Source organism: Pan troglodytes, chromosome 11 (genome assembly GCF_028858775.2).
Source record: "Pan troglodytes isolate AG18354 chromosome 11, NHGRI_mPanTro3-v2.0_pri, whole genome shotgun sequence".
Taxonomy (NCBI): Eukaryota; Metazoa; Chordata; class Mammalia; order Primates; family Hominidae; genus Pan; species Pan troglodytes.
In genome coordinates this window covers 49,821,772-49,893,860 of record NC_072409.2, presented here as the reverse complement: position 1 = coordinate 49,893,860, position 72,089 = coordinate 49,821,772, and the positions used below count along the sequence as shown (strand labels likewise).

The 72,089-nt window shown below is 40.4% G+C and overlaps 1 non-coding gene across 1 annotated transcript; it reads right to left on the bottom strand.

Moving 5' to 3' along the window:
* Window positions 1-35,476: 35,476 nt before the first annotated feature.
* On the bottom strand, window positions 35,477-64,422 carry LOC737661 (uncharacterized). The gene is made up of 4 exons (XR_001721152.4): window positions 64,212-64,422; window positions 59,197-59,939; window positions 40,618-40,707; window positions 35,477-35,648 (listed from the first exon to the last, which is right to left on the bottom strand). It is a non-coding gene; the product is annotated as an uncharacterized LOC737661 (transcript).
* Window positions 64,423-72,089: the final 7,667 nt, after the last annotated feature.

The window sequence follows — 72,089 nt, the reverse complement described above, 5'->3', positions numbered from 1 at the left end:
TATTTATTTATTAAAATCAATAAATACATATTTATCAATGTAAAACATACTTATTATTCAAAGAATCAAACAGAACCGAAAATCTCACAATGAGAAGAATAAGTCCCCTTGCCCCTCCCCAAGGTCCCCCAGCCCAGCTTCTCAGTCACTCACTTTTAAACTTCTTAGCAGTTTCTTCTGCTAGTCACCTCCATAGCTTTTAGTCAGTATGCTCATATAATTACTTCTTGATTTGATCAATTTTAGAAAGTAATTGTGAAATGATTTTCTGTAATGACAAATTTTCTTGCCTCATGTTTTTGTCTTCTCTCACATCTTATCATACAGTTGAATCAATAATCAATATTTTTATTACTAGGATAGCTATTTACATATTGTTCACTGAGGCCCCAAGAGGTGAATATGCAGTGTGTCCATTTCCTGTTTTGTGGAGCTTTTTGTTTCTGCTGGAGTTTTTAATTGCCTCATTTTTCACTTGTATATTTTCTAGCCACATCTTTTTGTTATTGTCGCCAAATGTTCAGTTTTTATAATTTGTTCTACTAGATTTCTCCCTTTCCCCAAGAGTCTTCCCTTCTGCATACTTCTATAAACCCATCACATCTGGGCTGCTTGCCCTCTAGGCCTGTGGCGCATTTCTCACCCTAGAGCTGCTGCTTACTCTCCTGGGTGGGGCCTACTGTTTCTTTGCTTCCTTGTTTTCCTAATGTTACTGGACATTATTTTCAGTAGCTATTTAAGGAAGGGTCAAGAAAGGTCAATTTTATGAATCTTTATATGTATGAAAATTTCTTTAGTCTGTCTTTACATGTGATGAATACTTTGCTGAATGTATAATTTCAGGCTGAAAATAATTTTCCCTTGGAGTTTTTTAGGTATTAGTGTCTTCAGGAAGATAGCAGGCAACATAACATCTTCACTGATAATGAGGTGGTTAGTGAAGGCCTTAACTTTAAAGTTAAAGATTTAAAGATTCCCCTAGTTCCACCTCCTTTATACAACTCATTCACCTGTTTGCTTAACACTGAGCCAGTGCTCGGTGCTTCACAGTGGTCATTCTTTACAGGCTGAAGGGTCTTTGCCTAGGTGGTTTGTGTCTATCAGTACATTCAAATATCTTTCCCTTTATAAAAAACAGTGTTTGTCATTTTCTCAGCAGGGTTTTTTTTGGTTAATTTTTTTGTTACGAGATAGTCCCCCCGACAACCCCCAACTTGTGGTTGTCTTTCCTTTCAAATTGGAATGACTCGTCTATTTCTCAATAGATCTGAAGGACTGCTGCAGGTCGTGTTTTCTTCTTCAGTTTTGCTGGCAGCAAGCCAGGGTTGGGTGCCAACAGCACAGGGTGACACTGAGGCCAGGGCTGAAGGGTGTGTTTGGGTGAGGGCTACATGTTTCCTCTATAGAGCTGCAGTGGAGACAAGAGCCAAGAGAAGGAAATTAAGGAGCAGCAGAGGAAGGGTGGGCATGAGGATGTGCTCCTGGTTGCATTCTAACTCTCTCAAACACCCTCTTGGGTCCTTTCTGCCCAGTGATGGAGCCCAGGCACCAGGCTGGCATCAGGTCTCAGCCCACTGCTGAAGGGAGGGAGGGAAGGAGAATAAAACTTGGCCTGTGTGATAGCATGAAAATCAATTATAATTTTGAATTTAGAAAACTGAGCTCTGACCCTTGAAAGACAGACCACCTTCAGAAAGATGCTTCGCAAATAAATTTAAGATCCAGGCAGGGAACAGCGTTTCCTGTCACCAAAAAACCCCTGCAAGTTCATTTCCCTCCAAAACACGATTTCTGCAATCTTCTGCTTTTCCAGGCACATAAGCCACTGCCTTAAGCTCCTGAGGTACATGGTAGAAGAGGACAAGGACAGTTGGCTCTGGTTCCTATGTCCCTGAGTGTGTGGGTGGGCCTCTGGTCCCCATATCCCCGTGCGTGGGTCAGGACCTGGTCTGGAGCATCCCTGGGTGTGCAGGGAGGGCTGGTCTCAGGGTTCCCCAGGTGTAGGTGGTGGGATCTGTTCCTTTTTTGTGGTCATCCAGCAGGGTGTGCATGTGTTCAGGGTGGCACACAAGGTCCTCTCAGAACCTCTTCTTCATGCTCATGGTGCCTGTGGAATGTCCCAGGCCAAACACAGCCTTGAGGGACTCTGAAGGGTCCTCCATGGTTGCAGCCCTTGCTCTTGCTAGATGTGTTGTGTCTGTGAAGATGTTTCCATATAGATTCCAGGCTGCTGAGCAGGTCTCTCCTATGCAGGCAGGAAATGGGGTTGGGGGGAGGGGCAAGAGAAGATAGAGACAGTTGGAGGTAGGGTACATATGGAGATGATTAGTTTGGTGATCTTCAGTGGTCAATGCACTAAAGATCATGGGAAAGGAACTGTTATGGCCTGAATGTTTGTGTCCCTTGAGATTCCTGTGCTGAAACTGACTCTCCAGTGTGATGTCAGTAAGAGGTGGGGCCTGTGGGAGGGGATGAGGTCATGATGGTGGAGCTCTCGTGAATGGGACTAGTGCCTTCCTGAAAGAGACCCCAGAAAGCTGCCTCACCTCTTCTACCACATAGCGAGAAGGCGCTGTCTCTGAGGAAGGAGCCTTCACCTGGCCAGACAACACATCTTCTGGTGCCTTGATCTTGGACTTCCCAGCCTGTAGAACTGTGAGGAATAATTTTTTGTTGTTTATAAGCCACCTAGTTTATGGTATTCCATTATAGCCACCCAAATGGATGAAGACAGGAACTAATACCACTCACGGGCTGAGCTTCCCCAAAGGCAAGGCCCTGCCAGGGAGGTTGGTTGGTGGAACGGCAGGAGTGGTGTCAGTCCTGCCTGTTCTCTCCCAACAGCTACGCAGACACACAGAAACTTGTGGATTTCGTGCAGAGGGGCCATGCTCTGTTTTTTAAAATTCTACTATTGATGTACTTCAACAGGGTCCAGGTTGTCTCATTACCTCGTCTTTAAAGTCTTCAATAATGAATAAAGTGAATAGGAGCTGGCAGAACAAACCTTACCTCTCTCCTGACTGTGGAGGTCTTGTGGGTGGGAGATGACACATTTCTATACCATCCCTTTTCTGCCCACAGAAAATAGTGGGAAAAGATACCCAAGAACATCACACAAAGGAAAGAGAGATTTGATCTGCATCTGTCTGCCCTGCTGGGCTGTGGGGCAGGGTGCCCTGGGCCTCAGTTTATGCTCTATGCATGAGCAGAGAAGGCAACCAGCTGTGGGCAAGGGGAAAATGGGCCCTAATTCTGGATTTAGCCACAATAGCTTGTGCTGCCCAGAATTCTCCTTTGCTCATGGCAGATTGTGGTGTGTGTGTCCACGCTGGAACAGTGTGAGCGGAGGGGTGGGGGGTATCATTTTCACTTGGTTCCATGGAGAAACCTCAAGGGAAACTGAACTTGGGCTCCAAATCTTAGTTTGTTCTACCACTCCGTAGCCTTTTCTGTTGACCCCATGTCCTGCTAGGATACTTTTGTGTCCCAGGATTTGCTCTGGTGTGACAAGAGGGCCAGAGTTAAACAGAGGGGCAGAGAAGCTTAAAAACCGGAACGTTCCCAGGGATGGTGCCAAGGTTGGTAAGCAAGGTTGAAAATGGGGCTGTGCACACACAGGGTACAGGGGAGAGGCTCCAGTTTCCTCTTCTCTGCAGGAACTAGAAACCAGCTTTAAATGTGCCCCTTGCCACATGCACACCTGTGATGCCTCCAGAAGTCCCCACTGGCCTGGCCTTGTGTAGGGGTGTGTAGACACGCCTCTCACATACCCTGTCCCCCTGGGGTGAGCCTGGCTGAGGGCAGGGCTGAGCGTGGTGTGGGGCAACCCCAGCATCACCCCTGTTCTAGATGCTTTCAGGGAGGGTGGCCCTGCAGGGATCAGAGGGCTGGCACACACAGGCTCCAGAATCAATGCAAGGCAGTGGGGAAGACCTCTCAAATTTCTTGCGAGCCACCCACTGTGCCCATCTGAGGACAAGGCCCAGCAGGGAGCCACTGGCCCCACTGCCTTGCCTGTGCCCCACTGTACATTGACACCTGGAATAGGGCATGGCTGTCACCTCACTTATTTTTACTATTTCCTCTTGATAGAGGCAGGAGGCAGAGAAACTCTAGACAGACAGGAGTTGGTCCCTGGTGAAACCCCACTTTCAAGCCAAAAAGCCTGACACCCACGGCTTAAAGTGAGAACTTCCGTCCCTCTTTGCCTACTCTCTCCCTATTAGTTTTTTCTGAGTAATGTGTTTTTTCCATTTGAATGTTGCCTTTTCCAAAACTACTTATGGCCTGCCCCACCCCCCATCCTCTGCTTATAAGGACCCCAGATTTAGCTGGTAGAGAGAAGCAGCTGTACTTCAGAGAGAGGCAACTTGATTTCGGAGGAGGGAGGCAGAGAGGCTGCTTGACTTCAGGGGAGAGTGACCTGTCCTTTCCATCCCCTTTCCAGTTCCACTCTCTGCTGAGAGCCACTCTCATCACTCAATAAAATTTCCACATTCATCATCCTTCAATTTGTTCATGTGACCGCATTCTTCTTGCAACTGGACAAAAATTCAAGACCTACCAAATGCGGGTACCAAAAAGGCTGTCACACTGGCCCTTTGCCCTCACTGGTGGAGGGCAGCTGCCCCACGCAGCGAGACAAAAGGCCCACTGAGCTGATAACACACTGCTATCTGTGGACAGCAGAACTAAGAGAGTATTGCAACATGCCCTCTGGGGCCTTGGGATCGCAGGCGCCCCCACCTGGATGCTGACGCAGGGCCTGCACTGAGTTTTCTCTGCTGGCGCCAAAGTGGCCAGCTGGTTCCTGCATTGGCTTGCCTACTCGCTCCCTCTGGCAAGAAATGGAGTGTGGTGGGCTGGAGTAAACCGAGTTTGCTCTTGTCTGCACAGAAGCCAGAATTGGCTGGCTGGTTCCTGCACTGGTTCGCTCATGTGCTCCCTCCTGCGAGGGGTTGAGCATGGTCAGCTGAGTAAAAGGGGCACCCTTCTCGTGAGTCCCGCAAAAGGGTCAAGAAAATATCCTGCCTCACTCTCATCCATGTCCCCTGGAGAGCATGCACCTCCAATGCCGATGCTCTCTTGGGAGCAGGAAGAGGGAAAGTGAATCAGGAATATTCGGTGATTTTAGCCTTTGATCAGACATACTTTATGGCAAATTTCCACCAAAGAGGCAATTTCAACAAATACAATATTCCGTGGCAGACATTGCTTCTTTCTCTAATTCGCATAACACTAAGAAAACATTTCCCTCTATTAATGGAGATAGGAAAGAGACAGATAATAGATCCACTGGCAAGGCATGGCTGCCCTCCACACTATTGATTTTTCTAGCCATGAAATTGTCTCAGGCCAAATGCAGTTAGCTGAGAGGCAGTAATGGAGGGGGAAAGGGTCTATCGTGTGCATATGTAATGCATGCTGCTAAGTTGATGAATCTTTTGGAAGGACTCTGTTTGCTGTGGAAAATAGGCCAGGGTATGCAGGCCATCAACTGCGTGGAAGATTTCATTAGAAACAGAAATTCTCCACTCAATGTGGGCATCGTTTTCTGCCTGCTGACTCTGTGGCTTCCTGGCAAGGCCAGTGAATGAGGACCCTGCAGCAGCTGCGCACATTTCGACAACAGTATTTTGTTGAGTCTCAACACAGAATTCTTTCACTCTTTAACACAAATTCTGAAATTGAGATGGGCCTTACTATTAGCAGCAAAATAGACTTGCTTGGTTCCAGGCAGAGGATGGAGCTCAGAAGCCATGTCGTTGCTGTGAGGACACGAACGTGCCACACATATGACTGTGGACCAGCTCCCTTCGTGTGGGCAGCGTTGCAACTGGCGGCATTGTAGTTCAACTTTGTGCTCTTTACTTTGACCTAATGTGTCATCACAAAACCCCACTATAAAATTATGTAGCTATACTTTGTTGTAAGTTGAAAATTATATGTTGTACATACAATTTATCTGTTTTTATATAAAATAAAAGTTAAGCTTCATGGAGGAAATTGCCTGCTGTGTTCCAGCCAGGAGAGCTCAAGAACCTCCCTGCGCTTTGCAATGAGTGAGGGGCACCTTATGGTCCACTGAAAAGCAGAGTTTCCAAGTCAGGAACAACTCTCTGTTAAGAAGAGGGCTCACGTTTGAAGGAAACTCATCTGACAGTCACACAGGATAACTGTGACTTAACCAAGTGGCAAACGAGCATGAGGTCCTGGCATTTTTGAGGTATGTTTTGAAATAATTTCTATCCATGTAGGACAGGGTTCTTTTATTTTTTTGATTTTATTTTATGTTTTTAGGTTCAGGGAGCATGTATGTGGGTTTGTTACATGGATAAATTGCATGTTGCTGAGGTTTGGGGTGTGAATACTACCATGATATCACCACCCAGGCAGTGAGCATAGTACCTGATAGGTAGTTTTTTGTGTGTTTTTTTTCAACTTTTATTTTAGGTTTAGGGCTGGATTACAAAAAAATCACTGGTGGGTTCTATGCTTAGTACCTGGGTGACAAAATAACCTGTATACCAAACCCCTGTGCACGAGTTTACCTGTATAATGAACCTGCAGCAATGGGCACACAGAGGGGAACAACATGTAGGACAGAGTTCAAACCTTAAGGGATCAGGAGCAGGAGCAAGAGTTGGCAAAAATAAAAATAAAAGTCTACCATCTGCGGCTAGGTGAAAGGTCAGTGGGCCGGGGCATTCCCAAACTATTCAAACTCATTCTCAGGACTCGGCTGCCAGCAGAGGAAGGATATTATTTTCAGTTGTGTGCGTGTTTCAGTGTTGTGTTTTCCCTCTCAACCCCCGAAAAGCTGATCTCAGGAGGAGCTGGGGAGCTCTGGGCTCTCCTAGACCAGTCTGAGGATGCCACATAATACAGAGTTTTGGGCTTTTGGAAAGACACCAAGATGCGCTCCGCGAAGCCTTCTCAGCCCTGATCAGTGGCACATGGAGGACGCTGACCCAGGCAGCACAAGCCTGCCGGCAGCCTCTTTCCATGCAGCTCTGTAATTTCTAAAGAAGGGAATCCGCACGGTGAGACTTGGGTGTATAAGGCATTCTGGGGTTGAAAAATCGAAAATCATGATTAAAAATGACCTATCGGCATCTGTGCAGAGCCTGTAGACTGGCACTGGGGGCTATGTGTCACCTCGGCCCATTGGATCTTATTGATTTGTCTGGTCATTCAGCCTCTGGTCGTTCAAGCCCAGGGCAGGCAGCTCAGCAGGAGCAACAATGGTGAGTGTGGGGTGCACACCTCTGCAGGTCAGGCTTCTAGGGCAAAAGGGAATTCCAAAAGCCTTTGCCTAAGACACTCTCAGAGTAACTGATTCACAGACAAAGATGAGATTGCTAACATTTTTATTCTTGTGATTTCGTGAAGCAGGAACAAGTGCAGGTAATTTTGCAGGCTCAGGACTCTGAACGAATCTCCACTGGGGATACAGATACACATTCCATCTGCATCTTTCAGGCAGACAAGGGGAATGAGCAAGGAAATTCTCTGCCTTTTGAAAAAAAATGCACCTACAAAAAGGTGCAAAAGCAAACAAAGAAACAAACAAACAAGCAAAAAACAAAGACAAACCTGGTTCTGTGTCAAGGCTTTGCAAATGCCAAATGGAAAGTTGGTTTTTCTTTGCAGCTCCCTGCAGCCTCCTCCACCTGCCCAGAAGCTCTAGAGACACTGCCTGGGACAGATTCTTGGCAGGTGGGATTTGTGGGGCACCATGGTTCTCTTTTGCCCCTGGATATGGTAGGCTGTGCTGGGGAAAAGAACGTGTAGGTCCTCAGGGTCTTTGCTTTCTTGAGGAAAAAAATGACTCAGCTTTCTTGGTGGTTAGAGCCCACATAATTTCATTTCAAGGGCTTGTTTTATATGTGGGAAAATTGCACATACACCCAATATACGATTGTTGAGGGTTTTTATAGATCCCCTTCACCACCAGGGGGCCCATAACTCCAGGTTAAGAATACCCCGAGAGAAAATTTTGCAAAGTGCAGGAAATGAAACCAAACCATATTTCCACAGCCACCACAGTTAACATTTTGCTTTTCTTTTCAGTCTTTCTCAAAAGTTTATGCTTTCAAAAAGCCCTTTTCCATAAAAATTCTTCACAAACTCTTTTTTGATGGCTACATAATACTCCATCTCCAAACCATAGTTTACTGTTGGAGTTTTAGGCTGTTCCCATTTTTTGACCATTAGAAATAGCACTTTTGTCATCACTGTGTGTATATAATTTTGTCTCTTTTTCATTTAATTTCCCTTGTATATACTTTTAGAAGTGGAACGACTAGGTCAGAGATTTAAATAATTTTTAATTTCTTGATACACATTGTTAAATTCTCATTTTCAGATATGTTGTCCCAATTCTCAATTTCAACAATAGTAGAGTGAGTGGAGTGGGCTTCCTATGCCATCCTTGCTGTCATAGACTGCTAGCATTTTCAATGTTTACAATTTCTTGGGTAAAACATGCCATTCCAGTGTGGCTCAAATCTGAACTTCTTTAATGACTGTGAGCGCAAACATTCATACAGGCACTTGTTTGCATATTTGTGTTTCTTCTTTTTTGAAGGTTCTGTCTCTTGTTTATTTTTTTCTTTTCTTTTCTTTTTCTTTGAGACAGGGTCTTGCTCTGCTGACCAGGCTGGAGTGCAGTGGCACCATCTCGGCTTACTGCAACCTCTGCTTTCCTGAGCTAAAGTGATTCTCCCATTTCAGCCTCCTGAGTAGCTGGGACTACAGGTGTGCACCACCATGCCTAGCTAATTTTTGTATTTTTAGTAGAGACAGGGTTTTGCCATGTTGACCAGGCAGGTTTTGAACTTCTGGGCTCAAGCAATCCTCCTGTCTCAGCCTCCCAAAGTCTTGGGATTACAAGCATGAGCCACCACACCTGGCCTATTTTACAATTAGGGTTTTCTCGCCAAATTTGTGAGTTCTTGAAATATTATAAATATAAACTTTCTCCTATTTGATGTCAACATTTCCCCTTTTGCTTACTGCATTATTTAATTTTGTTTATAGTAATTTCAGTTCTATTAGTTTTTTTGCTATTTTTTATGCAAAATCTCCTACCCCTATGCAAAAGAAAGGTAACTTCACCTACAGTTTTTCTAATACTTCTATGATTTCAGATTTATATTTCACCTTTTAATCCATTCAACATTTATCTTGATATGTAACATGAAGTTAGACTAGAAAGCTGATTTATTTTCCCTCAATGAGATCAATAATTTTCCTAGCAGCAAGTATTGACTAATCCATTACAGTTTGGTTTGTGATTTGTAAAATATGTTAAGTTCTTATCAATAGAAATATGTGGTAGGCAGAATTATAAGACATCCCTGAAGATCATGCACATCCTGGGACTATGAATTTTCACTTAATGTCTTTTGTGACAAATTTTACTCTTGTGATTAGGTTAGGTTATGCAGTATGTTTGACCTCAGATAGGGAGACTCTCCTGTCGGCTAACCTAGTCACATAAACCCTTCTCTGGCTCTGCTGGCCTAGAAGACAGCAGAGTGCCTGTAGTCAGTCAGTGAGGAGACATGTACCCTAGGCCCATGGCTACAAGGAACTGGATTCTGACACAAGAATAATGAGCTGGGAAGCAAATATTTACCTAGAGCCTTCAGAGGAAGACTCAGCCTGTCAACATCTTGATTTTATGTTTGTGTGACTCTGAGCAGAGAACCCAGCCATACCATTGCAAAATTCTGAGCCACAGACCTGTGAGCTGGTGAAGTGTTGTTTTAAATCATAAGTGTGTGATAATTTGTTACACAGCGTTGAGAACTATTACACCTACATATCCTGGTATATATACACCTGGTATAATGTGTTCAAATTAAATTTGAAGAATACAAAGTCATTGCCAGTGGAAAAACTGGGTGAAAGAGGTGGTTCCTTCCATGAGACGGAGCAGTGTGTCATGCGGCACAAAGGACACTAACAAAACAGCATTTTTTCCAGAATTACAAAAAGCATAGAAAGAGTTCCTGACACCCTTCAGCCAGATTCTCCAATTTTTCACATTTTACCATATTTGCCTCATCATTCCTTCTCTCTATAGATAGAGATGCAATTGTAAACACACACACACACACACACACACAGGTCTTTTTTAATTCACAACACTTCTGACTTACACCAGTGTGTTGGTTTTTTCCACACCAACGACCAAGGGTTCTGCAACTCTCCAAACACAAACTGGGTGTCCAGTAACTCAGTCCTATTTTTGTTGTGGGTGAGCAGTGACTGCCTGGGCCGCTGGTGCAGGGGTAAAATAATTTATCAAGACAGTGGTAGGCAAAGAAAGGCAGATTTATTAGAGGAAGTAGGAAAATACGTTGTAAGAAAGCAACAGACAGAATCAGCAAGAGAGGAGCTGACTGCAAGGAGACAAAGGCTTGGTGGGGATTTTATAGAATAGTGTTTATGCTATAAGCTGAAGAAGGGTTTGTGCAGTGCTGAAAATGATAAGGTTCCAGTGAACTCGCTTGCAGGTATCTGGTGACAGTTGGGCACAGGAAGATCGTGAGTTATTTGCACAGGAGGGCCATGTGTCCTGGACCATGAAGAAAGGCAGACTTAGAGCTTATCTGTTTCCTCTTTTTGTTTTCCCTTGGTCCCACTAGCCCTTTCCCTAATGAAGACTCCATAATTCTGACATGAACTACCTGGAGTTAGCTGACCCCACAGGTTTAAGGGCTCAGTCCCACGAGATAGCCCCCAGTTCAGACTCCAGTTGCAAGAACGAGGTCCTCAGTTTGCCTACACTTCTGTCTAATTTAGCTAAAAAATTGGGGTTCCCACACCCCCACTCAGGTTTAATAACTTGGTAGAATGACTTGCAGAACTTAGAAAAGTGCTTCACTTACTGTTACCAGTTAATTATAAAGGTTACAACTCAGGAGCAGCCTGAAGGAAGAGAGACATAGGGCAAGGTATGGGGGAAGGGCAGGGAACTTCCATGCCCTGTTTGGGCATCTCATCCTCTCACCATCTCCATGTATCCACCAGCCCTGAAGCTTTCTGAGCCCCATAATTTGTTTTTTTGGAGGCTCCATTACATAGGCACAACTGATTAAATCATTAGCTATTAGTTTTTAACTCACCCTCCAGCCTTTCCTTCCTCCCTAAAGGTCAGGGGTGGGGACAAAAGTTCCAAGTTTCTAATGAAGGCTTGGTCTTTTTGGCCACTAGCTCCAATCCTCAAGATATCTAGGAAGCCACCAAGAGTTGCCTCATTAGAATAAAAGATGCTTCACCCTCCATTCCAAGATGGCCGAGTAGGAACAGCTCCGGTCTGCAGCTCCCAGCATGATTGACACAGAAGACAGGTGATTTCTGCATTTCCAACTGAGGTACTGGTTCATCTCATTGGGACTGGTTGGAAAGTGGGTGCAGCCCACAGAAGGCCAGCTGAAGCAGGTGGGGGCATTGCCTTACCCGGGAAGTGCAAGGGGCTGGGGGATTTCCCTTTCCTAGCCAAGGGAAGCTGTGACAGACTGTACCTGGAAAAATGGGACATTTCCACCCAAATACTGTGCTTTTCCCATGATCTTAGCAACTGGCAGACCAGCAGATTCTCTCCCGTGCCTGGCTGGGTGGGTCCCATGCCCAGGGAGCCTTGCTTCCTGCTAGTGCAGCAGTCTGAGGTCAACCTGTGAGGCTGCAGCCTGGCAGGGGGAGGGGCATCCGCCATTGTTGAGGCTTGAGTAGGTAAGCAAAGCGGCCAGGAAGCTCTAACTAGGTGGAGCCCACTGCAGCTCAGCAAGGCCTACTGCCTCTATAGACTCCACCTCTGGGGGTAGGTCATAGCTGAACAAAATGGAGCAGAAACTTCTGCAGACTTAAACGTTCCCGTCTGACAGCTCTGAAAAGAGCAGTGGTTCTTCCAGCATGGCGTTTGAGCACTGACAACAAACAGACTGCCTCCTCAAGTGGGTCCCTGATGCCTGTGTAGCCTAACTGGGAGACACCGCCCAGTAGGGGCCAACAGACACCTCATACAGGCGGGTGCCCCTCTGGGACAAAGCTTCCAGAGGAAGGATCAGGCTGCAATATTTGCTGTTCTGCAGCCTCTGCTGGTGATACCCAAGCAAACAGGGTCTGGAGTGGACCTCCAGCAAAATCCAACAGACCTGCAGCTGAGGGACTTGACTGTTTGAAGGAAAACTAACATACAAAGGAATAGCATCAACATCAACAAAAAATACATCCACACCAAAACCTCATCTGTAGGTCACCAACATCAAAGACCAAAGGTAGATAAAACCACAAAGATGGGGGGAAACCAGAGCAGAAAAGCTGAAAATTCTGAAAACCAGAGGACCTCTTCTCCTCCAAAGGACTGCAGCTCCTCACCAGCAACGGAACAAAGTGGGATGGAGAATGACTTTGATGAGTTGACAGAAGTAGGCTTCAGAAGGTCGGTAATAACAAACTTCTTTGAGCTAAAGGAGCATGTTCTAACCCATCGCAAGGAAGCTACAAACCTTAAAAAAGGTTAGAAGAATGTCTAACTAGAATAAACCATGTAGAGAAGACCTTAAATGACCTGATGGAGCTGAAAACCATGGCATGAGAACTACGTGACGCATGCACAAGCTTCAATAGCTGATTCGATCAAGCGGAAGAAAGGATATCAGTGATTGAAGATCAAATTAATGAAATAAAGCAAGAAAACAAGTTTAGAGAAAAAAGAGTAAAAAGAAATGAACAAAGCCTCCAAGAAATATGGGACTATGTGAAAAGACCAAATCTATGTTTAATTGGTGTACCTGAAAGTGACGGGGAGAATGAAACTAAGTTGGAAAACACTCTTCAGGATATTATCCAGGAGAACTTCCCCAACCTAGCAAAGCAGGCCAACATTCAAATTCAGAAATACAGAGGACATGACAAAGATACTCCTCGAGAAGAGTAACCCCAAGACACATAATTGTCAGATTCACCAAAGTTGAAATGAAGGAAAAAATGTTAAAGGCAGCCAGAGAGAAAGGTCGGGTTACCCACAAAGGGAAGCCCATCAGGCTAACAGTGGATCTCTTGGCAGAAACTCCACAAGACAGAAGAGAGTGGGGGCCAATATTCAACATTCTTAAAGAAAAGAATTTTCAACCCAGAATTTCATATCCAGCCAAACTAAGCTTCATAAGTGAAGGAGAAATAAAATACTTTACAGACAAGCAAATGCTGAGAGATTTTGTCACCACCAGGTCTGCCATACAAGAGCTCCTGAAGGAAGCACTAAACATGGAAAGGAACAACCAGTACCAGCCACTGCAAAAACATGCCAAATTGTAAAGACCATCGATGCTATAAAGAAACCACATCAACTGATGGGCAAAATAACCAGCTGACATCATAATGACAGGATCAAATTCACACATAACAATATTAACCTTAAATGTAAATGGGCTAAATACCCCAATTAAAAGACACAAACCGGCAAATTGGATACTCAAGACCCATCAGTGTGCTGTATTCAGGAGACTATCTCATGTGCAAAGACACACATAGGCTCAAAATAAAGGAATGGAGGAAGATCTACCAAGCAAATGGAAAGCAAAAAAAAGCAGGGGTTGCAATCCTAGTCTCTGATAAAACGGACTTTAAACCAACAAAAATCAAAAGAGACAAAGAAGACCATTACATAATGGTAAAGGGATCAATTCAACAAAAAGAGCTAACTAGCCTAAATATATATGCACCCAATACAGGAGCACCCAGATTCATAAAGCAAGTCCTTACAGACCTACAAAGAGACTTGGACTCCCACACAATAATAATGGGAGACGCTAACACCCCACTGTCAATATTAGACAGATCAACCAGACAGAAGGTTAATAAGGATATCCAGGACTTGAACTCAGCTCTGCACCAAGCAGACCTAATTGACATCTACAGAACTCTCCACCCCAAATCAATAGAATATACCTTCTTCTCAGGACCACATCGCACTTATTCCAAAATTGACCACAGAGTTGGAAGTAAAGCACTCCTCAGCAAATGTAAAAGAACAGAAATCACAACAAACTGTCTCTCAGACCACAGTGCAATCAAATTAGAACTCAGGATTAAGAAACTCATTCAAAACTGCACAACTACATGCAAACTTAACAACCTGCTCCTGAACGACTACTGGGTAAATAACAAAATGAAGGCAGAAATAAAGAGTTCTTTGAAACCAATGAGAAAAAAGACACAACGTGCCAGACTCTCTGGGACACATTTAAAGCAGTGTGTAGAGGGAAATTTATAGCACTAAATGTCCACAAGAGAAAGCAGGAAAGATCTAAAATCGACACCCTAACATCACAATCAAAAGAACTAAAGAAGCAACAGCAAACACATTCAAAAGCTAGCAGAAATAACTAAGATCAGAGCAGAACTGAAGGAGACAGAGACACAAAAAGCCCTTCAAAAAATCAATGAATCCAGGAGCTGGTTTTTTGAAAAGATCAACAATATTGATAGACTGCTAGCAAGACTAATAAAGAAGAAAAGAGAGAAGAATCAAATAGACGCAATAAAAAATGATAAAGGGGATATCACCACCGATCCTACAGAAATACAAACTACCATCAGAGAATACTATAAACACCTCTACGCAAATAAACTAGAAAATCTGGAAAAAATGGATGAATTCCTGGACACATACACCCTCCCAAGACTAAACCACGAAGAAGCAGAATCTCTGAATAGACCAATAACAGGATCTGAAATTGAGGTAATAAGTAACAACCTTCCAACCAAAAACAGTCCAGAACCAGACAGATTCACAGCCGAATTCTACCAGGGGTACAAAGAGGAGCTGGTACCATTCCTTCTGAAACTATTCCAATCAATAGAAAAAGAGGGAATCCTCCCTAACTCATTTTATGAGGCCAGCATCATCCTGATACCAAAGCCTGGCAGAGACACAACAAAAAAAGAGAATTTTAGACCAATATCCCTGATGAACATCGATGCAAAAATCCTCAATAAAATACTGGCAAACCGAATCCAGCAGCACATCGAAAGGCTTATCCACCATGATCAAGTCAGCTTCATCCCTGGGATGCAACGCTTGTTCAACATACACAAATCAATAAACGTAATCCATCACATAAACAGCACCAGTGACCAAAACCACATAATTATCTCAATAGCTGCAGAAAAGGCCTTTGACAAAATTCAACAGCCCTTCATGCTAAAAACTCTCAATAAACTAGGTATTGATGGAACGTATCTCAAAATAATAAGACAAACCCACAGCCAATATTTATGACAAACCCACAGCCAATATAATACTGAATGGGAAAAAACTGGAAGCATTCCCTCTGAAAACCAGCACAAGACAAGGATGCCCTCTCTCACCACTTCTATTCAACATAGTGTTAGAAGTTTTGGCCAGGGCAATCAGGCAAGAGAAAGAAATAAAGGGTATTCAATTAGGAAAAGACGAAGTCAAATTGTCCCTGTTTGCAGATGACATGATTGTATATTTAGAAAACCCCATCATCTCAGCCCAAAATCTCCTTAAGCTGATAAGCAACTTCAGCAAAGTCTCAGGGCACAAAATCGATGTGCTAAAATCACAAGCATTCCTATACATCAATAACAGACAAACAAAGAGCCAAATCATGAGTGAACTCTCATTCACAATTGCTACAAAGAGAATAAAATACCTAGGAATCCAACTTATAAGGGATGTGAAGGACTTCTTCAAGGAGAACTACAAACCACTGCTCAACGAAATAAAAGAGGACACAAACAAATGGAAGAACATTCCATGCTAATGGATAGGAAGAATCAATATCGTAAAAATGGCCATACTGCCCAAGGTAATTTATAGATTCAATACCATCCCCATCAAGCTACCAATGACTTTCTTCACAGGATTGGAAAAAACTGCTTTAAAGTTCATATGGAACCAAAAAAAAGCCTACATTGCCAAGACATTCCTAAGCAAAAAGAACAAAGCTGGAGGCATCAAACTATACTACTGACTTCAAACTATAGTACGAGGCTACAGTAACAAAAACAACATGGTACTGGTACCAAAACAGATATATAGACAAATGGAACAGAACAGAGGCCTCAGAAATAACACCACACATCTACAATCATCTGATCTTTGACAAACCTGACAAAAACAAGAAATTGGGAACAGATTCCCTATTGATTAAATGGTGCTGGGAAAACTGGCTAGCTATATGTAGAAAGCTGAAACTGGATCCCTTCCTTACACCTTATACAAAAATTAATTCAAGGTGGATTAAAGACTTAAATGTTAGACCTGAAACCATAAAAACTCTAGAAGAAAACCTAGGCAATACCATTCAGGACATACACATGGGCAAGGACTTCATGTCTAAAACACCAAAAGCAATGGCAACAAAAGCCAAAATAGACGAATGGGATCTAATTAAAGAGCTTTTGCACAGCAAAAGAAACTACCATCAGAGTGAAAAGGCAACCTACAGAATGGGAGAATATTTTTGCAATCTACCCATCTGACAAAGGGCTAATATCTAGAATCTACAAAGAACTTAAACAAATTTTCAAGAAAAAAACAAACAAACCCATCAAAAAGTGGGCAAAGGACATGAACAGACACTTCTCAAAAGAAGACATTTATGCAGCCAGCAGACACATGAAAAAATGCTCATCATCACTAGTCATCAGAGAAATGCAAATCAAAACCACAATGAGATACCATCTCACACCAGTTAGAATGGCAATCATTAAAAAGTCAGGAAACAACAGATGCTGGAGAGGATGTGGAGAAATAGGAACACTTTTACACTGTTGGTGGGAGTGTAAATTAGTTCAACCATTGTGGAAGACAGTGTGACGATTCCTCAAGAATCTAGAACTAGAAATACCGTTTGACCCAGTGATCCCATTACTGGGTATATACCCAAAGTATTATAAATCATGCTACTATAAAGACACATGCACAAGAATGTTTGTTGCGGCACTATTCACAATAACAAAGACTTGGAACCAACCCAAATGTCCACCAATGATAGACTGGATTAAGAAAATGTGGCACATATACACCGTGAAACACTATGCAGCCATAAAAAATGATGAGTTCATGTCCTTTGTAGGGACATGGATGAAGCTGGAAACCATCATTCTCAGCAAACTATCACAAGGACATAAAACCAAACACCGCATGTTCTCACTCATAGGTGGAAATTGAACAATGAGAACACTTGGACACAGGGAGGGGAACATCACACACCAGGGCCTGTCGTGGGGTGGGGGGCTGGGGGAGGGATAGCATTAGGAGAAATACCCAATGTAAATGATGAGTTAATGGGTGCAGCAAACCAACATGGCACATGTATAACTACGTAACAACCCTGCACATTGTGCACATGTATCCTAGAACTTAAAGTATAATAAAAAAAGAATATATTATATACTTGTAAATTGCCAAGAGAGTAGATTTTAAGGAGTTTAAGTGTTCTCATCACAAATTATGTTTGAGGTAATGGAAATGTTAAATAGCTTGATTTATCCATTGCACCAACACTATATTGTACAATGTAAGTATATATAATTTTGACTTACCTAATAAATAATTTTTTGAAAAGAATAAGATACATCTATATGCGCTGACATAAAAGAATAGACATGATATATTGTTGAGTGAAAATAAGTGGCATATAAATTTTTGTCTGATATAAATTTTTAAAATCATGCAGTTTAATTTATTCCTTCCATAGACAAGTGAATAACATGGAAAAAGGTTGAGAAACATTGCATGGAGTATTTATTTTTGGTTCCCAATAATTTCCTTGCTACTCCAAATAAAGAACTGTTTTTTTTCAGAATCACCTCAACTATGTTCAACTTCTATCTTGTTAGATGGGGGAGAGCAGCCACCCTCACTCTTGGGTGAGGGAGGCTCACTCAGGGATCACTGTCCTTCGCTGCCTTGTGTTCAGTCTAGAGAGTCTAAGTAATGTTTCTGAGGACACATAGCTTATAAGACACAAAGTGATACTAGACTCAGGTCTGTCTGTTTCAAGGACCCACAATTGTAATCTTCACACCATAAAGCCAATGAGAGTGTATTTCAACAAAAAAAGAAATCATATAATCAAGTCTCTATAAATGCCCTTAACTAAGATTTTCAGCCCACTGTGTCACCATGGAACTCACTCTTAATTCTTGGATACAGGACAAAAACCAAGGTGAATCACTGACTTACTTGCTTCCTCTGTATGAACAGCTATTGTAGGCAGCAGGAGTAATATGGTGATAGGCCTGCATTGCAATAGCAAGGTCAGCAGTTGCTATTAAATCTTGACAGGCCCCACTGTGGGACAAAAGGCATGCTTGCCACGCCAAGACTAGATAAGATCCAGAAAAACCCCAGTCTCCACCTATGTTCTAGACTGAAGTCCACAGATCTGGTCCACAAGTCTCAGAAGGCTTCATCTTATCCCTGAAGCTTTCTAATTATAGTCTTTTCCAATCAGGGTCCCAAAAGAGAATTAGCCTACAGACAAGTGATTTCGTTGACTAATTCTCCATTTCCCAAGAATGCAACATAGCTAGTACCATTGTAGATGGAGAGGAGATAAGCTAATTTGTTACATGTTTGGTTGACTTAATGGACTGGAGCTTTATTCTATCAGTAATCCTTACTGAGAAAGGTCAATTGAAGTTTCCAATCTAACTTGGTTTATGGTGGGAGTACACACGGTAGATGTGGAGTCTTCTGCTTTATCTGGGAAGAAATATCTGGCTGTATTTGAATGGGCACTGAACCTGAGCCCCATGAGCCCAGTAAAAGAGTGTGGCCTCATCTGGGCCGGGCTAGACATGCCCCTTTCCCAACCAGCCCTTCCTGAATCATTGGGTGAGGATGCTTATCCAGGCCAGCAGAAGACTCAGGGTTATTTTGGGAAGGACAGACACACATCCTTGTCCTGAGATAGGGCAGGCTATGATCACCGGAATGCAAACGTTAAACTTGTCACTTCCAAGATGTTCTCAACTCTCCTCCTCCCGCTGAAATTCAGTTCCCATAAATGGACAGAGAGCTAATTTCCCTTGGCTTCATCTCAAGACCAGGTCACTATGTTCCCAAAGTCTGACTTGGCTCAAATGTCTTTACCTACTAAGGTTATTTTTCTGCTGCTGTGGTGGAATTGCTATTTTCAGTAGCCGAGAAAAATTCAATATTTATTTTTCTTGGTGGGAAATCCACAGTGAAGTAGGTGGTTCCTGGAAGCTGTTTATTCCCCCTATTGTATTGTCTTGAGCAAATGACCATGATTAATAATATTTAAAGGGATTAATCTCATTCTGCAGGAGGCAAGCAGTAGAGCAGATAGATATAAATAGAAATATTGAAACAGATATAAATATAGATATCTCTTGCCCATTTTAATTCTACATATTTACAGCTTCAGGGCATAATACAAATGGACAAAGAACCCAGCCAGCAGAAACCGAATAAAATTCCAACAGGGAGATTTATTACTGCCTCTGGAAGTAAATCATAGTTGATATTCTGGACTGAGTTTACTCTGAGCATGTGATCTTACTCAGTCAGATCATGCTAAATATAGACTTGGAGAGGACTCATGGCAGAACGTTGACTGAGGCCATAAGCTGCCATCTGGATTTTTTGTATCTTTTTTCAGAAAACAGTGAATTCACCCCTGCATTCAGCTTCCGTAAGATCAAGCACAGAGGTCATCTGCTGCGGATTTGTAGAGGAAAGTTCACACTGCTGTGAAAATATATTCCCAGTTATATTTGAATTTCTAGTTTTAGGACAAAATTCTGCTATCTTTTTACAAAAAGCCCCCCCTCTCCTTACACCCCATAACACGCCACTCTTTATAGGATTGTCACTCATGATTATCCTGATGACAGGAAGCATTGATGATGACTCATTGATTTTTTTCTATATGCCCCGAGAAGTTGGTGTGATCTTTCTGGAAAAGAAGACCTTCTTTGACACATAATGTTTATGAAAATATCAGAGGTTCAGGTTGGGTAATCTGTCTCAAACTCTCCCTCAAGCCCCTCTACTCCCTCTAGGAAGAACACAACATGAATCCTGCAGGATGACTGAAAACTCCTCTGTTGATCAGGGCATTCAGCAAGCAAGTCTGCACAGCCCTGCTCACAGTCACTCCACTCTGAAACCAGTTCTGCTCTGGGAAAATATTTCCTGGGTTTAACAAAGTCCCTTATGCTGACACCTGTGTATTTTTCTTTATTCTGCTTTAATGTGATGTGTAACTTTAGAATCATAGAGCACTAGTGCTTTAAGGGAGTTTAGAGCCTAGCCTTAGAATTTAACAGGAACAAAAGCTTGGGCCCAGAAAGCGTGGGTTCCCACAGCTAGTTAGTAGAATAGAGGCTTGGTCTCCTCAGCCTGCAAGGATTTCTTTTCTACCATTAATGACTGTATTTGAAGATGTATTTAAATCCCTCCTCAGCCTCCATTTTTCAAGTTGAGATGTTCTTTAGTCTCCCAATAAGTATAATTTTCCGAACGTTAGATTCTTTTCTCATATTTTCTCCTTTCTCCATGTGCACATTAAATTATGGTGCCCTGTGCTGGTCTCAGAATAAGTAGCAGACTTTAACTAATACTGTCTGGGATAGTATTATAATTCATAATAATCCATTGACTATGTAGAAATAGTTCTTAAGCTCTTAATTCATAACATGTCAGACAGTGATATATATGCTGAGGATATAGAAATGAATAACAACAAGGTTCATTCTTCAAGGACCTTGAAGTCATGCAGGGGAGATGTGTATTGAGTGGTTGACCATAGCTAGGTAGGAGGTAGGAGGTGTTCATGTGTGTTGGGGAGAAGCGTTGGGGCACAAAAGAGGGTGTCCTTATATATATAGGATTTTAAGAGAAATTTTAAGTCATTTTTTAGCCAAAAGTGGGGTGTTTTAGCTGGATCTGAAAGAATCCAGCAATGTTTAAGAATTGAAATAGTGCTGTTACTATTATTTGTGTATATGTTCGTGTATCTTGGGTATTATTTGGAGTCATGGGATCACATCAGTTACGGAAAGATCACTTTGGTTGCAATGTGGATAACGGATTGAAGGGGAAAAAAAGAAGAAAATTCACTTACGAGCCTAAAGTAATATTCCAGGAAACAGATGGTACAGATTTCGGCAGAGCTGTGACAGAAGACTAATCCTCAGGATTTAGTGACCTCTTGAATGCTGATTGTTGAGGAAGAGGTCAGCAGTAATTTCCAAGGTTGTGCTTTGGGCAACTGGGTTGGACTATTTAATAATAATAGGCTTGTGGTTACTCTTTTAAATATATCAAATAATCATGGAATAGTAGAAGGTTTTGGGTGGAAGATAAGGAGTCCAATTCTAGCCACGTGGAACTTGAACAACTTGGAATTATCCAGTTTGCATTATCCAGTGGGCAAAAGGATACATGGGTCTGGAGGGCAGGGGAGAATCCTGGGATATGATATAAGGTGGCAGTTAAACCAAAATGTGGATTACTGTATTCAGGCCGATGTTAGAGTATGAACAGAAGAAGGTCACTTGTCAAAGAGTAGGCAGGAAGCCTCATGAAGGAGACTGGAAAGAAATGTTTGGATGGCATGAGGAGAACCAGAAGCATGTGGCCAACAGGCCTCATGTCCTTGAGGGATCAAGTGACAGAAAGATTAAAATCTATTACATTCTGCAGTGAACTTGTAATTGGTGATCTTAGGGCAATTTATTGGGGTGTGGAAAGCTCTGAATCCAGAACGCAACACACTGAGGAATCAGTTTCTTCCTTTATTTAATTAATTATTTTATTTTTTTGAGACGGAGTTTCGCTCTTGTTGCCCAGGCTGGAGTGCAGCAGCACGATCTTGGCTCACCGCAACCTCCACCTCCCAGGTTGAAGCGATTCTCCTGCCTCAGCCTCCCGAGTAGCTGGGATTACAGGCATGTGCCACCACACCCAGATATTCTTCCTTTATTCTATTGATATTCTGTGTTACTTTGACTGATTTTTATATGTTGGAACCACTTTCACATTCCTGGGATTACTCTCACTTGGTCATAATGTATAATATCTTTAATATACTCCTGGATTCAGTTTGCTAGTATTTTTTTTTTTTGGCGGGGTGGAATGCAGTCTCACTCTGTCACCCAGGCTAGAGTGCAATGGTGCCGTCTTGGCTCATTGCAACCTCTGCCTCCCAGGTTCAAGGGATTCTCATGTCTCAGCCTCCCGAGTAGCTGGGATTACAGGCATGTGCCACCACACCAGGCTAATTTTTGTATTTTTAGTAGTGATGATGTTTCACCATGTTGGTCAGGCTGGTCTCGACCTCCTGGCTTCAAGTGATATGCCTGCATTGGCCTCCCAAAGTGCTGGGATTACAGGTGTGAGCCACTGTGCCCAGCCTTCAGTTTGCTAGTATTTTGTTGAGTGTTTTGGCGTCTACATTCATAAGAGACTTTGGTTTACAGTTTTCTTTTCTTGTGATGTCTTTATCTGGTTTTGGTATCATGGTAATGCCGACCTCATGGAGTGAGTTAGGAAGTTTTCTCAATTCTATTTTTTTGGGAGAGTCTAAGAAGCATTTCTACTAATTCTTAAAAATTTGGTAGAATTCACCATCTGGTCCTGGGGTTTTCTTTATTGGAAGCTTTTGGATGGTTGACTCAATCTCTTTATTTGTTATAGGTCTATTCAGATTTTCTGTTTCTTCCTGAGTCAATTTTGGTAGCTTGTGTGTCTCCAGAAATTGTCCATTTCATCTAAATTGTCTAATCTGTTGGCATACAATTGTTCACGGTATTGTTTTACAATGCTTTTAATTTCTCTATGATCGTTAGCAACATCTCCTTTGTTCCTGATTTTAATAGTTTAAGTCTACTCTTTTTCTTTTTTCTTGGTTAGTCTAGCCAAAGTTTTCTCAACATTGTTGATCTTTTCAAATAACTATGTTATGTTTTATTAATTTTTTCCATTGTCATTCTATTCTCTACTTCATTTATCTCTCCTCTAATGTTTATTTTTTTCCTTCTTCTTGCTTAGGTTTAGTTTGCTCTTCTTTTTCTATAGTTTTTTTAAAAAACTTTTATTTTAGGTTTAGGGGTATATGTGCAGGATTGTTATATAGGTAAACTGTGTGTCATGGGGGTTTGGTGTACAGATTATTTAGTCACTCAGGTAATAAGCATAATACTCAATAGCCATTTTTTCTTGATCCTCTTCCTCCTTCCACCCTCCACCCTCAAGTAAGCCCTGGTGTCCAGTTGTTCTCTTCTTTGTATCCATGTGTTCTCATTGGTTAGCTCCCACTTATAAATGAGAGTATACAGTATTTGGTTTTCTGTTTCTGCATTAGTTTGCTTATGATGATGATCTCCAGCTCAATTTATGTTGTTGCAAAGGGCATCATCTCATTCTTTTTTATGGCTGTGTAGGATTCCATGGTATATATGTACCACTTTTCTTTATTCAGTCTACTGTTGATGGGCATTTAGGTTGATTCCATGTCTTCATTGTGAACAGTGCTGTGGTAAACATATGTGTGCCTGTGTCACTATGGCAGAACAAATTTTATTCCTTTCGATATATATCCAACAATACGATTGCTGGGTTGAATGGTAATTCTGTTTTCAGTTCTTTGAGAAATTGCCACACTGCTTTCCACAATGACTGAACTAGTTTACACTTCCACCAGCAGTGTTTAAGTGTTCCCTTTACTCTGCAACTTCACCAACGTCTGTTATTTTTTGGCTTTTTAATAATGGCTATTCTGTCTGGTGTGAGATGATATCTCGCTGTGGTTTTGATTTGCATTTCTCTAATGATTAGTGACGCTGAGCATTTTTTCATATGCATGCTGGCTGCATACATGTCTTTTTTTGAAAAGAGTCTGTTCATCTTCTTTGCCCACTTTTTAATGGTATTGTTTGTTTTTTGCTTGTAAATTTGTTTAAGTTCCTTATGGATTCTGGATATTAAACCTTTTTTAGATGCATAGTTTGCAGATATTTTCTCTCATTCTGTAGGTTGTCTATTTACTCGGTTGATAGTTTCTTTTGCTGTGCAGAAGCTCTTTAGTTTGATTAGGTCCCATTTGTCAGTTTTTGGTTTCTTTGTAATTGCTTTTGATGTCTTTGTCATGAAATCTTTGCCAGGTCCTGTGTCCAGAATGGCATTGCCTAGATTTTCTTCCAGGGTTTTTATAGTTTTGGGTTTTACATTAAGTCTTTAATCAATCTTAAGTTAATTTTTGTATATGGTTTAAGGAAGGGGTCCAGTTTCAGTTTTCTGCATATGGCTAGCTAGTTATCCTAGCACCATTTATTGAATAGAAAATCCTTTCCCCATTGCTCATTTTTGTTGGCCTTGTTGAAGATCACATGGTTGTAGGCAACCAGCATTATTTCTGGGCTCTCTATTCTGTTCCATTGGTCCATATATCTATTTTTGTACCAGTACCATGTTGTTTTGGTCACTGTAGCCTTTGAAGTCAGGTAACGTAGCCGGGCGCGGTGGCTCACGCCTGTAATTGAACACTTTGGGAAGCTGAGGCCGGCAGATCACCTGTGGTCAGGAGTTCCAGACCAGCCTGGCCAACATGGTGAAACTCTGTCTCTAGTAAAAATACAAAAATTAACTCGGCGTGGTGATGCATGCCTGTAACCCCAGCTACTCCAGAGGTTGAGGCAGCAGAATCGCTTGAACCCTGGAGGCGGAGGCTGCAGTGAAACGAGATCACTGCACTGTACTCCAGACTGGGTGACAGAGTAAGATTCCGTCCCCACCCCCCGGCACCCCCATCCCAAAAAAAAGGAAAAGGAAAAATGAAGTCAGGTAACATGATGCCTCCAGCTTTGGTCTTTTTTTTTTTTTTCTTAAGGATTGACTTAAAGAGCTATTCAGGCTCTTTTTTGGTTCTATATGAATTTTAAAATAGTTTTTTCTCCTTCTGTGAAGAATATCATGGTAGTTTGATAGGAATGGTATTGAATCTGTAAATTACTTTGGACAGTACGGCCATTTTAATGATATTGATTCTTCCTATTGATGAGCACAGCATGTTTTTCCATTTGTTTGTGTCACCTCTGATTTCTTTGAGCAGTGTTTTGGTATGCTGTGTCTTTGTTTTCATTCACCTGAAAATGTGTTTTAGTTTCTCCTGTGATGTCCTCTTTGACTCATCAGTTATTTAGGAGTGTTTAATTTCCACTCTTTGTGAATTTTCTAAATTTTCTTCTATTAATGCTTTCTAATTTCATTCCGTTGTTGGAGAATATACTTGGCATAATTTTTATATTTTTATATTTGTTGAAATGTGTTTTTCTGGACTAATGTATGGTCCATTCTGGAAAATAGTTCACTTGAGAAGAATGTGTATTCATCTGTTATTGGGTGGAGTGTTCTACAGATGTCTGTTAGATTTCATTGGCTTATAGTGTTGCTCAAGTTTTCTATTTTCTTGTTGATTTTCTATCTAGTTTTTCTAGACATCATTGAAAATTGGTATTAAAGTCTTCAACTATTATTGTTAAACTCTATTATTTGGCCTTCAATTGTGTCAATTTTTTCTTTGTGTATTGTGGAGCTCTGCATTTAGGTGCATATATGTTTATAAGTGTTATGCTTTCTTAATGAATTGACCCTTTTATATTAATAATTATATAATGCCCTTTTTGTCTCTTTAACAATTTTTATATTGAAGTCTATTTTGTTTGATATGAGTATAGCCATTCCAGCTCTTCTTTGATAATTACTTGCATAGAATGTTTTTTCAACATTTTCCTTTCAACCTACTTATGTCTTTAAATCTAAAGTGAATTCTTGTAGACAGAATATAATTGAACCACGTTTTAAAAATAATCCATTCTGGCTGGGTGCTGTGGCTCGCGCCTGTAATCCCAGCACTTTGGGAGGCCGAGGCAGATGGATCATGAGGTCAGGATTTCGAGACCAGCCTGACCAAAATGGTGAAACCCTGTCTCTACTAAAAATACAAAAATTTGCCAGGTGTGGTGGTGTGCACCTGTAATCCCAGACACCCAGCAGGCTGAGGCAGGAGAATGACTTGAACCCAGGAGGCAGAGGTTGCAGTGAGCCAAGTCTGCACCACTGCACTCCAGCCTGGGCAACAGAGCGAGACTCCATCTCAAAAAAAAAAAAAAATCATTCTGCCAGCCTATGCCATTTAATTGGATAGTTTAATCCATTTGTACTTAATATAATTACTGATAAGGAAAGACTTCTGCCATTTTGCTATTGGTTTTCTATATCTTACATCTTTTTTCTTCCTCATTTCCTTCATTATTTTTTTTTTGTTAAATAGGTATTTTCTTGTGTACCATTTTATTCCCTTGTCACTTCTTTTACAATGTTTTAAAATTTATTTTGTTAGTGGTTACCTTGGAAATTACAATTAACATTTTAATTTATAATAATTTATTTAGATTAATAACAACTTAATTTTCAATAGTATACCAAAACTTAGCTCTTATACGGCTCCATTTCCTCTCCTTTTATAATATTCTCACAAATTATGCCTTTATACATTGCATGCTCAACAACATATATTTATAATTACTGCTTTATGCAATTGTCTTTTAAATTATATAGGAAAAACAGGGGTTACAAACAAGAACTACATTAACACTGTCACTCATATTATCTATGTAGTTACTTTTACTGGTGTTCTTTATTTCTTCATAATATTTAACTTACTGTTTAGTGTCATTTTATTTCAGCCTTAGGACTCTTTCAGAATTTCTTGTAGGACAGGTCTGCTAGTGACAAACTCAGTTTTTGTATATTAGAATGTTTTAATTTCTTTTATTAAAAAATAGAATTTACTTTTTAAGAAGTTTTAGGTTTACAGACAAATTGAGTGGAAAATACAGAGATTTTCTATTTACCCCCTCACTCCTTCACCCTTAGAATCCCCTATTATTAACATTTTGGATTACTGTGGTACATTTGTCACAATTGATGAGTAATATTGATACACATTATTATTAACTAAAGTCAGTAGTTCAGTTTACATTAGGGCTCATTCTTTGTGTTGTATATTCTATGGATTTTGACAAATATACAATACTTTATATTGTATTGTATATATACATATATACAGTATCATATATGATACTGTAATGGTGAATATAAAGATTCACATCCAGAATAGGTTTCACTGCCTTAAAATACCCTGCACTCTATTTATCCCTGTCTTTCTCCCCAAAGCCCTTACCACCACAGATCTTTTTACAGTTTATGCAGTTTTGCTGAATGTCATATAGTTGAAATCATACAGTCTGTAGCTGTTTCAGATTGATTTTTTTCACTTAATAATTGGTGCATTGCTTTTCTGAGACTATATTTCTATCTCCTGATTAAAGAACAGAGCTGGCTATATAATTTGTATTTAAGATTCCTCCATCTCTTTTCATGGCTCGACAGCTTATTCCATTTTATTGCTAAATAACATTCCACTGTATGGATGGATATGCTGCAGTTTATTCACCTATTGAAGGACATCTTTGTTGCTTCCAACTTTTGGCAATTACAAATAAAGCTGCTATACATGTTTGTGAAGCGCTTTCCGTGTAGACATTTTTCAATTCATTTGGGTAAATACCAAAAAATGTGACTACTGAATCATATGGTAAGAGTATGTTTAGTTTTGTATAAAACTGCCAATCTGTCTTTCAAAGTAACTGTACCATTTTGCATTCTCATGAGCAATAAATGAGACTTTCTGTTGTTCATTGCAACACATCCTTTCCAGCATTTGTTTTTTTCACCAGTTTCACTGAGGTATAATTGACAAGTAAAATTGTATAAATTTAAGGAGTACAACATTGTGATTTGATATACATATATTATGAAATGTTTATCATAATCAAGTTAATCTTTTACCTCACCTAGTTATCTTTTTTCCAGAGGTAGTAGAACATTTCTGTGTACTAGAACATTTAAGATCTATTCTCTTAGCAAATTTTTAGTATAGGAAAAAATATTGTTAACTATAGTCACTATGCTATTTTAAACTGATAACAACTTAACTTTGATTGCATACAAAAATTTATACTTTTACTTTTCCCCCTCACATTTTAGCTTATTGATGTTACAATGTATATCTTTTTACATTGTGTATCCAATAACAAATTATTGTAGTTACAGTTATTTTTAATATGTTTGTTTTTTTAACTTTTATACCAGAAGTAAAAGTGATTTATGCATCATTATTACAATACTAGGGACTTCTGACATTGATTATATATTTACCTTTATGGTGAGTTTTATACATTCATATGTTTTTATGTTGTTAATTACTGTTCTTTTATTTCAGCTTGAAAAATTTTCTTTAGTGTTTCTTATAAGGCAGTTCTGGTGGTGATAAACTCCTTCAGTTTTTATTTGTTTGGGAAACTCTTTATCTCTTTTATTTCTGAAGAATAGCTTTTCCAGGTATAGTATTCTTGGTTCACAGTATTTTTTCTTTCACTATTTTGAATATATCATCCAACTCCCTCCTGGCCTAGAAGGTTTCTGTTAAGAAAATCTACTGGTAGTCTTAAGCGGTCTTACATGTATGTAATGAGTTGCTTCTCTCTTGCTGCTTTTAAGTTTCTCTTTGTCTTTGACTTCTGACAATTTAATTATGATGTGTCTTGGTGTAGACTTTTTGAGCTCAACCTATTTGGAGACTTTTGGGCCTCATGAGTGTGGATGTTCATTTCTCTTCTCAAATTTTAGAAGTTTTCATGCATTTTTTTGTCCAATTAACACTTTTTACATTTTTAATTTTTTAAATTAAGTTCTGGGGTACATGTGTAGGATATAGAAGTTTGTTACATAGGTAAACATGTGCCATGGTGGTTTGCTGCACCTTTCAGCCCATCACCTAGGTATTAAGCCCAGCATGCATCAGCTCTTTTCCCTAATGCTCTCCCACCCCTGCCCTCCCCCAACGGGCCCCAGTAAGTGTTCTTCCACTCCCTGTGTCCATGTATTCTCATTGCTCAGCTCCCACTTATAAGTGAGAACATGCAGTGTTTGGTTTTGTGTTCCTGCATTAGTTTGCTGAGAATAATGGCTTCCAACTTCATTGATGTCCCTGCAAAGGACATGATCTCATTCTTTTTTATGGCTGGATAGTATTCCATGGTGTATATGTACCACGTTTTCTTTATCCAGCTATCACTGATGGGCATATGGGTTGATTCCATGTCTTTGCTATTATGAATAGTGCTGCAATGAACATACATGTGCATGTATCTTTATAATGGAATTATTTATATTCCTTTGGGTATATACCCAGTAATGGGGTTGCTGGGTCAAATGGTATTTCTGGTTCCAAATCTTTGAGGAATCATCACACTGTCTTTCACAATGGTTGAACTAATTTGCAGTCCCACCAACAGTGTAAAAGTGCTCCTATTTCTCCACAACCTCACCAGCATCTGTTGTTTCCTGACTTTTTAATAATCATTATTCTGACTGGTGTGAGATGGTATCTCACTGTGGTTTTGATTTGCATTTCTCTAATGATCAGTGATGTTGAGTTATTTTTCTTTCTTTTCTTAAACAGTTTACTTTAATTTCTGGGATACATGTGCAGAATGTGTAGGTTTGTTACATAGGTTTACATGTGCCATGGTTGTTTGGCTGCACCTATCAACCTGTCATCTAGGTTTTAAGCCCCACATGCGTTAGGTATTTGTCCTAATGCTCTCCCTCCCCTTGTCCCGCAACCCCTGATAGGCCCCAGTGTGTGTTGTTCGTCTCCCTGTGTCCAAGTGTTCTCATTGTTCAACTCCCGCTTATAAGAACATGTGGTGTTCGGTTTTCTGTTCCTGTGTTAGTTTGCTGAGGATGAGGGCTTCCAGCTTCATCCATGTCCCTGCAAAGGACATGATCTCATTCCTTTTTATGGCTGCATAGTATTCCATGGTGTATATGCACCACATTTTCTTTATTCAGTCTATCATTGATGGACATTTGGGTTGGCTCCATGTCTTTGCTATTAACTAGTGCTGCAGTAAGCACACGTGTGCATGTGTATTTAAGTAGAATGATTTATATCACTTTGGGTATGTATCCAGTAATGAGATAGCTGGGTCAAATAGTATTTCTGGTTCTAGATTCTTTTTTTTTTTTTTGAGACGGAGTCTCACTCTGTTGCCCAGGCTAGAGTGCAGTGGCGCAATCTCGGCTCACTGCAAGCTCTGCCTCCTGGGTTCATGCCATTCTCCTGCCTCAGCCTCCCAAGTAGCTGGGACCACAGGCGCCCACCACCACGCCTGGCTAATTTTTTTTTGTATTTTTAGTAGGGATGGGGTTTCACTGTGTTAGTCGGGATGGTCTCGATCTCCTGACCTCGTGATCCACCTGCATTGGCCTCCCAAAGTGCTGGTATTACAGGCATGAGCCACCGTGTCTGGCCTGTAGATTCTTGAGGAATCACCACACTGTCTTCCACAATGGTTGAACTAATTTACATTCCCACCAACAGCGTAAAAGTGTTCCTATTTCTCCACAGCCTTGCCAGCATCTATTGTTTCTTGACTTTTTAATAATTACCATTCTGACTGACATGAGATGGTATCTCACTGTGCTTTTGATTTGCACTTCTCTGATGATCAGTGATGTTGAGCTGTTTTCATGTTTGTTGACTGCATAAATGTCTTCTTTTGAGAAGTATCTGTTCATATTCTTTGCCCACTTTTTAATTGGGTTGTTTGTTTTTTTCTTGTAAATTTGATTAAGCTCCTCATAGATTCTGGATAGTAAACCTTTTTCAGATGGATAGATTGCACACATTTTTTTCCCACTCCGTAGGTTGTCTGTTCACTGTGATGATAGTTTCACTTGCTATGCAGAGGCTCTTTAGTTTAATTAGATCCCATTTGTCAATTTTTGCTTTTGTTGCAATTGCTTTTGGTGATTTCATCATAAAATCTTTGCCCATGCCTATATCCTGAATAGTATTGCTCAAATTTTCTTCTAGGATTTTTATAGTTTTGGGTTTTAAATTTAAGTCTTTAATCCATCTTGAGTTAATTTTTGAATAAGGTGTAAGGAAGGGATCCAGTTTCAATTTTCTGGATATGGTTTCAGCCTTATTTATTTATTTATTTATTTTTGAGACAGAGTCTCACTCTGTCACCCAGGCTGGAGTGCAATTGCACAATCTCGGCTCACTGCAACCTCTGCCTTTCAGATTCAAGCGGTTCTCCTGCCTCAGCCTCCCAAGTAGCTGGGACTACAGGTGAGCACCACGATGCCTGGCTAATTTTTGTATTTTTAGTAGAAATGGGGTTTCACTATGTTGGCCAGGCTGGTCTCGAACACCTGATCTCAAGTGATCCTCCTGCCTTGGCCTCCCAAAGTGCTGGGATTACAGGTGTGAGCCACTGCAACTGGCCAGTAATTATTTTTAAAAACACATTCTGTCCTTTTCTCTCTCCATCTTCTCCTGGAATTTCTATAATGCAAATTTGTTTCTCTTGGTTGTGTCCCATAAATCTTGTAGGCTTTCTTCACTGCTTTTTGTTTTTTTTCCTTTTGCCCTCTGATCAGATCGTTTCAAATGACCTATCTTCTTGTCTTTATTGTGTTTGATTGAGTCTGCTGTTGAAGTTCTCTATTGACCTTTTCAGTTCAGTCATTGCATTCCTAATCTGCGGGATTCTATTTGGGATTTAAAAAAATTTATGTTGTCTTTTGTTTCTTTGTTGAACTACTCATTTTGTTCATGTGTTGTTTTTCTGAATATTGTTTAGCTATCTATTTATGTTTTCTTGTAGTTCATCAAACTTTCCTAAGAGGATTATTCTGAATTATTTGTTAGACTGTCTATAGATCTCCATCCCTTTCAGGTATTGGAGCTTTATTAGTTTCCTTTGATGGTGTCATATTCCCTGACTCTTTCCAATTTTCGTATTCTTGTGTTTGTTTCTGTGCATTTGTGGAAGTTCTTGCCTTGTCTGGCCTTTACAAATTCACTTTGGCAGGGATATACCTTAACCATTCGGTCCAACCTGGGGTCTGGACAGACCAGTTTGTAGTGTCACTGGGCAGGTGGGACTTGCTGTTAATTCTCTAGTTGGGCAGGACCACTGTCTGTACTCTGAGCTTGGGTGGCTGCTGGATGGACTCTGAAGTCAGGTGGGTCAGGTGGGTCTGCTAGCAGGGCTTGTAATCAGGCAAGGCTGCTGGCTGGGCTCTGAGTTCAGGCAGGTTGCTGGCTGGGCTTCTTGGTTGCGTGGTGCCACTAACTGGGCTTCACAATTGCCCCTGGTTGTGGGGTTGCAGGCTGTGGTCCCTGGCAAGGTGATGCCAATGGTTGGACCCCACAATTAGGTGGAGTGTCTCAGCCTCACCCCTAGGCTCCGGGATTGTCACAAAGGTGTTCTTGTCTGTGAGTAGTTGCTAGTTGGACTTCGTGTGATGGGAAATAAAGCTGAAAACATCCTATTCTGACATCTTACTGATGTCACTAACACCTTCAGTGTTTTTACTTTTAGCCATTCTAATAGATATGCAGTAGTATAGTATCTCATTGTTTTAATTGCTATTTTTTTTTTTTTTTTTTTTTTTTTTTTTTTTTTTTTTAGACAGAGTCTCACTCTGTCGCCCAGGCTGGAGTGCAATAGGGTGATCTCGGCTCACTGCAACCTCCGCCTCCTGGGTTCAAGAGATTTCCCTGCCACAGCCTCCTGAGTAGCTGGGATTACAGGTGCACGCCACCATGCCCGGCTAATTTTTGTATTTTTAGTAGAGACGGGGTTTCACCATGTTGGTCAGGCAGGTCTCAAACTCCTGACCTTGTGATCCGCCCGCCTCAGGCTCCCAAAGTGCTGGGATTACAGGCGTGAGCCACTGCGACTGGCCTTAATTGCTTTTTAAAAACTTCCTTAATGACATATAATGTTGGACATATTTTCATATGCTTATTTGCTATCTGTGTATCTTTTTCAGTGAAGTGTCTGTTCAGATCTGTGGCCTAATTTTCAGTTGGGTTGTTTATTGTCTCATTATTGAGTTTAAGAGGCCTTTGTATACTTTGGATACCAGTCCTTTAACAGATATATGTTTTGCAAATGTTTTTTCTAGTCTGTGATTTTTTTTATTGTCATAATCTTTTGCAAAGCTTATATTTTTGATTTTACTGAAGTCCAACTTATCAATGTTCTCTTTCATGGATTGTGTCTTTGGTGTGGCATCTAAACACTAAATCCAAGGACACTTAGGTTTTCTTCTATATTACCTTCTAGGAATTTTATAATTTAGCATTTTACAATTAGGCCTATGATCCATTTTGAGTTAATTTTTGTAAAAAGTGTAAGGCCTATGTCTGGATCCTTATTTTTCCTGTGAATGTCCTATTGTTTCAACCTAATTTGTTGAAAACACTATCCTTTCTTCACTGAAGTGTTTTTGCTCCTTTGTTAAAGATCAGATGACTGTATTTACGTGGGTCTGTTTCTGGGATCTGGATTCTGTTCCACTGATCTATTTATTTCTTCTTCTGCCAATACCACATTGTTTTTATTACTTTAGCTTTATATTAAGTCTTGAAATTAGTTTGTGTCCTTCAGCTTTGCTGTTTTATAATATTGTCTTGGCTATTCTGGGTCTCTTGCCCCTCCATATAAACTTTAGAGTCTTATTATCCACACAATAGCTTGCTGAGATTATAACTGGGATTATGTTGAATCTATAGATCAAGTTGGGAAGAACTGATATCTTGACAATATTAAATCTTTCTATTTATGTACATGAAATATCTCTCCATTTATTTAGGTATTCTTTGACTTTCATCATAGTTTTGTAGTTTTTGTGCAATTCATATAGGTCTTGTACATATTTTGTTAGGTTTTGTTTTGAAAGCCCCTAGCTAAACTGGTGTTCCAGTACCACGGTGGCTAGTAACTCTACCCTAACAAGAAATGAAGGGTAGTAGATGGGGGTGTTTATAGTGTGCCTTTCATGCGATACTTATTTTACCTGGTAGACAGCCTAATGCCTCATTTTCTGACCTATGAACAGTGTCCCTCACACAGGAAACTTGTTTACCTTAGCAGATGACCCTGTGGTTCTTGTTTGACCTTGTCCAATTTATGCCTACCTGACTATTGCTTTGGTGCTGCGAGCCCAACCTTGTGTTCTCCTCAGTTTCCCATGGAAAACCCAGCCTGGGGTAGCCCTTGGTTCTTCAGATGGAAGGCACAAATTCAGATTGAAGGCTCATCTGCTTAAAGGAAGCAGCAGAAAAAACAGAGAGCCCAGGCTGCTAGGCAGGAGAGATACCTATAAATTTTTATCTCTGGCCACTGGCTTGAGCAATTTGAGTGTGGTGTTCTATTTCTAATGCCTAAACATGGCAACCTTTGCTGTGCCATTTCCATTACAGATTTATACCCAAGGACTTCACTTTTTGGTGATAATAAAAACAATATTGTGTTTTTAATATTCAATTTCAGTGTTCATTGTTGCTATGTAAGAAAGCAATTAACTTTTTAAAAAAATTATTACCTTGCATTCTGCAACTTGCCTGTAGGTTAATTCTCTTGTGGATCCTTGGCTGAGGAAAGCTGTGATGTGAAAGCCCTGGGAACTGAATTAGGTTTTCTGAGACTTCTGAGCCAGTCATTCATTCAACAGATAATTATTTACCACTTCTCTATGACAAGGTACTGTGGGAGGCTATGGATGCAGTATTACTACCCTGGAGAGGTGAATAGCACCATAGGCATTGCTAATGTCAAGTTTGCGCATGCTATCAGAGGGGAAGAGAAAGAATTTCCAGGTATGAGGGAAGACTCTTCTTCCTCTTAGATGTCTCACTAAGAGGAGAGCATAGTGGCCCCAGAAAATTAAGCTGACTGGGTGCCACTAGGAAGATATTTTCCTAGTCTGTATCTTCCAGGGCAGAACATTAAAAATTGTTTTCCTCCAATATATATTTTTATGGAAGACAAAGATCAGAATTATAATGACCAGGAGAGATGGTGAATTAGAATGAATCTCATCTTCAGTGCTATTGATTTTGTTCAGGAAGCTAACCTCCAGATAGGGGTCACAGTATGCCTTGGTAAGACATTGGAAATATCAATTCATTTAATGAGACACACAAGTTAGGAATAATTATGAAAATATATTTGCATAATGTGAAATAATCTTAAGTGCATGTGAAAATACATTCAAAATGCCACAAAGTATTAACTGAACATATTGTCTGTGTAGGTTTTTTTCTACTAGTCATTTGTTCTTTATTCATTTTGTTTTCTACCAGTTCTCAGTGGATAATTGGTACCAAGCTTCTAAATTTAAGAAAAATTTAGGAGAGAAAAACTTAAAATAAAGAAAATTTTATCCATATTGTATATGTATGAGTACTTGGTAAGAAATTGGCATAATTTAATTTTAGCAGCAGGACACCTTGTTCAGGATAGAGAGAAAGGGCTTTATTTGAAAACTACTAATCTGAAAATCATGGAGGAGGATCATGTAGGAAATTCTCCTGAAATGGCAGAAACCCTCTCTTTATCTCTTGCCTGCAAGTCATTCTTTATTCCATCCTATGGGGAACTTCATTCTGAACCCTCATTGCCTCACTCTGTAATGGAAAAGCAGAGGGGGAAAACCCAGTCAACTAAACGTTCAAGATCTGGTCTCAGCTGCATCATTACCTGGTTACTTTGGGCAAGTAAAAGATTGTTTTTGCTTCATTTTTCTCATCCACATAAAAGAAATAATACCTCCTTGCTGACATCACATTAATTTTTTCCATGAAAATAAAATGAACCAATGAATAAAGATGAATTAATTTGGCTGCTTGAGGATTATGTGTTCATTGTTCTATCTTTTCCTGGGTCATAAGATGATGAGTTCCTGATGGTAGACAGCCTCCATGGTGGTTCCCAACCTCCCAAGATTCCCACCTCCAAAGATTCATGCCCATGTGGGTTACTTTCTGGATTGTTCTGTGTGACCAATAGAATATGGCAGGAGTGATGACATATCACTTTTTATTCTAGGCTATAAAAGACTCTGCTGCTTCTGTCTTGTTTTTTTTTCTCTCTCTCTTTCTGATCACTTGCTCTGGGAGAAGCCAGCTGCCATTTCACTAAAAGTCTATCATGTTAGTCTACTTGCATTGCTATGAAGAAAACCAGAGGCTGGGTAATTTATAAAGAAAAGATGTTTATGTAGCTCATGGTTCTGCAGGCTGTACAGGAAGCATGGTGCCAGCATCTACTTTTGGTGAGGGCCTCAGAGAGCTTCTGATTATAGCAGAAAGTGAAGGCGGGGGGCAACGTGTCACATGATGAGAGATGGAGCAAGAGATAAAAAGGGTGCCACACTCTTTTAAACAACCAGATCTTGTGTGAAATCAGAGTGAGAACTCACTCATTACTGTGAGGAGGACACTAAGCCATTCATGAGGGATCCACCCCCAAGATTCAAACCCTCCCACTAGGCCCACCGTCAACACTGGGGATCACTTTTCAACATGGGAGGATTTGGAGGGGACAAACCATATCATTCTGCCCCCAGCCCTCCAAATCTCATGTTCTCTCATATGGCAGAAAACAATAATCCCTTCTCAATAGTCCCCCAAAGTCTTAACTTATTCCAGCATTAACTCAACAGTCTCAAGTTCAAAGTCCTAAGTCTCATCAGAGACTCAAGACAAGTTTTTTTCTACCTATGAGCCTGTAAAATTATAAAAACAAGTTATTTACTTACAAGATACAATGATGGAACAGGTATTGGGTGAAGATTTCCATTCCAAAAAGAAAAAAATTGGCCAAAAGAAAGGGGCAACATGACCCACACAAGTCTGAATCCCAGCAGGAGAGACATTAAACCTTAAAGCTCCAACATAATCTTCCTTGACACCATGTCCAACATGCTGGGCACAGTGGTGCAAGGTGTGGGTTCCCAAGGCCCTAGTAGTTCTGCCACTGTGATTTTGCAGGGTGCAACCCCTCTGGCTGCTCTCATGGGTTGGAGTTGAATGCCTGGAGCTTTTCTAGGCTCTGGGTGTAAGATGCTGATGGCTGTACCATTTTCCGGTCTGGAGGGCAGTGGCTGCTTTCTCACAGCTCCACTAACCAGTGTCCTGGTGGTGGAGACTCTGTGTGGGGGCTCCAACCCCATATTTCCCTTCAGCACTTCTTCAGTAGAGTCTCTCTGTGGGGGATCCACCCCTGTTGCAGGCATCTGCCTGGGCACTCAGGCTTTCCAATACATCCTCTGAAATCTAGGAGGAAGCTTCCAAGCCTCCTTCACTTCTGCATTCTGCACATCTGCAGGTTTAACACCATGTGGAAGCCACCAAGGTTTATGGCTTGTGCCATTTGGAGTTGTGGCCTGAACTGTATCTGTGGTCCTTTTCGCTGAGGCTGGAGATGGAACTACAAGGATTCTGGGAGCAGGGCAATGGAGCCCTGGGCCTGGCCCTGGAAACTATTCTTTCCTCCTGGGCCTCTAGGTCTGTGATGGGAGGGTCTGCCTCAGAGATTCCGAAATGCCTTCAAGCACTTTTTTCTGTTGTCTTGACTATTAGCACTTGGTTCCCTTGCAGCTACGTTAGTCTCTCTAAAAAGTGGTTGTTCCTTAGCCTGCTTGGATTCTTCCCCTGAAAATGCTCTTTTCTTCTCTACCACATAGCCAGGCTGCAGATTTTCCAAATTTTTACACTATGCTTCCCTTATAATGACAAGTTCCAACTTCAGTTTTTCCTCTGCTTCCATATCTTATCTTAGATTGTTAGAAGAAGCTAGGGCAAATCTTGAATGCTTTGCTGCTTAGAAATTTCTTCTGCCAGATATGCTAAGTCATCACTCTTAAGTTCAACCTTTCATAAAACTGTAGGACATGGACACAATGAAGCAAAGCTCTTTGCTAGGGTACAATAAGGGTGACCTTTGCTCTAGCTCCCAGTAACTTCTTCATTTTTGTCTGGGACCTTATCAGCTTGGCCTTCACTATCTATATTTCTTTTTTTTTTAATTTTGTTTGTTCTTATAGTTTCTTGTTGGAAAAACACTGTCTATATTTCTATCAGTACCTTGATCACAACCAGTTAACCAGTCTCTAAGAAGTTCCAAACTTTCTCTTGTCTTCCTGTCTTCTTCTGAGCCCTCCAAACTCTTCAAGTGTCTGTCTGTTACCCAGCTTCAAAGCTGCTTCCACATCTTCCAAGTATCTTTATAGCAACATCCCACTCCTCGGTAACAATTTTCTGTGTTAGTCCACTTGTGTTGCTATAAAGAAATACCAGAAGCTGGGTAATTTATAAAGAAAAGAGGTTTGTTTTGGCTCATGATTCTGCAGGATGTACAGGAAACATGGTGTTGGCATCTGCTTCTGGTGAGGGCCTCAGCAAGCTTCTAATGATGGTGGAATGTGAAGAGGGAGCAGCGTGTCACATGTTGAGAGAGGGAGCAAGAGAAAGGGAGGAGAGAGCTGCCTGGCTCTTTGAAGTGACCACATCTTATGTGAAATTGAGTGAGAACTTACTCATTACTGCAAGGAGGGCACTAAGCCATTCATGAGGGATCCACCTCCATGACCCAAACACCTTTCACCAGGTCCACCTCCAACATCGGGGATCACATTTCAACATGAGATTTGGAGGGCATGCACACGCCAACCATATCACCTATGGGGGAGTCAACATAATGAGAAACTGAGGCCTCTTGCCAATGGCATGTGAATGACTTGAAGTGGCTGTTTCTTGGAAGCAGATCTTCCAGCCCTAGTCAAGCCTTCAGATAACTGCAGTCCTGGCCAACAACTTGACTGAAACCTCATAAGACAGCCTGAGTCAGAAAGACCCAGATAAACCACTCCAAGATTTTTGACTGTCAGGAACTTTGTGAGTTAATAGATAATTGTTTCTTTCAGTTGCTAGGTTTTGGAGGTAATTTGTTATGCAGCAATAGGTAACTAACGAATACCCCAAGTACAAAAATATATGTATTTGCCCATGGAATCCAACCCAGTGCTGGTCACATGGAGGGCATGGAATTCAACAAATACTTGAAAAACAAACTGAAATTAAAGGGAAGAATGACAGGGAAGCAGAATGTATGCAGGCACACTTGCCATTTATCCCCAGCTAGGAGGCTGGCTGTTTGTCTTACACAGATGGCCAGAATGATGCCATGAAGGTCTTTTCTCCAACTTCCTTGGCCTGATAACAAATGTGCTTCCAGGTGTGACAGCCTGAGCCATTGTTTCAAATTAGCCCAGCCTTCTTCCCCTCTCTTTTGAAAAAAGCTCTCACTTTATTGAGGTATAATTGTAACACAAAAATTGTATTTAATTAATGTATACAATCTGATGAATTTGGAGATAAATATATGCCCATGAAACCATCCCACAATCAATCTGCCTCTTTGTGGACGCAGTTCTACATGTGACCCTGTAGTTAGGGCAGACTTTCAGAGTAACAATCTCAGAAGCCCAAGCGTGGAAAGGCGTGATAATATCACAATGAGGAGGAGGAGGTCATTGTATCTTTCAATATAACTGTGTCCATGACTTCCTGTCTCTGTACACACATTTTTCCTTCCCCACCTTTAGTTAGATCCTCTTAATTGCTCTAGTGTGTTATATGCCATCCAGGGATTTGACCTTATGTAGGGGTGGGAGCTGGTGATGGCAGTCGCCTTCATATTTGGTGCTGGAACTTGAAGGTACCCACAGAAAGGGTACCTGGAAAATAAGATGAATATGAAATGGGGAGAGCAAGAAGGAGCTGAAATGCATCAGCTGGAGCCCAGGAGAACAGATAGAAACTCAGACTCTTTCTTGTGTTCTCTCTGCCCTTGATGGTCTGCATGTCCTGGAGAGGCCAGGTCTTTCATCACACACAGCTGGCCCAGCAGTCAGAGAAGCTGAAGGAGGATTGGGGGGAAGGTGGAGCAGCAGGAGGCCTGGCTGTTCCTCACACCAAGGAGGTGCATCCGCAGATGAGGAGTGAATGCCAAGGGCATGTGAATGCCTTGAAGTGGCTGTTTCTTGGAAGCAGATATTATAAGGTGAGTTACAAGATGGTGGCTGCTTCATGTCTCTGCTTCAAATACTGCACTAGAGCCTTTCTTTGGCTCCCTCTGGCCAGAAACACACAAGAAAGGCAACAGTGGGAATGTGTTTCTGCCTGGCCAACTGGACACCTTACAAAGCTGCCACATCTAGCCCCAAAGAGATTCTATCAGACAAGGACAAAATAAAATAAGCCCATTTAATGAAATTGTTTGTTTTAAATTGTACTAGAAAAGCAGTAATCAATTTTTCTGGTGTCATGCCTCTTTGACATTCTTAAAAATAATTGAGGATCCCAAATGGCTTTTGTTTATGTGGATCATAGCTATTGATATATATCCTTTTAGAAATTAAAACAAATAAATCTAAAAATTAACATTAATTTATTTAAAAATAAGAATAACAAACCATTACATGTTAATATAAATAAAATATTTTCATAAAAATAACTACATTTTCCAAAATAAAGGCTATTTAGGGAGAAGAATGGCATTGTTTTACATTTTTAAAATATTTTTAATGCCTACCTTAATAGAAGGCAGCTGGATTCTCATAGTTGGCTCTGTACTCAATCTGTCGTGACATCACTCATCATGTAGCCTCTGGAAAATTCCACTCTAGACTCATAAGAGGATGAGATAAATAACGTCTTAGTGTTATCATGAAAACAGTTTTGACTTCATGAATCTCTTGAAAGGATCTTGGAGACCCCCAGAGTCCCTGGACCATAGTTTGAGAACCACTTTACTGGAGAAAAATGCATTGTTCTCTAATTTTGGTGAAGCACTGGGGAAAAAACTACAACTTGGAAGTTGTGGCTCTAAACCTCTGAGCTGTAAAGCCTATGGCTGTCTGCAAGTGTATTCCCGAGGCAATGATCTGGATAATATAAGTCCAAGCAATATGCTAATGGCCCCATTATTTGACTAGTGCAGGTATTTGTCCCTATCATTGCAAGAAAATCATGGCAATATTTTGTCTCTGAAGATACTAATAGTAAGAGACAAAAGAATTGGAAAGAGAGAGGGCTAGAGAAAGAACAGGGAAAGGAAGAAAGAAGAAACAGAATGTCACTGGTGCAAGCATCTGTCTGCAGACCCCAGAGCCCATTTGCTGCTAAGGAACATGCTCTGGAGTTATGTGTACAACTCAGAAGATGTTGACCTTAGAAGCAGTTTCGCCAGCCTCAGGAATCAGTTTCGTTTCCATGCATTTCCTGAAGTTGTAGACAGTGGTCCAAGAATTCTTGGTGGGAGGAATGAGCTCATTGTGAATATTTACACATTTTCAATGCCCTTGGCCCATCCCTAGCATGTTTACCAGGAGAATGTAAACCACATTATTGTACCATTTGCCTGTTTATTATTGAGGTTTTCATGTGACTCAAAATATTTTTGCAGGTTTCTTTCAAGAAGTATTTGTTTTAAAGTTGATTATAAGGCAAAACTCTTTTCTCCTAGAAAATATGAACATATTCATTGAGAAGCTAACTGCTGTTCAAGATAATATAAATTTTTGCAATATGCTTATTATAAATCAAAGCCCTTATTTGGAATCAAAGTCCCTAAAAGATCAACATTTTTTTGTTTTCATCAAGCCGTAGGCCTTAGCCCAGTTTTCAGAAATATTTTGGAAAAGTACCAGCTCGTGATACCAATCATCCAGATATTGTTTGGACATAGCCACTATTTTTATAATCATTACCCTCTCATTGAACCTTCATGGAATGAAGATAAAGTCATGGTCAATGTTTTCCTGAAAATAAACTTTAAAAATGCAACGTGATTTTCTTTTAAATTAAATTAAAATGATGAGCCATTAAAAACAATTTTATTTCAATAGTTTGTGGGGTACAGGTGGTTCTTGGTTACAAGGATATGTTATTTGGTGGTGATTTCTGAGATTTTAGGGCACCTGTCACCTGAGCAGTGTACACTGTACCCAGTATATAGTCTTTTATCCCTTACCCCCTTCCAGCCTTCCCCGCTGAGTCCTCAAAGTCCATTATATCATTCTTGTGTCTTTGGGTCCTCATAGCTTAGCTCCCACTTATAAGCAGGAAATTTGATGTTTGGTTTTCCATTCCTGAGTTACTTCACTTAGAATAATGGCCTCCAGCTCCATCTAAGTTGCTGCAAAAGACATTATTTCATTCCTTTGTATGGCTGAGAAGTATTCCTTGCTATGTATATACCACATTTTCTTCATCTACTTGTTTGTCGATGGGCACTTAGGTTGGTTCCATATCTTTGCAATTGCAAATTTTGTTGCTATAACCATGCGTGTGCAAGTGTCTTTTTCATATAATGACTTCTTTTCCTCTGGGTAGATACCCAGTAGTGGGATTTCTGGATCGAATGGTAGCTCTACTTTTATTTCTTTAAGTAATCTCCATACTGTCTTCCAGAGTGGTTGTATTAATTTACATTTCCAGCAGTAGTGTAAAAGTGTTCCCTTTTCACCACATTTTTGACTTTTTACTTATGGAAATTATTGCAGGAGTAAGGTGGTTTAAATAATCATTTCCCAGATAATTAGTGGTGTCAAGCACTTTTTCTTTTTTATTTATTGTCGAGTATTTTTACGTAATATGTTCACGACATTCATTCAAGCTGTCGCAAATAGCAGTAGTTATGCTCTTCTTTCAGTTTTTTATTTTATGACTATTTTACAATTTATTATTATTTTTTAAACTTTTATTTTAGGTTTGGGGGTACATGTGAAGGTTTGCTACATAGGTAAACGTGTCACCGGGGTTTTTGTACATATTATTTCCTCATCCAGGTATTAAGCCAAGCACCCAATGTTATATTTCTGCTCCTCTCTCTCCTCTCATGCTCCCCCTTCAAGTATACCCCAGTGTCTGTTATTTCCTTCTTTGTGTACATAAGTTCTTATCATTTAGCTCCCACTTGTAAGTGAGAATATACAGTATTTAGTTTTCTGTTTCTGCATTAGTTTGCTAAGGATAATAGCCTCCAGCTCCATCCACGTTCCCACAAAAGACATAGTCTCATTCTTTTTTATGGCTGCATAGTATTCCATGTTGTATATGTACTACATTTTCTGTAACCAATCTATCATTGATGGACATTTGGGATGATTCCATGTCTTTGCTGTTGTGAATAGTGCTGCAATGAACATTTGTGTACATGTGTCTTTATGGTAGAAGGATTTATATTCCTCTGGGTATATACTCAGTAATGGGATTGCCAGGTTGAATTGTAGTTCTGCTTTTAGCTCTTTGAGGAATTGGCATAATGCCTTCCGCAATGGTTGAACTAATTTACACTTTCACTGACAGTGTGTAAGTGTTCCTTTCTCTGCAACCTCACCAGCCTGTGTTATTTTTTGACTTTTTAATAGTAGCCATTCAGACTGGTGTGAGATGGTATATCATTGTGGTTTTGATTTGCATTTCTCTAATGATCAGTTATGTTGAGCTTTTTAAATATGCTTGTTGGCTGCATGTATGTCTTCTTTTGAGAAGCGTCTGTTCATGTCCTTTGCCCACTTTTTAATGGGGTTGTTTTTCTCTTGTAAATTTGTTTTAAGTTCCTTATAGATGCTGGATATTATACTTTGTCAGATGCTTAGTTTGCAAATATTTTCTCCCATTCTGTAGGTTGTCTGTTTACTCTGTTGATAATTTTTTTTTGCTGTTCAGGAGCGCTTAAGTTTAATTAGATACCATTTGTCAATTTTCCTGTGTCCAGGATGTTATTGCCTAGGTTGTCTTCCAGGGTTTTTATGGTTTTGGGTTTTACATTTAAGTCTTTAATACACGTTGAGTTAATTTTTGTATATGATGTCAGGGTCCAGTATCAATCTTCTGCATATGGCTAGCCAGTTATCCCAGCACCATTTATTGAATGGGGAGTCCTTTCCCCATTGCTTGCTTTTGTCATTTTTGTCAAAGATCAGATGGTCGTACACGTGTGACCTTATTTTTGGGCTCTCTATTCTGTTCCATTGGTTTATGTTTCTGCATTTGCACCAGTACGATGCTATTCTGGTTACTGTAGCCTTGTAATATAGTTTGAAGTCAGGTAATGTGATGCCTCTAGCTTTGTTCTTCTTGCTTAGGATTGCGTTGACTATTTGGGCTCTTTTTTGGTTTCGTGTGAATTTAAAAATAGTTTTTTTCCTGTTCTGTGAAGAATGTAATTGGTAGTTTTATAGGAATAGCATTGAATCTATAATTTGCTTTGGACAGTATAGCCATTTTAATGATACTGATTCTTCCTATCCATGAGCATGGAATGTTTTTCCATTTGTTTGTATCTTCTCTGATTTATTTGAGCAATGTTTTGTAATTCTCTTTGTAGAGGACCTTTCACCTCCCTAGTTAGCTGTATTTCTTAGTATTTTATTCTTTTTGTGGCAGTTGTGAATGGGATGGCTTTTCTGATTTGGCTGTTGTTGGTGTATAGGAATGCTGGTGATTTTTATATTGATTATGTATCCTGCAACTTTGCTGAGGTTGTTTATCAGCTGGAGGTACTTTTGGGCTGAAATTATGGGGTTTTCTAGGTATAAAATCATGTCGTTTGCAAACAGAGGTAGTTTGACTTCCTCTCTTCCTATTTCATGCCCTTGATTTCTTTCCCTTGCCTGATTGCTCTGGCTAGGACTTCCAATACTATGTTGAATAGAAGTGGTGAGAGAGAGCAAGAAAATCCTTGTCTTGTGGCACTTTTCAAGGGGAATGCTTCCAGCTTTTGCCCATTCAATATAACGTTGGCTGTGGGTTTGTAATCAATGGCTCTTACCATTTTGGGGTATCTTCCTTCAATACCTAGTTTATTGAGTGTTTTTAACATGAAGGGGTGTTGAATTTTGTCAAAAGCCTTTTCTTCTGCATCTATTGAGATAATCATGTGGTTTTTGTCTTTAGTTCTGTGTGTGTGATGAATCACATTCATTGATTTGGGTATGTTGAAGCAACCTCTCATCCTGGGGATGAAGCCTACTTGATCATGGTGGATTACCTTTTTTTTTTTGAGACAGTCTCGCTCTGCCACCCAGGCTGGTGTGCAGTGGCATGATCTCGGCTCACTGCAACCTCCACCTCCTGGGTTCAAGCAATTCTCCTGCCTCAGCCTCCTGAGTAGCTGGGATTAGAGGCGCCCCTGACCACGTCCAGCTAATTTCTTTTTTTTTTTTTGAGATGGAGTCTCGCTTTGTTGCTCAGGCTGGAGTGCAGTGGCTCGATCTCTGCTCACTGCAAGCTCTGCCTCCCGGGTTCACGCCATTCTCCTGCCTCAGCCTCCCGAGTAGCTGGGATTACAGGTGCCCACCACCACGCCTGGCTAATTTTGTTTTTGTATTTTTAGTAGAGACTGAGCTACTGCGCTTAGCCTGGATTAACTTTTTGATATGCTACTGGATTCAGTTTGCGAGTATTTTGTTGAGACCTTTTGCATCAATGTTCATCAAGGCTATTGGCCCGAAGTTCTCTTTTTTTTGTGTGTCTCTGCCAGGTTTTGGTATCAAGATGATCCTGGCCTCATAGAATGTGTTGGGGAGAAGTTTCTCCTCCTCAATTTTTTGGAATAGTTTCTGTAGGAACGGTACCAGCTCTTCTTTGTACATCTGGTAGAATTTGGCTATGAATTCATTAGGTCCTGGTTTTTTTTTTGTTGTTGTTGTTGGTAGGCTATTTATTGCTGATTTAATTTCAGAGCTCATTATTGGTCTCTTCTGGCTATCAATTTCTTCCTGGTTGAGCACTTTTTCATATGTTTGTTGGCGGTTTCTATATCTTCTTTTGAGAATCGTCTATTCATCTCCTTTGCCCATTTTTTAATGGGATTGCTTTTTCCTTACTGGTTTGAGTTCCTTGTAGATTCTGGATATTAATCCTTTGTTGGATGCATAGTTAGTGAATATTTTATCCCACTCTGTGGGTTGTCTGTTTATTCTGTTGATTATTTCCTTTGCTGTGCTAAAGCTTTTAAGTCTAATTAGGTTCCATGTATTTATTTTTGATTTTGTTGCATTTGCTTTTGGGGTCTTAGTCATGAATTATTTGCCTAAGCCAATGTCTGAAAGAATTTTTCCAATGTTATCTTCTATAATTTTTATAATTTCAGGTTTAGATTTAAGTTTTTGATCCATCTTGAGTTGATTTTTGTGTAAGGTGAGAGATGGGGATTCAGTTTCATTCTTCTACATGTGGCTTGCCAGTTTTCCCAGCACCGTTTGTTGAATAGGGTGTCTTTTCCCCAATTTATGTTTTTATATGCTTGTTGAAGATCAGCTAGCTCTAAGTATTTGGCTTTATTTATAGGTTCTCTATTTTGTTCCATTGGCTGACATGCCTATTTTTATACCAGTACCATGCTGTTTAGGTAACTATAGCTTTGTAGTATAATTTCACATTGGGTAATGTGATGCCTCCAGATTTTTTCCTTTTGCTTAGTATTGCTTTGGTTATGCAGGTTCTTTTCTTGTTCCTGTATGAATTTTAGTATTGTTTTCTAGTTCTATGAAGAATGACAATGGCATTTTATGTGAATTGCATTGAATGTGTAGATTGCTTTTGGCAGTATGGTCATTTTCACAATATTGATTCTTCCCATCCATGAGCATGGGATGTGTTTCCATTTGGGTCCTCTATGATTTATTTCATCAGTGTTTTGTAGTTTTCCTTGTAGAGATCTTTCACCTCCTTGGTTAAGTATATTTCTACATATTTTACTTTTTTTTTTTGGCAGCTGTTGTAAAAGGGATTGAGTTCTTGATTTGACTCTCAGCATGGTCATTGTTGGTGTATAGCAGTGCTACTGATTTGTGTACATTGATTTTGTATCTTGAGACTTTATTGAATTCATTTATCCAATCTAAAGAACTTTCAGGGTGAGTCTTTAGGGTTTTCCAGGTATACAATCATATCATCAATAAGCAGCAATAGTTTCTCTTGTCTGATTTTCTTGTTTGATTGTCTTGTCTTTCTCTTGTCTGATTGCTCTGGCTAGGACTTCCAGTATTATGTTGAATATAAGTGGTGAAAGTGGGCACTCTTGTCTTGCTCTTGTTCTCAGAGGGAATGCTTTCAACTTTTCCCCATTCAGTATAATGTTGGCTGTGGGTCTGTCATGTATGGCTTTTATTACTTTGAGGTAAGTCCTTCTATGTCTATTTTGTTAAGGTTTTTTTTTTAATCATAAAGAGTTACTGGATTTCATCAAATGCTTTCTCTGCATATTGAGATGATCATATGGTTTTTAAAAAAATTTCTGTTTATGTGATGTATCACATTTATTGACTTGTGTATGTTAAACCATCCCTGCATCTCTGGTATGAAACCCACTTGATGATGATGTATTATCTGTTTGATATGGTGTTGGATTCAGTTAGCTAGTATTTTGTTGATGATTTTTACATCTATATTCATCGGGGATATTGGTCTGTAGTTTTCTTTTTTTGTTATCTTTTTCCTGGTTTTGGTATTAGAGTGATACTGGCTTCATAAAATGATTTAGGGAAGATTCTCTTTATCTTTTGGAATAGTTTCAGTAGAATTTGTACCAATTATTCTTTGAATGTCTGACAGAATTCAGCTGTGAATCCATCTGGTCCTGAACTTTTTTGTTGGCATTTAAAAAATTACTGATTCAATATTGCTGCTGGTTATTGGTCTGTTCAGCATTTATATGTATTCCTGACTTAATCTAGGAGGTTTGCATATTTCCAGGAATTTATCCATTTTCTCTAGATTTTGTAGTGTGTGTGCATAAAGCTGTTCATAGTACCTTTGAATCATCTTTTGTATTTCTGTGGTATTGGTTGTAATATCTCTAGTTTCTTTCTAATTGAGCTTATTTGACTCTTTTCTCTTCTTTTCTTGGTTAATCTTGCTAATGGTCTATCAATTTTGTTTATCTTTATAAAGAAACAGCTTTTTGTTTCATTTCTCTTTTGTATTTTTTTCTTTTTTTGAGACAGAGTCTCCATCTGTCACAGAGGCTGGAGTGCAGTGGCATGACCTTGACTCACTGCAACCTCTGCCTCCCTGGTTCAAGTGATTCTCCTGTCAGCCTCCCAAGTAGCTGAGATGACAGGTGTGCACCACCATGCCTGGATAATTTTTGTATTTTTACAAAAAAATACAAAATTATTTTATATTCTTTTGGAGATGAGTTTCACCATGCTGGCCAAGCTCTTCTCAAACTCCTGACCTCAAGTGATCTGACTGCTTTGGCTTCCCAAAGTGCTGAGATTACAGGCGTGAACTACTGCACCCAGCCATTGTGTTGTTTTTGTTTTTGTTGTTGTTGTTTTCTTTCAATTTCATTTAGTTCTGCTCTCATCTTTGTTATTTCTTTTTTTCTCCTGGGTTTGGGTTTAGTTTGCTCTTGTTTCTGTAGTTCCTTATTGTATAACCTTAGATTGTCTATCTGTGCTCTTTCAGATGTTTTGATGTCGGCATTGAAAGCTATAAACTTTTCTCTTAGCACCACTTTTGCTGTATCCCATAGGTTTTGGTAAGTTGTGTCACTATTATCATTTATTTCAAATAATTTCTACATTTCCATCTTGATTTCATTGTTAACTGAAAAATTACTCAAGAGCAGATTATTTAATTTCCATGTATTTGCATAGTTTTGAGGGTTCCCTTTGGAGTTGATTTCCAGTTTTATTCTACTGTGGTCTGAGAAGATACTTTATATGATTTCTACTTTCTTAAATTTATTGAGACTTGTTTTCTGGTCTATCATATGGTCTATCTTGGAGAATGTTTCATGTGCTGATTAGAAGAATGTATATTCTGCAGTTGTTTGGTAAAATGTTCTGTAAATATCTGTTAAGTCCATTTGTTCTAGGGTATAATTTAAGTCCATTGTTTCTTTATTGACCCTCTGTCTTGATGAACTGTCTAGTGCTATCAGTGTAGTATCGAGGTCCCCCACTATTATTATGTTGCTGTCTATCTTATTTCTTAGGTCTAGTAGTAATTGCCTTGTAAATCTGGGAGCACCTATGTTGAATGCATACAAATTTAAGTTTGTAATATCTTCCTGTTGGACTAATCCTTTTATCATTATATAATGCCCTTCTTTGTCTTTCTTTTCTTTTTTAATTGTTGTTGCTTTAAAGTCTACTTAGTCTGATATGAGAATAGCTACTCTTGCTTGCTTTTAGTTTATATTTGCATGAAATATCTTTTTCCACCCCTTTATCTTAAGTTTAAATGAATGCTTGTGTGTTAGGTAAGTCTCTTGAAGTCAGCAGATATTTGGTTGGTGATTTTTTTTTTATCCATTGTGCCATTCTGTATCTTTTAAGCAGAGCATTTAGGCCACTTACATTCAACTTTAATACTGAGATATAAGGTACTGTTCTATTTATCTTGTTAGTTGTTGCCTAAATACTTTGTTTGTTCATTGTATTATTGTTTTATAGGCCCTTTGAAATTTATGCTTTAAGGAGGTTCTATCTTAGTTCATATTGAGCTTTGTTTCAAGGTTTAAAACTCCTTTCAGCATTTCTTGTAGTATTGGTTTGGTAGTGGCAAATTCCCTCAGCATTTGTTTTTCTGAAAAAGAATTCATCTCTCCTTCATTTATGAAGCTTAGTTTTGTTGAATACACAATTCTTGGATGACAATTATTTTGTTTAAGCAGGCCAAAGATATGTCCTGGGTCTCTTCTGGCTTGTAAGGCTTCTGCTGAGAAATCTGCCATTAGACTGATAGGTTTTCCTTTATAGTTATAGGTTACCTGATGCTTTTGTCTCACAGCTCTTAAAATTCTTTCCTTCATGTTGACTTTAGATAACCTGATGACTATGTGCCTTGGTGATGATCTTTTTGCAATGCATTTCCCAGGAGTTCTTTAAGCTTTGTGTATTTGGATATTTAGATCTCTAAGACCAAGGAAGTATCTAAGACCAGGGAAGTTTTCCTCAATTATTCCCTCAAATAGGTTTTCCAAACTTTTAGACTTCTTTTCTCCCTCAGGAACACCAATTATTCTTAGAGTTGGCTGTTTTACAAAATTCCATATTTCCCGATGACTTTATTTATTTTGATTCTTTTTTTCTTTGTCTTTTCTGGTTGGGTTAATCCTAAAGCCTTGTCTTCAAGCCCTAAAATTCTTTCTTCTACTTGTTCTAGTCTGATGGGCAATTTTTATATCATGTCTTTTCTGATTCTAAAACTGTTGCATATTTATTGTACCAAAATTGCATAAAACAGGGCATTAAAAAATCACTTGTAAACCTACTACTGCTCAAACATATGTTTTAGTGTATGTTCTTCCAATAACTTTTTCAAACCCTATCTATGTATACAGTATATACATGCATGCATATCTGTACGTATGACTTTTAAACAAAATTGAGTATTGCATCAAAGTTTTGATAAGCCCAGGGTATCCATTTTGAGTATCTCAATGAGTTGAAATTTCCCTTGTGTGAGAGAAGGAGCTGGCTTGCATCTCTGCGTGGTGATTTGGGCTGGGAGTGACTCCAGTATTGCTCCACGGTCATCAGCTTATGAAAATCTCCCTGCAGGTAGAAGTAAGGTGCCCAGAGACAAAGTGGCTTTGAGTCCCTATGTGTCAGTAAAGGGCACAGGGTGAGGGCAGGTTTGGGATGTTGGGCATATTCATTCTCAGCCAGGAGAAGGAGAGACCCTTGCCCACCCCAGCTCTTGGCTGGCAGCATGGCAGCACTGGGCACTCAGCCTCAAAAAGGTGCTGGTCTCAGAGAGCAGGAGTTGGTCAGGAAAGAGGGGCCAGACAGGGGAGCAGAAGCAACCTCAGTCTACCCCTCTGTAGGCACCCCCCTTTAGCAATGAAGAGGAAGTTCTCAGGAAACTAGTAGGGAGAGGGGAAGAGGCATAGTAAGAAAGAGGAAGAGAAAGAGCAAGTATGTGACTGAGAACATATGTGTGTTTGTGTGTGTGTGTGTGTGTGTGATGTATGTATGGTGTGTGTATAGTGTGCCTAGTGTGTATAGTATGTAAAGGAAAATAAAAAATACCAGGCCTCCCAAACTTGAGCCGGGAGGCTGAGCCATGCAACACCAGCTTCCAAACGAATAGCTGTAGCATTGTGCACCAGCCAGGTCCCCATGGACAGGTAGGAGGCCTCAGGGATCTACCATGGGCTGCCCCACAGATCATTCAGCAGTAAATTTTTTGCTGGCCTCCCACAAACAAGGACATGCCAATTGCAATTTTAGGTGTACAATCTAAGTCTGGCTCCTAAAACTAAAGTCTGTTCATTCCATACTGATAGTGTCAATTACAAGCTTATCTTTCCAGGTGCAGAATAAAGACTCCACTCTCCTACCCAGAGGTGGCTGCATAATTAACTCGTCCTTTACACCCTTTTTTTCCCTTAAACATTCACCTTCTCTTATGTGAAATGTAGATTAACTGGGCACTAACTAAAGTGTAACAGGAATGTAACCATTTGCTTTACTATCTACCTGCACCTCTTTCTGTCTGCCATCCCTGAATTTAAGGAAATGTATAAATACTAAGTCTCCTGAAAACCTCTTTGGAAAAACAGCCAGGGATGTGTCTGTGGCTCATTTTTTTTCCAGATGCACCCTAAAGCTGGCTTAATAAACCTTGGTGATTGAGACCTTTCCCTTAGTCACTCATCTTGGTTATCAGGTGTGTGTATGTGTGCAATGTATGGTGGGTGTGTGTGATGTATGTGATAAATAACCAGCATTTGGAAGCTGAAACCACAGGAGTGGCCACTCGAGGCCCAGCCATTGGAAGGGCACACCAGACGGGGACAGAAGACTCCAGGAGTGAGAGAGACTGACCAGTTCAGGGTTCAGAGCTCATCTCAGTCTCTCTTCTGCAGACCTCCCTCTTGGTCTAGAGCTCTTATCAAGAACTCTAAGCCCCAGGTAGAGGGAAGGAGGAGCAACAATGCCATACCCTGCCTGGATCGCAGAGCAGAATGTGAGAATGAGAGTTCTGGCTTGAACTCCTCTAAGGCTCCCCATGCCCTCTGGATCGAACCCCAACTCCTTCCTGGGCCGTGGACTCTGTGGCTCCTTGCAAGTTCATCTGCCCACAGACCACATGCGGGGGGCTGCTGCTTGTGTCCCACACCCTGCCTTGCTTTCCCAGCTCTGGGCTGTGAATCCGTCTCCTTGGAAAATGTGTCTGCTGCCTCTGTTGAATTCCTTAGGATTCTGCCTCATTGTTTTCTTTCTCCAGAGGCTTTTCTCTAATGGCCCCCAATCTGGGTCAGGTGTCTTCTGTGTGCCCTATGGCCCCTGATATGATCTCTTGTCTTGGCCTGTCCTGACCAGCGTAACTTTGAACAAACTGTTTTGCTTAAATGGGCTTCCGGCTTCTTCATCTAGAAAATCAGATGGACCATGCGATGTGAAGTCCTCTTGTGAGAGAACCTCTGTGATTCTCCAAATTATTTTTTTATATTAGTTATTTAACAAGATTTTAACTTCTACTCCTCTAAGCAGCTGAAGGAGAGAGTAGGAGGAAGGTGACCTGGCAATTCACCTTTGGAAACTCTTTTCAGCTCTTTGCCCAAAAAAGTGAACTTGGTTTCTGGGCTGTCCTGGCCATGTTCACAGGGCTGAAAACTACTTGGATTGATCGAATAGGACCAAGGATATGAGGAGATGGGAAACTGTGTGATGGTTACTAGTTGGCCAGTTGCTCCCCTCTCTTCATGCCTAGAAGGGCATGTGGTCATTAGCCAGCTGCTTTGAAAGGAAAGGAAATCACCTCTCTAGAAGCAGAACCCTCCCACATCCAGGCTCAGGAGGCTTTGGCAATTGACTCACTTTTCAGACCAGTGAGGAATGGTTTGGGCTTTTGAATCACAATCCAAGAAGAAGGTCCACCAGATGCCTGCCTTTAACGACAAGAAGAATTTTGTTTGAATTAATTGTTTCATTACAGCTGCATGCACATGATAAGCTGTTCCAGGTTGAGAATCAGAGCAACACAGGAGCTCATTGGGTACTTCTACACATCCCACTCTGTTTTGTTATTGCTATTGTTGTTTCTTTCCTTTTAACAATTTCTCTTTTTGAAATAATTTTGGACTTACAAGAAATTGCAAAAAATAGTACAATGTTACTGAGTATTTGATTCTCACCCCAGCACTGTGTATGCGTGTGTGTGTGTGCACACTTGTGTATGTGTATAGTTTATAGTTTTTTTTTAAGTATTTAAGAATAAATTGCAGACATGTGGTTCTCTTATTGGAGCACTTCACTGTGCATATACAAAATCCAAAGGTATTCTCTTTTATAACTATAGTGCAACTATCAAAGCAGGAAATTAACATCGATACAATTCTATTATCTAATCTACAGACCTTATTCCAATTTTTCTGGGTGTCCCACTAATGTTATTTTTCTGATCCAGCATCCCACATTGCTTTTTGTTGTCCTGTCTCCTTGGTATCCTCTAATCTGGAATAGTCCTTTAGTCTTTTTTTAATCTTACATGGCCTTGACGTTTGTGAAGAGTGGTGTTCATTATTTAGTTGAATATCCCTCTAAATGGGTTTGCCTGATGTTTCTGCAGAACGTGTGTGTGTGTGTGCGTGCGCATGTGTGCAGTGTGTGTTTGTGATGTGTGTGTGGGCATACAGTTCATGCATTTTTGGCAGAGATACAACAGAAGTGGTGTTGTGTCAGATCAGGAGGAACGTGGTAGCAATTTGTCCCATCGCTGGTGATGGTAGTGACAGTTACTTGGTGAACACAGTGTCACAGGTTTCTTCACTGCCAGGTTCCTATTTTCCCCTTTGTCATTAATGAGAATCTTGGGAGGTGATACTTTGAGACTATGCAAATATCCTGCTTCCTATCACACTTTTGCCAATTGATTTTAGCATCTTTTGATGATTTTTGCCTAAAACAGTCATTACAGTTGTGGGTGCCAAGTGATTTTCTAATTCTGTCACTCCTTTTGCATATATGAGTTGGCATTCCACTGCAAGGAAGAGCTGGCCCTTCTCCCATATTTATTTGCTCATATCTGTGTGGGTGCATGGATTCCTTGTCTATGATATAGGTTACAATCCCTCATTATCACTATTTAGTTCAAATTATTCCAAATTTGACCAGTGGATGCCTTTTTCAGGTGGCTCCTGGGTCCTCTTGCTGTGTCTCCATCCTCTTCTAACATTTCCTTAATTTCCAGGGCTGTGTGACCTCCAGGCTCATCTTCTGTGTTCCCTGCCCCAGACCTGGGACCAGGCGTTTCTCTGAGGAGCCTTCCTTCCTGTTGCTGGAGAATGGCATTGAGCAGGCATCATGATCTGGGTGTTCTGACTCACCACCCCCAACCCAGCTTGTCCTTGGTTGGGGTTTCCTACAGCCACCTGCACCTCTCAATCAGTTTCCCTCTCAGGCTCTCTGTCCACTCCCAACACAGTACTCTCTTCTGTGCCCTAGGCTTCATGGTATAATGGCCTGATAAACATTTCCACTTGGATCTTAAAGGAAGCATGTCTTTGTGGTGGCTGAATTGCATCCCCTCCCTCGAAAAAAAAATTCATATTTTGAAGTCTTAACCCTCAGTAATTCAGAATGTGATGTATTTGGAGACAGGGTCTTTAAAGAAGTGATTAAGGTAAAATGAGATCCTTCCAGTGGACTCTAATCCAACCTGACTGATGTGTTATAGGCAGAGGAGATGAGGTCACAGACACACACAGAGGGATGATCATGTGAGCATACAGGGAGAAGACAGCAATCTGCAAGACAAGGAGAGAGGCCTTAGAGAAACCAACCCTGCCAACACCTTGATCTTGGACATCCAGCCTTCAAGACTGTGAGACAGTAGATTTCTGCTGTGTCAGCAACTCCACCCACAGCCCATCTGTGGTCCTTTGTTATGACAACTGGAGCAGATGAATGTAATCCTTAACAGAACTCATGCCTTCCCTCTGCCTTGCTTCTTGCCTTAGTGTGTCCCCCCTCAGGAAATGGTGCCACCATTCAGCCATTTGTTTGTGTCTGTCCTATCAATACTTCTTCTTCTTCTTCCTCTTCCTCCTTCTCCTCTCCTTGTCCTCCTCCTCTTCTTATTCTTCATCCTCTTCTTCCTCTTCCTCTTCTCCTTTTCCCCCTCCCTCTCCTCCTTCTTCTCCTTCTCCTCCTTCTCCTCCTCCAAGTTCTCCTTCTCCTCTTCTTTATTTTCATTTTCATTTTTAAAGCTGGAATAATTCTATAAAGAGAAAGTTTTCTCACAGACATTTTGTTATTTTGACATCTCATTTGTATAGGAAAAGCAGGATTAAAATGTTTGATTCTTTTTTATTTTCTAGTTTTCAAAATAATGAGTTGGCTTCTTAGCATCCTTTAAGTGTGGCAAAGAAATTTTTTTTAAAAGTATTATTATGGACTCATGGGAATAAACATATTTTATGTACTTCAAATTGTTGCAGCTATTTTTATTGATGTTCAAATGGTACCATCCTTGGTAAATGGGAGATTAACAAGGTGCCTCCTGAACTCATTTGGCATGGTTCTAGTGGACCTCATAAGAGGCTTTTCTCTTTATATAACAAGATATTCCAGGATTGTCCTATATATTTCCTGCTCAGATCTTGAAATGCACCACTCTTTAAGGGTTCTTAGTTTTTTTTTCCTGAGGAAATGGTAGTTAGGGACAACTTAGGTACTAGGCTAGGATGCTTATTGCTGTTGTGTTGATTTTTGTCATTTGGCCTTTTCAGTAGACAGAGCGAGGAAATAGAAAAATAAAATATAAAGATTAAATACATCATGAATCCAAACTGCTACTTCAAATTTAAATTTAAGTGATAGACTTTACCCCCATTTTTTAGAACAGTAATCTCTCTCTCTTTCTCTCTCTATATGTAATATTGTATACAATTTACCATTTAAGCCATTTTAAGTATACAATTAGTGCCATTAATTACTTTCATAATCTTGTGCACCATCACCACTATTTATTTATGGTTGTTTCATCATCCCAAACAGAAACTCTACTCATTAAGTAATAATTTTCTATTTCTCCTCCCCCAGCCCCTAGCAACCGTTAACTTAACTTTTTGTTTTCAGGAATTGTCCTTTTCTGGACATTTCATATAAGTGGAATCTACAGTATTTGTTCTTTTGTGTCTGGCTGATTTCACTTAGCATAATGTTTTCAAGCCTCATCCACGTTGTTGCATGTGTCAGAGCTTCATTCCTTTTTATGGCTGAGTAATAAATATCCCACTGTAGGCATAAACAACACTTCATTTATCCACACATCTGTTGATGGGCACTTGGGTTGTTTGCCCCTTTTGGCTGTCATGAATAGTGCTGCAATGAACACTGGCATAGAAGTATCTCTTTGAGTCCTTGTTTTCAGATTTTTTGGATGTATACCTAGGTGTAGGATTGCTGAGTCATATGGTAATTCCGTTTAGCTTTTTGAAGAACCACCAAACTGTTTTCCATAGTGCTGCACCATCTTACATTCCCACCCACAATATCCTAGCATTCTGATTTCTCCACATTCTTGACAACATTTGTGATTTTTTTTCCTTAGTCATCCTAACCTGTATGAAGTGATATCTCATTGTGGTTTTGATTTTCATTTTCCTAATGATTAGTGATGTTGAGCATCTCTTCAGGTGCTTACTGGCCATTTATATATCTTCTTTGGAGTGTTGACTATTCAAGTCCTTTGACAATTCTTTGATTGGGTTGTTTGTCTTTTTGTTGTTGATTTGAAGGACTTCTTTCTATATTCCCAAGTCCCAGCTGGTCCTCAAAGGTCCAATTTCTTCAATCAGTAAATAGCGAGAAAAAACAAAACAAATGTAAATGAAATCTAGATATTAAAATCTTATTATCTGATTTGAACATATTTTCTCCTGGTCTGTAGGTTGTCTTTTCACTTTCCTGATAATAAGCATTGATGCACAAAAGTTTTTAATTTTGATGAAGTCTAATTTATCTATTTTTTGCTGTTGCTTTTTGGTGTCATATCTAGGAATCAAGTGCCAAATCCAAGATTATGAAGATTTATTTCTTTGTTTTATTCTGAGACTTTTATTAGCTTTAGTAGATGCTTAAATTATAATTTTCCATTGTATGAGTCAGGATAAGTTATACTGTTTTGCAAACAACAAACCCTGAAATCTCAGGATATTAACACAATTTAAAATTATATATTGTTTGGCACACAATGCACTATGGATTGGGCAATCCTCCTCCATCTTGTAGCATGGAGTAAAAAAAGCCTTTGAGAGATGTTTTAAAGACCACCCTTGGGCTGGGTGTAGTGGCTCATGCCTATAATCCCAGCACTTTAGGAAGCTGAGGCAGGCAGATCACCCGAGGTCAGGAGTTCGAGAGCAGCTGGCCAACATGGTGAAACCCCGCCTCTACTAAAAATATAAAAATTAGCCAGGCATGGTGGTGTGTGCCTGCAGTCTAAGCTACTTGGGATGCTGAGGCAGGAGAATTGCTTGAACCCAGGAGGTGGAGGTTATAGTGAGCCGAGATCATGCCACTGCACTCCAGCCTCCAGCCTGGGCAACAGAGCAAGGCTCTGTCAAAAACAAACAAACAAACAAAACCCAAAAAACCCCCCAAAATCAAACAAACAAACAAAACAACCCACACCTGGAAGTATGTAATTTTCACCTATTTCCCATCAGCCGGAACTCAGTCACATGGTCTCAACCTAACTGCAAAGGAGGCTGGGAAATGTAGTCTTTCTGCCTGCCTACATGACTTTTAAATTAAGAAATTATTGGAAAACATCATTTAATCAGGCATGTTATTTTTGCTTTTTGTGTCCTTGAAAATTATGAGATGATAGCCCAATTCATTCATGTTGCAAATACAAGACAGTTTATTGGTATTAATTTTAATATTTTATAATTTATGTTAGTTGCTATTTTCTAGCAGGGAAACCAGCACGCATTAGAGCTAATGACATTCTGTAACTGAGAATCAGGCAGTCCCCTTAGTGAGGGAAAGTCTGTGAAGTGTTTACAGTGCCCTTTAGACAGCAGCCTGCTACCAGATAAAGAATGTGAAACAGTTTTGTTACTTTTGGCTCAGAGGAAGCTCTCTTTGTAAATGTGTTTTGAAAGCTGGAAACAGAACAAAAGCAAAGAAGAAAACAGTGACAGGAACGAAAGGAAGAAAAGAATGGAGATGAGGGGAAAGAAAAGAGAAGGGGATGGGACAGACAGAGAAGAAAAGGGGGAAGGCTACAGGACTGCAGAAGGCAGAGCTGAGCACCGCCACATCCTGGTGCGTTGTTGAGAGAAAACTGTGACCAGACCTTGAGAATCTCATCACAGCATGCTTGTCATTTTCAAAAAAGAGACATGTGGCCGGGCGCGGTGGCTCACGCCTGTAATCCCAGCACTTCGGTAGGCCGAGGCGGGCGGATCACGAGGCTGGGAGATCGAAACCATCCTGGCTAACACGGTGAAACCCCGTCTCCACTAAAAATACAAAAAATTAGCCAGGCATGGTGGCGGGCGCCTGTAGTCCCAGCTATTCGGGAGGCTGGGGCAGGAGAATGGGGTGAACCCAGGAGGCGGAGCTTGCCCTGAGCCGCGATTGTGCCACTGCACTCAGCCTGGGCGACAGAGCGAGACTCCGTCTCAAAAAAAAAAAAAAAAAAAAAAAAAAAGAGAGACATGTTAGGAGGTCTTGATTAATACAAAGTTATCTCAGAACAGAGTATGAATCCAATGGCCTCCAGGGGAAAGACAGGGCTATGTGCCCTTGGTCACCAGGGCAAACAGTGCCTCCATGCCAGGCGAAAAGCAAATCATGTGGGACCTCTTGCTTCAGTCACGCGGAGGATTCTCCCTGTCCAGAATGTGAGCCTGCAGTAGATGTGGACCATAGGGAATGAGCATCTACTGAAGGTCAAACAAATTTATACAACTGGAGCACTTTATTGGGAAATCACTGGGGCTCTTCGATCTGCATCATGGTTAAATTAGTACAAAATGTGGTGAAAAGCTGTGCCCCAAGGGCAAGAGAACACAACCCTTATGTTCCCTTATGCTTTTGCAAGCTTAGATTCACAGACTAGAGAGTCTGTGGGTATTAATGAGGTCAGAATTCTCATGACAGTTATTTTCTTTGGTTCTTGCACATACCTGCATAATACAGAAGGTCTCTCCTTTGCTAATGCCTGCCCACCGCAGAGACTGTCCACCCTGTGCTCATAGGTCATCCTCATACTTTTCCCTTCTATATTCATTGAGCTCTGTCACTTGAGAAGCCTTTAGAGGGTGCAGCTGTCACCTGGGAGAAAGTTGATGTCAGACATGACATCTCCCAGGGTTTCCACATCACAATCCACCCAGCACGAGCACTGCTCAATGTTCCTGGACAAGAAGGTATCATCTCACAAATTTATTCATGCAAATAGAATCACTTGACTATCCCACCTGCTCGCCCGATTTTCCTTTATAGTTTGAATCCTGGCTGAGTCCCAAGAAGGACCCTGTTATACAACTAGCACATTCTTAGTTTTGAGCACTCTGTGTTCTGTAACTTCTTGCATTATAAAACAAACTAACATGATTTTCTGCCTCCCCTGATTTCACTGGTGCCATCATCATTCATCGAGAGGTTGATTTGCAAAGCTTTTCTCTGGACACATGGTGGAGAAGATGACAGGCTGGCCAGCCACAGGGAAGCATGTCCCATGTCTGCCACTCATATAAGCTCTTCAATATATTGTCTCTGTTTATCATCACATATACATAATGAGTTATCATCTCTCCTGTTTTGTAGCTGATGAACACATTTCCAGGTCTCAGCAGTGAGTAAGGGGTTGGATTAAGCACCATGCTTTTCACTGCTATTCCTTGCTGTCTTCCTGCTCTGAGTTTATCTGAAACACAAAGGAGAGAGAGTAAGTGTCTACACTGTGGTTCTCCAAACTGACCTCCTTCAATGTACCTAAGAAAGAAGAAAGAGTAATCATCTTATTATCAGAAAATGATTCTAACTATTGAGCTGCTGATATGTATTATGAACACAAATCTCAGCCCCCAAACTCAGATGTGTAGGTTTTAAAAAATCACCTGTAATTCAACTTAATATCTACTTCAGGCCTCATTCCCCTGAGCTGGAGGAGCAGGGTAATTCCATCTCTTTTGGGGTCCCCTCACCGTGGAGGTGGGTGAAATTTGTGGGGCTTGTGTAGTGACCCACTCTCAAGGTGGTGGTTGGTGCCCAGTTGATCTTTGTCATCTCTATACACAGGTAATAACTTGGTCTTGGTCTTAGTCATTGTCCTGGGATGGGGTGTAAAAACATGTGTTGTTTTATGCCCCGCATTCAGGCACACCAGTCTTTCCAAGGATGGCAAGACAGGCAGGCTTCCATGCGGCCAGGGCTTTGCTATTTCTCTGTAGGTTGCTGGAAGGCCTGCACAGCCATGGCTCCTTCACCAGAGCAGCTCCCCTGCATCCACCCAAACCACTCTCCACAAAAGCCATAAAGCCTGGAAGCAATGATACCAAAATGGTCTCTCTGCTCGAGCAGGAGGAAAAAAGCAAAGTGAAAACCTACCCAGCCACATAAATTAAAATTTTTCCAATTATTATAAAATGCTTTTCTTCCTCCCTCTTTCTCTTTACCTGTGCATACTCTTGGGGTTTAGCTCTCTTCTAGAAACTTTCCCTAATTGCTATGATGCCAGAAATATTCTTTTCTCTGAACTCTCATTTTTCAATTAACATCTGACGCATCTTTTATTAGCTTTAAAAAAAGTTAGTGTCTTATCTCCCTAACAGATTGTGCTCCCCTAGGTCTGGGGCTGTGTCCAACTTCTTTATCCGCCCCCCCTTTTTTTTCAATACCTAAACAGTGCTAGGTATAGGGAGTAGCCTAAAGAAAAGTGTGATGAATGTTTAAATTACTAAATAGGTACATGTTCAAATGCACAAATAGGCTACGTGTTGTATTATTTGATTTTTTTCAAATAATACAAGAGTGTATAAAGTCATTTCCAATTCCCTCTTTATCACTGAAAATATTCTTTAATCTGAAATCAACTTTGTCTGATATTAATATAGCCACTTCAGTCTTTTTTTTTTTTTTTGAGACAGAGTCTCCCTCTGTCACCCAGGCTGGGGTGCAGTGGCGTCATCTTGGCTCACTGCAGCCTCTGCCTCCCAGGTTCAAGTGATTCTCCTGCCTCAGCCTCCCGAGTAGCTGGGATTACAGGCACTCATCACCATGCCTGGCTAATTTTTGTATTTTTAGTAGAGATGGGGTTTCACCACATTGGCCAGTCTGGTCTTGAACACCTGACCTCAAGTCGTCCGCCTGCCTTGGCCTCCCAAATTGCTGGGTTTACAGGTGTGAGCACTGCCCCCGGCCATCCAGTCTTTTTTTGAGAAGGGTTAGCACAGTGTATCGTTGTAGAACATTTTAATTTTAATCAGTTTGTCTATTTATATTTAAAGAGAATTTCTTGTGTTTATTAGGTCTTGTTTTTTTGATTCAATATGACAATCTCTGACTTTTTATTGTGGTGTTTAAACCGTTTATACTTAATATGATTATTGCTGTGGTTAGGTCTAAGTATCTCCTCCTGCTATTTGCTTTCTATTTGTAACATTTATTCTGCGTTACCCTTTTCCTCGATTTTTGCCTTTTTAAAAATTAATTGAAATTTTTTATGATTCCATTTTATCTTCTTTGTTGGATTTTAGCTGTAACTCCTTGTTTTGTTCTTTTACTAGTTGTTGTAGGGTTTAAAATCTTTAACTTAACATAGTCTACCTTCAAGTCATACAGGTTCACTGACAGTATAAGAAGCTTAAATAATATACTTCTATTTGCCCTTTTCCACCTATATAGTCTTTATGGTTTTGTTGTCATACATTCACTTTTATGTATGTTATGAACTCCATAGTACATTGGTATTACTCTTGATTAAACAATTATATTTTCAAAAGATTTAAATTCTAAAGTATATATATTTACCAATGTATTTAATAGTTATCATTTCTGGGACAGTTCATTCATATTCATCTGGTTTTCATTTCATTTTCCTTCTGCCTAGAAGACTTCTTTCAATATTTCTTATAATATATGTGTAGCTAGAGTCTGTAAAGGAGAGAGGTTGTGGGAAGGGCAGAAAAAATATTTGAAGAAATCATGACTGAAAAATCTCCAAATTTGATAAAATTATAAAGCCATAGAACAAATATGCTTAAGGAGCCCTTTGCACATGAGATATGAATGTCACATAAAACTTGTCCTGCCACTCAGTGTTGCTATTTTGTGTTTTTCTTTTAAATTCTTTTTGTCTTTTTCATTTTGAATAGTTTCTATTGTTATGTCTTCCAGTTCACTAAAAGTTCAGTTTGGATCTTTTTTTAAAATCTTTTTTAAGAGACAGGGTCTCACTGTGTCCCTCAGGCTGGAGTACAGTGGAGCTATCATAGCTCATTGCAGCCTCAAACTCCTGGGCTAAAGCGATCCTCTTGTCTTGGCCTCCCAAAGTTCTGGGATTACAAGTGTGAGCCACCACATCCCATCAATTTGGGTGTTTTTTAAAAAATATCTTTCATGTGTCTAGTTAAGTTTTTGAACTTCTGGAATACAGTTATAACAATGTTTTAATGTCCTTGTGTGCTAATTCTGACATCTGTGCCCATTCTGGGACTGTTTCAATTTGTTGATTTTTCTCTTCATTGCGGGGCTTTTTTTTTTTTTTTTTTTTTGAGACAGAGTCTCTCTCTGTCGCCCAGGCTGGAGTGCGGCGGCGTGATCTCGGCTCACTGCAAGCTCTGCCTTCCGGGTTCACACCATTCTCCTGCCTCAGCCTCCCGAGTAGCTGCGACTACAGGCACGCACCACCACACCCAGCTAATGTTTGTATTTTTAGTTGAGATGGGGTTTCACCATGTTAGCCAGGATGGTGTTGATCTCCTGACCTCGTGATCCACCCGCCTCGGCCTTCCAAAGTGCTGGGATTACAGGCGTGAGACACCGCACCCGGCCCATTACGGGGCTTTTTTTCCTTCCTTTCATGCCTGATAATATTTGATGGGATGCGAAACACTGTAAGCTCTCTGGTGAAAACATAAAGGTTTTCTTGAAGTGAGGTTTGAACTGAATTTTGAAGGGTATATATGGCTTAAACAGTGAAATGAGGGGAAAAACATTTAAAGAAGAGGGACAAACGTGAAAGTAGCTGAGGCATAAAAGGCTATGTGTTTTTAAGAAAATAAAAGATTGCTGGGGTGACTGGAGCAAGCAGTGAAATGGAGAATTGCATTCTATGTCTCTTGGGGTAAAGGGATGGGCAGACCATGTCCCACTGACCCAGGGGCCTTGTTAGGCATTTTGTTCTGTATCCTGTGAACAATAGTAATTCTTTAAGGGCTTTACTTAAGCTCAGATTTGCAGAAAAATCACTCTGGCTTCAATGTGAAGAACAGCTTGAATGAGTTTCAGAATAGAAGGGGTGTCGAGTTAGGAAGCCACTGTAGATTTCTGAGTGAGAGATGAGCATAGTTGGGGCCAGGATGGGAGCAGAGATGGAAAGAGGTGGGCTGACCTGAGATACAAGATGTGGGGTGACTCTTGACCCCTCCCGACTGCACCCTATGAGATCAATCACCAAGTTCATGTGAATGCCTTTCTAAGGGGAATATTATTTTCACAGAGTGAATACATTTTTTATTAATATGTTCATAAATATACTTTCTTACAGTTCTGACTATTGCATGTAGTACCTCAGAAAGGAAACCTATTTATTAACTTGTACCCAGAAAGGACTCTAGTGAATCTCTTCTGATATTTGCCCAAGAATTCCCCTAAAACACTCAGTAATGAAAAACCTCATTCCAAAGGCCTAGTTCAATATTCCTCAAACTGTAGTGTGCATGAGAATCACCTGACAAGCTTGTTCAAACAAATATTTCTGGGCCACATTCCCCAGAGTTTCTGATTCAGTAAGTCTTATTCAGTGACTTTTCACCTCTATCAAGTTCCTGGGTGATTCTGATGCTGCTGGCCCAGGGACCACCGTATGGGAATCACTGGTTAATCAGAAGCACTATAGCCAAGAGTGCTTCTCTTGGAGAAGGAAACACAAAAACTCTGTTCCTTTCCAGTGCTGTGACTTGGTCAAGTGACTCACCCCTCTGTGCCTTTGTTTCCTCATCTGGGTCTTGGTGAGGCTTAGAGTGAGGACTGTTGGAAAGCATTAGGACAGATGTATAAGGAGCATATACACGCTTTTATACGTAAGAAAATAAGTTCCATGTGCCTTGCATATTCTACAGTTTTCAGTGTATGGTGAGACCGATCCTGCTTTCAGTTCATCCTTGGTGAATGCTAGTCAAAATTCTATGTGATGTCACAACAGAAATCTTCAGTTAACAGTCTTGGAAAGGACTCAAGCTCTACTCCATCTCCACCTCCTTGGGTTTGGGTAAATTCTCAGCAGGATTGTGCATTAGGGGAGTGTCTGCTTCTCCCCTGGGTCCCCATAACTTTGCTTGCTCCTAAACAGGGAGTCACATCTGGGAAGAGACAGTAGATAATGGAGCCAGAGAGCTGACTCACCACGTGGGATGGCTGTGGGCAAGTTTCCCAGGCTGCACAAGCCACCAGGTTTTCGGAAACAGATGGAAAGACCGCCTCTGCAGGCCGCTGGCTGACTTCAAGACAGTCGTGCTGTATCAAGCGGTGTGAGAAGGAAAGACCCATAAGAGACTTTGTCATCCAAGTTTCAGATTCCCCTGGATTCCTTAGTGATAAGACATGCATGGCTCATTACATATTCTATTTATGAAATTTCTACGGGCAAAGACTCGAATGCCCTTTAACTGGGTGTGCACATGGGCATCGCATAGCTTTCCAGAGTAACCCAAGATACTGGGGTGGAGAGAAAAATGGAACCAGAAGACAAGCCAGCTTCTACCAAAGCCACCCAGCAGTCAGCCAGCCCAGACTCTCAAATCTGGACCTGGGGGTCAGCCCTAGGTAGACAGGCAAGCCATCTTTCAAAGGCTCCCATGTCCTGTTAATAAAGTGAGAGCCAGACATTAGCAATCATTCTCACAATTTTTAAAAACCATATTATCAGCTGTTATTTTAAATATCCCTAACCTAATATAGTTAATAACAGAAACAGAAAACATTTAAGATTTTTAAGATATAATAATTGAAGATCTTGAGTCAAGCTTTAAAATGAAAGTAACTTTGAAATGAGGTCAAAGTTAGAACATTCAGCAAGGAATCTTAATTAGAAAAGTATGACTGGGCAAGACTAGAACAATTCTGAGCAAATGATTTTGCCACCAGGAATGGTAAATTCAAAGAAGGCAAATTAGCAGTAAGTTGCAGAGATGGCCACTTGAATAAAACACAAACAGGGTTAATTTTTTTCACTCGGTCAATTGCATTTCTCATACAAAGCTGAAAAATGCTCTCTTGTAATTTTCATTTTATAATAGCAATTCTTTTGTTTTGCATTGCCTGGCCATTGCAATCTGGACAAAGCAACTTTTCCATCCTATTTTAGTTCTCAAAGTATATTGATTTTTAATTTCCTGGAGCCAGTTTTCTACACAACAATATTTTATTCACCATGAGAAGTAGTGCCAGTTTTAAACATTTATAGACTTGTTTCTCCAGGGAAAAACATAAGCTAGAAAGAAAAACTAAAATTTCATTTGATGAGATTCAAATGGCGATTGGGGGTTTGAATGTAGAAGTGTTGTTTTCTTATCCAGAACAGCCACTGGAAGTGCATTAAGGGAATGCTATCTGGTCAATTTTTGTTTACTTTCTGGAGATATGATATTTTCTGAGGATTCAAAACAAGTGGGAAATTGCCAAAGTCTTGCAAGCCTGATTTAAGAGACAGAAAAGAAGAGACAACATATAAAGTTTTCTCTTCGTGCATATGAACACACATATATCTTTAAGTTAATACATTAATGGATCATATTATAACATTTCTTTTCAAAAATTTTCTTTTTGTTCTTTGCTCTTCTTCTTCTCTTTCCTTTCCCAAACTTTCTCTCTGCCTTCTGCACAGGTCACTCATGATAACAGTATGTGGCTTATAATTTTCAGCTCACTCGTGCTTACCTGCGTGTATGTGCACAGATGTTAGAGAGTGCTTTTCTTCATTTTTGTTAGAAATGGGATAATAAAACAGACTTTTTTTCCTGCATTTAGTTTCATTTACTCTGTAATTGCTCATGGAAATCTCCCGGAGTCATCAATGTGGCTCTAATTCATTCTTTTCAGTGGCTGTGTAGTAGGTTGTGGTGTGTACGAGCCAGAATTTATTTCATCATTCCTCTGTCATTAGGCGTTTATTTGAGTTCCAGCTTTTTGCCACTGGGAACAATACTGCAGTAAATGCTTATGTCCTTGTGTTTTCATTGCAGTGGGGTAGATGAAGGTGGCTCTAGACATTTTAGTTCTGAGTTTAACCTCTTTTTGCTCATCTTTATTTGCTGTAGGGGCTGCAAAGATAAATAAAACTTAATCTTTATCAAGCCCTCATAGCTGAGAATGGCCATGGAGCTCAGTTTAAGGCAGGGAAGTGGCTTTGGCTGAACCTCTTCTGATACAGGCTGAGCATGCCTAGTGAGAAAATCCGAAATCCAAAATGCTCCAAAATTCAGAACGCTTTGAGTGCTGATGTGATGCTCGAAGAGATGCTCATTGGAGCATTTCAGATTTTTGTGTTAGGGATGCTGAACAAGTAAGTATAATACATATATTTCAAAACTTGAAAACAATCAAAATTCAGAGCACTTCTGGTCCCAAACATTTTGGGCGAGGGATGCACACTCAACCTGTACCTCCGTCTTCCTGCTTGGAATGCAGCTGTTGCTAAAAGTGGCAGAGGTGAGAGAGAGGAGAGAGAGAGAGAAATAAAGAAGGAGCCTGGTATGTATGATTTAGCCATGTTTCAACAAGTATTTCTGAGCATCTAATCACAAAGATATGGAATCATTCTAAGTGTCCATCAGTGGATGATTGGATAAAGAAAATGTGTATATATATATGTAGGAATACTACTTAGCTATAAGAAAGAAGAAAATCATGTTTTGCAGCAACAAGGATGGAACTGGAGGCTGTTAAGTGAAACAGATCAGAAACAGAAAGTCAAATACCACATATTCTCACATAAGTGGGAGCTAAATAAAGTGTACACGTGGACATAGAGTGTGGAATAATAGGCATTGGAACTGGGAAGGGTGGGAGGGTGAGGAGAGTGAGGAATAAGAAATTACTCAATGGGCATGATCTACACTATTCAGGGGATGGTTTCACTAAAAGCCTGGACTTTATCACTATGCAATATAGCTACATAACAAAGCTTCACTTGTACCCCTTAAATTTATAAAAATAAGAAAGTGAAGGATAGAGATACCAAAGAAAGAGACATGGTCCCTGGCTTCATGAAATGTGTAAGTGCTTTGCAGGTACAAGACGAGGTGGCATGAAGCCATGATGCACAGGGAACTAGAGCGATCTGGGGCAGGTCGTGATCACAGAAGCCCTAAAGGAGGGTAGTGTTGGTTAGGAATGGGAGGGAAGGAGCCTTCCAGAGAGAAGGAGTGCTATAGTGCTAGGACCTTGGCTTGTTTCTTGGAACAGAGGAAAGGTCAGCATGGCCAAAGCCCAGCACTGGAGGGGGCAGGCCGGGTTTGGCCTTGTTGGTCTTTCAAGGAACTTGAACTTTCCCGTTAGTGAGGAAGACAGGTAGCGGTTTCTGGAGGCAAGCGTGAGAGAGCCCTTGTGAACATATTGGGTGAGGGATGACACTGGGTTAGATCAACAAGGTGGAACTGAATTTCGAAAAAAGTTGATAGTTTTGAGATGTAGCTTTCCTTAATTTTAAAGATTATTATAAAACAATGGCTGCAATGAAAACTACTTTTTTTTTTCTGACTTGCCTGATCATCTTTTTAGAATAAACTAGAAGTGGCCCTCTGGATCAGAATTGATGCCTATTGAATGGAAAACCAAACATTGTATTTTCTCACCTATACATGGGAGCTAAGATATGAGGATGCAAAGACATCAGAATAATATAATGGACTTTGGGGATTTGGAGAGAAAGGTGGGAGAGGGGGCGAGGGATAAAAGACAACATATATGGTGCAGTGTATGCTACTTGGGTGATGTGTACACCAAGATCTCACAAATCACCACTAAAGAACTTATTCACGTAACCAAATACCACCTGTGCCTCAATAACTTTTGGAAAAATAAAATAAAATAATAATAATTTAAAAAAAGAAAACAAAGAATGCCCATTAAGATGCTGCCACCCATGATCAGACTGCCGTCCTCAACTGCTATGTGGTGAGCACTCCCACAGAGCAGCAAGGATGGAGTTTCCAAGACCTTTGTCAGCACTGAGGGACTGTGGTCAGACTCGGACATCCCCAGTCCAATGGTGGAAAAGAGAGTTTTCGTGGTATTTGGATTTCTTTTATTGGTACTATGGTTGAATTTCTCAGTAATATTACAACATCACAAAACATTCATTTGCCTTTAGGAGTTTATAATTTCTTAAAATGAAATGCATAATGGAATAAAATCGAAGAAGAACGAATTTAGGACTTTTCATCTTTTAAAACCACACCTCCCACTAGTCACCTTAGGATTTGCTCTTCTCTAGAGATGTAGTGTGCACTCGGAATAGGCTTAAGTTCACTTTCCGTAGTGAAAAAGTGATGCCATCACATAAGGCTGATGGGGAAAATGCCTTCACACTTTTTTTTTTTTGAGACGGGGTCTCACTCTGTTGCCCAGGTTGGAGTGCAGATCTCAGCTTACCACAGTCTTGGCCTGCTGGGCTCAAGGGATCCTCCCACCTCAGCCTCCCGAGTAGCCGGGATTACAGGTGCCTGCCACCGTACTTAGCTGATTTTTGTATTTTTTGGTAGAGACAGGGTTTCACCATATTGCCTAGGCTGGTCTCAAACTCTTGGGTTCAAGCAATCCATCCGTCTCGGCCTCCTGAAGTGCTGGGATTATGGGCATGAGCCACCATGTCTGGCCCATAGTCTTACTATTATGGCTACTAATTTCCTCATAGAGTTATACTGGGGATTAAACAAGAGGCTATAGAGAGAGACCCTAGTGCAACACTCACCCTTTAAAAAAATTTCCACCAAGTGCTACTTGTTTTTTCCTGTTATTTGTTTTCCAAATATACTCGTAACAATATCTACAAACCAATGAACAAGTAGCTTCAATAAACCAAAGGAAAAAATTATGGCACTAGGTTTTTAAAAACATGCATGTCATCAGTAAAAGCAAGGTGAAATAACAGACATATTAAATAATTTTTATATGAATAATTCAGTATGAACCAGGCATGGTAGCACATGCCTATAATCTCAGCTACTCAGGAGGCTGAGGTGGGAGGGTTGTTTGAACCCAGGAGTTTGAGACCTGCCTGGCCAATATAACGAGATCCCGTTTCAAAACAACAATAAAATGATTCAGTATGAATTCGGCTTATCTTCTTGTTGGGCTACAGAAATGAGCAAAAGAGACAATTAGCTTAGAAAATACTGAATGTATGGACCATCTCATCCATCATCCAGTAGGCACTGACCAGGTTCTGAGCACTGTGTGATGCATGAACACATTCCTAGTTCTGAGGTAGGCCTGTTAGCTAACAATGCAAAAATGAACATAAACCTAAAAATACCAATACAAATGCCCAGATTACGCCAAAGCTCTGACACCTTGCCTAGTCCCATGTCTGTCCACAGACAATTATCACTGGTGGTGACCTGAAGCATGGAGTTGTTAATATAAATCCAAAGTTTGTAAATTATTTACACATATGTATGTGTGTGTTTATATGTATGTATGTGTGCCTGTGTATATATGTATATATATGTTATTGGTTGGGTGTAGATGTGTGTATACATACACACAACCAATAGCACCTAGCAGAAATGAGGAAAGTTTTTGAGGAAAGAATGTCAATTCCTTTCTCTCAAGACAAGTATTTTTATTCCTTTGCAGTTTTATAGAAAATTCATTGCTTCTCAAACACCATTCTTCAAGTATTTAAGTTAAGACCAATTAGATTGAAAGGGATTCCAATGTAGAAAAGTAAACAGGAACATGGGACCCACAAGGAGTGTTTGTGCACAGTGAACGTAAAGGCTTGGGGTCAAAAGTTTCAGGAAATGCTTCAGCCTCCAAGCTCCTGGCCACCCAAGAGGCACAGCCTGGGAGAATCATGTCAGCATCATTGTCCTGAAGCCACTGGCCTCGTTAACATTATCAGGGCCTGCTGGCATCTGAACCCAGGGAACTGATTCAGTTATAGATGAACTAGTCTGAAAACATCCTCAATGAAGCATCTGTCCCTTTTGGTTTCTTTTTCTTTAGGTGCCTTTAAAATTAGTGAGAAAATAGTCAGGCTGCTGTGTTAACCTCACACGTCAGGAGCATAGTTACATTTCCACATACTTATTGTTTTTCCAGAAGTTCAGAGAAAGGCACATGTTCATTAGTGATCTTGGAATCACTTCTCAGGCCTGGAGATAATAAACGATTCTGTCATACGCTCTAGGGACTTAGTTATTGCTCAAAACCTGGGTTTTCAATGGCAAAAAACATGACACACAAATTAAAGAATCATTTCTGGCCAGCTCCCAATGTCATGCCATCCAAAAGGAGATTTGCTTGTCAAGAGTTTATGTTCTCTCGGTTCCATTTGGTGGATATGGCAGGAGGCCAACCGTGCAAGTCAGTTCAAAGCAGTAAGGGAGGAGCTTCACTGTGTTCAGTCAAGACAAACGGGAGGTTGGCCTTTTGACCTGGGTGGCCAAGCTCAGTGTGTGAGCAGGGAAAATGGGATGAGTGTGGAGTAGCCCTGATGTCCTTTTTACATAAAACCCTCTTGCTGACAGTAACCCACACATGAGAGAGGCTAAGTAAGCAGTTAGGGAAAGTTCAGTTGGGGCGCTGAAAGATAGCTTCCAGGTGGGTTATACAACACAGAAGGTTGAGTTTTTTGTAGGTAACTTTAATAATTCAACTTTTTTTGAGAACATGTTATTACAACATTTTTTTAAATTGGTACTTTTGAAAGGTTTACATACATAGGTTTAAAAAGTAAATGTAAGCATACTTCTTTAAAGATGCAATTTGTGGTGTTTTCTCCAGGGAATAGAAGTGTTCAACAAAGAAAGAACGTTGGGATCAAGAGAATAATTCAACTTTTTATTCTAGATTATCAGTTTGATTTGGCTTACCAATTATGGAAATAAATTCTAAATAATTTTGCACTGATGTGCTTTTTCCATTATTGTGTTAGTATAGGAGGGGGATATTTGGGATAATATTCTTCATGGCTGTTCCTGTACAGAAATGAGTGATTGCTAATAAGCATCCTGAAGCCTGCACATGCCCACGAATGCCCATCCTTCAGATGGCTCTCTAGGAGGCTGAGCTCACCTGTCAAAGTTGCTAGCATGGCTCACAGCACTGCTGGAATCCTTTCTGGGAATTCCCTTCAGAATACGCATGACAGGCCTGTAATCCCAGCACTTTGGGAGGCTAAGGCAGGTGGATCACTTGAGGTCAGGAGTTGAAGACCAGCCTGGCCAACATAGTGAAACCCTGTCTGTACTAAAAATACAAAAATTAGCTGGGTATGGTGGCGTGGGCCTGTAATCCCAGCTACTCGGGAGGCTGAGGGAGGAGAATTGCTTGAACCCGGGAGGTGGAGGTTGCAGTGAGCTGAGATCACATGACTGCACTCCAGCCTCCAGCCTGGGTGACAGGGTGAGACTTCCTCTCAAAAAAAAAAGAAAAAAAGAATAGGCATGACAGCTGCAATTGCCAACAGTTCACCTTTGTTCTCTAAGATGAGTTTGAATCTAAAAATCAGTCAATTATCAGTAGGTGTCAAATCTTATTAAGAAAGCTAGTCATGAAGCAGGGTAATCAAATAGAAGTAGAACAAACTGACTGCTCTTTCATCCATGACCTATAAGCTGGTTGCGAA